The sequence below is a fragment of the Choloepus didactylus genome, chromosome 7, assembly GCF_015220235.1.
Source record: "Choloepus didactylus isolate mChoDid1 chromosome 7, mChoDid1.pri, whole genome shotgun sequence".
In the NCBI taxonomy this organism is placed as follows: domain Eukaryota; kingdom Metazoa; phylum Chordata; class Mammalia; order Pilosa; family Megalonychidae; genus Choloepus; species Choloepus didactylus.
The window spans coordinates 67,766,584-67,838,672 of record NC_051313.1 but is presented as its reverse complement, the minus strand read 5'-3'; the positions used below and the strand labels follow the sequence as shown (position 1 = coordinate 67,838,672).

Below are 72,089 nucleotides of genomic sequence, written 5' to 3'. Positions count from 1 at the left end.
CTGCACTCAGCTGCTGCTGGGTGATGTAATTGTTCTGTGTGACACTGACTACTCAAGGCCGGGAAAAGGCATGATCCCTCCCCTTATCAAAGTGCTAAAAATATTGTAATAAACATACAGTTTACAGCAATGGCATTAAGTGTCCCCCTACCTGGCATTTGTGTTGGGGCTTAGCTAGGTGGAAGGATTACAGGAAAAGTTTGTGTCATAACGATTCTTTAAAGTGAAACCATAGATCAAAGTTCACCACTACCAAATATACAACTTGAGAACAAACTCAAGTGCTGCTATTAATCATGGTTTCTGGGGATTTGATGACACAGATTAAACTGCAGAAAAGGATACTGCTATGTATCAGGTTCTTGCAACTGTCATCAACACTTCTGCCAAGTGTTCTCAGATCAGGAACTAAAGCTGTTCAGAATTTACTGTAGGTGTCTCTCTCTCCAAGCTAGTTAAGAAGGGTGTGCAACAGATTTAAATACATAACAATACCCTAAAGTTATCTGCAAAGCCATCTCTGTCTTAGGAGTGAAACGTCTTGGGGGAACCAAGTGGCAAAGTGGGGGTGAAGAGTAGGGGTAATTAATTGTAAGTGTAATTAATTGCAATTGTAATTAATTATAATTGTTAAATGTAATTTCATTTTCATTTAGCTTTCAGATATAAGAATTTCCATAAAGTTTTATAAAATATTTCAAATAATTTATAATATACCATATTTCAAAAATCTGAACTCTCTCTATATACACACATGTACACATACACACATATATATTTTAACATTTTTAACATCTTTCAAATAGGAATACATCTTACAGTTCATGGTATCTTATAATCACAATAGACCAGGCAGCAGCTATGAGGAGGTGGTCCTTGCCTCCCACATGCACACACAGCTACGGTTGCTAATATTTTAATCAATTTCGTTGAGTTCTTTGCACTGTTGCCACTACAAGGGTTGAGTCTAACTGTCTAATAAAATGTCTTCAGGAAGGTTACATCAGGATATAGCATTGAAACAAAAGATTATTATACAGGTGATAAACAGGCATAGAAAGAGAATGGTGGGGCATAAATTTGACATTACTGACTCAAATAGACATCATGGAAGGAACAACATTGATTCCAGATTTTCTTATAAAGCGACAATGAAGGGCTTCATGGGACCAAAGGAAGGGTATTACCCATAAGTAGATGAAGCCAGCTTGCAGTTTGTTTGAGACATGTGCAGAAGCATAGTCTATTATATGCAAGCAAAACAATGGAAGGCAAAGGAAATTTCAAGGCAAGGAGAGACTGGTGTCATTAATTAATTGTTGTGTAGGAATATGGAAAAGGCCTTTTGCCATAGTTTAATTGGCATAATGTTTTCTTTCTTAGTAGCTCAAAAAAATGACACATCTTAAATTCCAAGAAGTTCAGTATATAAATAAATACATAAATACAAGAGTATTAAAGAATAGAACAATATATCATGTCTGAGCTTGTGGCCTAAGTATATATTTTGGGCCCCAGTGATACATTCAGAAAGGACTTCTTTGTCTTTAAGTAAATAGTAAGTTGTCCTGTGCTCTCCTTTTAGACATAGGGGATGCTTGGATAAAACTCATACATTTCCTTGGTCTCTTATAGGTGAAGAAGTACAAAAACTAATGAAATTTCCCTGTGTCCTCTTGCTTGTAAGTAAAAGTAAAAAATCTTCCCTTCTTCCTTCCTTAAGTTCTAACAGAAATGACAATTCAGAATTCCCAGACCATGTTTGTAGACTATTTTGACTGCCAGGAGAGTCAAATGCTTGCCAGTTAGATGATAATCAAGCACATACCAGTTGCATTTGTTTCTCAGGCTTATCAGCTTTTTGTGTTTTTAATGCCATATTCTGTGTTCAATATTCCCAGAAGCTAGAAGTCGCACACGAAACACTTCCCATCCTTTCTTAGGAATGCACTATCACAAATTACTTGACTTGCAGAAATGAGGGCCTCAAAAACCAGTGCTAATCATGCTATATTAGGGACAGCAATACAGTGTGCTCAGTATGCAAGCAGATCTTTCTATTTAGAATCAAGACCAAGAAAGTATTCTTGGAACTTCTGGGAACTGGCAGAATAGGAGAGACAAAGCAAAATTCTACTCCTTGAAAAACACAAGGTAAAGGACAGAAAGTGCTCCAGAACAGCAGTTCCAGGGTTTCACTGTCTGAGCAGGGACTTCTACGCCCATAGTGAGTGTATACTTGGAGAAGCCAAGAGACTGCAGTTAAGACCACACTGGTGAGTGTTCAGCCTGGAACAGCACTGGAAAATGGATGGTTGGAGCCAGCTGAAAAACATGGAGCAGAGCAGCCTTCCATGCCCCAGGCACCATCCTCAGCACTTGGCTCATGTGATAACCTTTTGCACACTCATGGCCAAGAGTGCCTGTGCCAGGGACTGGTGGTTGGAGCAGGTTGATGAGCACAGAATGGGGCAGCTTTCCAAGCCTTGTTCACCCATCTTTGCAGTTGGCTGGGAGATGAGCTCTCAGAGCCCCAAGGCCAAGAGCTTCCTTGAGGGAATTCAGGATTTGGTGGGCTTGTGATGGTGTCCACTCTTCCTCCATGGAAGCCTTCAGTGTGCAGAGCCTAGAGGCAATGACACCATACAGAAGTGCCAGGAAACTTCCCCCAGTCCCAGGAACTCATGGGTGCATAGCAGACAGCGACTGTGGGGCATTTGAGCTGGAAGGTGAGACGTGCAGCTCTGCAGCCCCAGAGTAGTCCACCCACAGCCCTGGGAACAGCTGGGACCACCATGTCCTGGAGTGGACTCCTTGCCAAACTGCACAGGGTACAACACCCACACACAGGGCTGGGATTTCCCAGTGCACATGGAAAATTGGTGCACTGATTGGACTTCTACATGATTTGGACCCCCACTCAGTACATAGACAAACTTGGGGAGAAATGGCTTGAGGTAAGAGGTGGCTCAAGAGTGCCATCTGCTGGTAGGTCAGAGAAAGTGCACTCCCCCAAGCCGTAGCGCTGCCAAATTATAGTTAAATATTCAGATAATCCTGCATATCCTAAAATAACCCTATCAAAATAAGCAAATGCCAAGAAGCCAAAAGCAACAGAAAATTATAAAGCATAGGAAGAAACCAGAAGATATGGATAACACAAATATCCAAATTACAAAGCCAGGGGAGACACAGAACTTGGAGTAATTAATCAAAGAAGTACACACAAACATCAAAGTCATGGCTCAGGGTATAAAGGACGTGAAGACCCTAGAAGAGCATAAAGAAGAATTGGCAAGAGTAAATTAAAAAAATAGCAGATCATATTGAAATAAAAGATACTGTTGATCAAATTAAAAATATTCTTGAGACACATAACGGCAGATTTGAAGAGGTAGAAGAACGAATTAGTGAACTCAAGGACAGGGCAATGGACAGCAAAATCACAAAAGAATGAACAGTGAAAAAAGTCAAAAATTTGAAATGGATCTCAGGAAAATGATGGACAACATAAAGCACACAAATATAAGAATCACTGGTGTAACAACAGGCAAAGAGTAAAGGGCTAGGAAGACTCTCTGAAGACATTGTTGGATAAAACTTCCCAACCCTTCTAAATAATGTAAATATGCAAATCAAAGACGCCCAATGAATTCCGAATAGAATAAATCCAAATAAACCCTCTCTGAGACATATTCTGATCAGATTCTCAAATGCTGAAGATAAGGAGAAAGTTCTGAAAGCCACAACGGAGAAGTGATTCACCACATGCAAGAGAAACAACATAAGTCTAAGTACTAACTACACAGCAGGCACCATGGAGGCAAGAAGGCATGACACATTTAAAATTCTGAAAGAGAAAAATTGTCAGCCAAGCAATCTTTATCCAGCAAAGGGAGAGTTTAAAATTTTCACAAACAAATCTTGAGATAATTTGTTAACAAGACCTGCCATAAAAGAAATACAAAAGGAGCTCTACTGGCTGAGAAAAAAAAGACAGGAGAGTGAGGCCTGGAAAAAGGCAGAGAACTGAAGAGTATTTGTAAGGGTAACTTAAAGGAAATAAAGAGAGGGAAAAATAGATCTAAAATAAAAACCAAAGGATAAAAGAGCTAATTCAAGAACTGCCTTCACCTTAATAACATTGAATGTAAATGGATTAAACTCTCCAATTAAAAGAAATAGATTGGCAGAATGGATTAAAAAATATGAACCATCAATATGTTGTTCACAAGCAATTCATCTTAGACCCAGCAACACAAAGCGACTGAAAGTGAAAGGATGGAAAAAAATATTCCATGGAAGCAATAGCCAAAGTACTGCAGGGGTAGCAATACTAATTTCAGGTAAAATAGACTTTAAATGCAAGGATATCATAAGAGACAAAGAAGGACACTATATGCTAATAAAAGGGACAACACAACAAGAAGAAAAAACAATCATAAATGTTTACACACCCAATCAAGGTGCTCCAAAGTACATGAGACAAACATTGTCAAAACTGAAGGAAGCAATAGATGTATTCACAATAATCATGGGAGACTTCAATACAACCTTATCTCCTATAGATAGATCAGCTGGACAGAGAACCAATAAGGAAATTGAGGGCTTAAATCATGTAATAAATGAATTAGACTTAGCAATAGAGAGCATTACATCCCAAATTACCAGATGTATATTCTTCTCTAGTGCTCATGGAACTTTCTCCAGGATAGACCATATGCTAGAGCATAAAACAAGCCTCAATAAATATAAAGATTGAAATTATTCAAAGCACATTCTCTGCTCACAATGGAATTCTACTAGAAGCAAATAACCATCAAAGATCTAGAACTTTCACAAATATCTGGAGGTTAAACAACACACTCCTAAACAATCAGTGGGTCAAAGAAGAAGTTGCAAGAGACATTGCTAAATATCTAGAGACAAATGAAAATAAGAAAACAACATATCAAAACCTATGGTATGCAGCCAAGGTGTATTGAGGGGGAAATTTATAGCTCTAAATGTACACATTAAAAAGTAAGAAAGAGCTAATATCAAAGAACTAATGGAACAACTGAAGAGGCTAGAAAATGATCAGCAAAATAATCCTAAAGCAAGTAGAAGACAAGAAATAACAAGGATTAAAGCAGAAATAAATGATACAGAGAACAAAAAAAATAGAATAAATAAAATCAAAATTTGGTTCTTTGAGAAGGTCAGCAAGATTGACAAACCCTTAGCTAGAATGACAAAGTCAAAAAGAGAGACGATCCAAATAAACAAAATAATAAATGAGAGGGGGGACATTACTGCGGATCTGAAGAAATTTAAAAAATCATAAGAGGATACCATGAACAACTGTGTGCTAACAAACAAGACAATTTAGAGGAAATGGATAATTTCCTGGAAACACATGAACAACCTAGACTGACCAGAGAAGAAATAGAAGATGACAACAAACCAATCACAAGTAAAGAGATCTAATCAGTCATCAAAAATCTTCTTGCAAATAAAAGCCCAGGGTCAGATGGCTTCACAGGGGAATTTTAACAAAATTTCCAAAAACAGCTGACACAATTCCTACTCAAACTCTTTCAAAAAATTGAAGAAAATGTAACACTCCCTAACATCACTCTATGAAGCTAATATCACTCTAATACCAAAACCAGACAAAGACACTACAAGAAAGGAAAACTATAGGTCAATCTACCTAATGAATATAGATTCAAAAATTCTCAACAAATTACTTGCAAATTGAATCCAAAGACACATTAAAAAAAAAATCGTACACCATGACCAAGTGGGGTTCATCCCAGGCATGCAACCGTGGTTCAAAGTAAGAAAATCAATCAACGTAATACAAAACATTAACAAATCAAAGGGGACAAATCAAATGATTTTCTCAATAGATGCTGAAAAAGAATTCAACAGAATTTAGCATCCTTTTTTGATTAAAAAAAAACACTTCAAAAAGTAGGAATTGAAGGAAACTTCCTCAATATGATAAAGGGCATATCTGAAAAACCCACAGCCAGCATAGCAGCATAGTAGTCAATGATGAAAGACTGAAAGCCTTCCCTCTAAGATCAGGAATGAGACAAGGATGCCTGCTGTCAGCACTATTATTCAACATTGTGCTTGAGTTCTAGCCAGAGCAATCCAGAAAGAAAAGAAATGAAACACACCCAAATTGGAAAGGAAAAAGTAAAACTATCATCATTTACAGATGATATGATCTTATACTTGGAAAACCCTGAGAAATTGACACTACAACCACTTGAGCTAATAAACAAATTCAGTAAAGTGGGGGATATAAGATTAATGCACACAAGTCAGTTACATTCCTATACACTAGAAATGACCTAACTGAAGAGACACTCAAGAAAAAGATTACATTCACAATAGTAACTAAAAAACTCAAGTACCTAGGAATAAACTTAACCAAGGATATAAAAGACCTCTACAAGAAAATTACTTAACTTTACTAAAAGAAATAAAAGGGGACTTAAAGAGAAGGAAAGATATTCCATGTTCATGGATAGGAAGACTAAACATTGTTAAGATGTCAATCCTACCCAAACTGATCTACAGATTCAATGTAATTCCAATCAAAATTCCAACAACCTCCTCTGCAGACTTGGAACAGCTAGTTATCAAATTTATTTGGAAGGGAAATGGGCCTCGAATTGCTAAAAACATTCTAAAAGAGGAAAAACAAAATGGGAGGACTTACACTTCCTGATTTTGAAGGCTACTATAAAGTCACAGTAGTCAAAACAGCATGGTATTGGCACAAAGATAGACATATTGATCAATGGGATTGAATTGAGCATTTGGAAATAGACCCCCAGATCTATGGTCGACTGATTTTTGATACAGCCCCCAAATCCACTAAACTGAGGCATAACAGTCTATTCAAAAAATGGGGTTGGGAGAACTGGATATCCATATCCAAAGGAATGAAAAAAGATGCCTACCTCATGTCTTATACAAAAATTAAGTCAAAGTGGATCAAAGATGTCAATATAAGAAACAGTACCATAAAATTCCTAGAAGATAATGTAAGGAAACATCTCCAAGACCTAGTATTAGGAGGTCGTTTCTTAGACCTTACAACCAAAGCACAAGCAACAGAAGAAAAAACAGATAAACAGGAAGTCCTCAAAATCAAAAGCTTCTGTACCTCAAAGGAATTTGTCAAAAAAAGTGAAGAGGCAGCCAATGCAATGTGAGAAAATATTTGGAAACTGTGTATCTGATAAGAGACTGATATCTTGCAGATATAAAGAAATCCTACAACTCAATGACAATAGTACAAACAGCCCAATTATGAAATGGGCAAAAGATATGAAAATACATTTTTCCAAAGAGGAAATACAAATGGCTAAAAAACACATGAAAAAATGTTCATCTTCACTAGCTATTAGGGAGAAGCAAATCAAGACCACAATGAGATATCATCTCACACCAGTCAGAATGGCTGCCATTAAACAAACAGGAAACTATTCATTGCTGGTGAGACTATATAATGATACAGCTACTCTGAAGGCAGTTTGGCGGTTTCTCAGAAAACTAGATATCAAGAAACTAGATATCAAGTTATCCTATGATCTGGCAATTTCACTTCTTAGTATATCCCCGGGAGATCTGAAAGCGGTGACACAAACAGATACTGATATTCATGGTGGCATTGTTCAAAATCGTCAAGAGGTGGAAACAATCCAAATGTCCTTCAACAGATGGGTGAATAAACAGATGTCATATATGCATATGATGGAATACTATGCAGCAGTAAGAAGGAACGATGTTGTGAAATATGTGACAACATGGATGAATCTTGAAGACATAATGCTGAGTGAAATAAGACAGACAAAAAAAGGAGAGATGTTGTATGTTACCACTAATGTGAACTCCACGAAAAATGTAAAGTAAGTGTCTTATATTGTAGAATATAGGGGACCTAGAAATAGTCAGAAGTTAGTGAAGGGGAAATGATAATCTAATATTTACAGATATCATAATGAGGGTGAACTTAATGGTATGGGAATGGTCAGGTGTGACTATGGTTTGTTAGTTGGATTATAAGCATCAGTGACTCATTGAAGGCAAACATATTCGTAAATAGTTGTTTAAAGGCATGTAACCCACAAAGTAGCATCACAACCTAAATAAGTGTTAGCATGATATATTTATAAGGTATGCCACTGGTGCAGAGGGTTAACAACAGAGGTATATGGAAAACCTTCCCATTACATATTAAAGACTATTTAATAGGAATATCTTACCAACACTACACTAATACTAGGGATGAATAATTAGCAGCTGATAAGAGCTCTGGGATGTATTATATTATGATAATTGTTTAATTGAGTGTGATGATGATTGTATAGCTAAGTGATGACAATGTAAGAAACTGACCATTTACCTTTGGATAGAATATATATTAAGTGAAACCCACTACTTAATAAATCAAGCCCTCAACTTGAGGTATGCTCTTGTGAAACTTAGGGTTATAAATGGGAGGCTGAGCCCTCCTATAATTATGCTTAAGAGGCTCCTCCAGGGAACCTCTTTTGTTGCTCAGATGTGGCCTTTCTCTTTCTAAGCCCAACTCAGCAAATAAATTCATTAACCTCCCCCCATGAGGGACATGACTCCCAGGGGAATGAATCTCCCTGGCAACGTGGGACATGACTCCCAGGAATGAGCCTGGCCCTAGCAGTGAGGTATTGAAAACGCCTACTTGACCAAAAGGGGGAAAAAAGAAGGCAACAAGCTGAGGTCATGTGGCTGAGCGATACCAAATAGAGTCAAGAGACTATCCTGGATTTATCTTATGAAAGCTCCAGCTAGACATCCCAAATGGCCACAGTATGTCATGCCCTTACCAAAAGTAGTCCCCTGAGATTCTATAAAAGATTCACTCACTAAGTTTTATATCTCAGAAACTTAAATCCACCAGTGTTCCTATGCCAGACAAGTCCTAAAACCCAGAGGCAACAGCCTCTTTAAGAACAACAATCAGATTCAACCCCCTTTCCCATGCTGTCACACTCCCTTTCAATATGAACAAGTTAGGGTGCTCACTGTTTAGACACCCCTGAAGATGGAGAAAAGGATTAAATGAGAGGAAGGGGTAGCAACAGCAAGATTGAACAAAGGTCTATGAATACTGAAGCTTTATATAAATATATAAATAGTTTAGATGCTGGGGTGTTGGGATAGCTGGAAGGAGGTAAATGACATGGTGAAACTGTAACCTATAACATCCTTTGAAATTTGCTCTACAGCTACTTGTTGAATTGTGCTTTGAAAGTCTCATCTTTCTGTATATACCATATAATACATAATAAGGAAAGAACTGAAACTGTGGGCCTGTGACCCATAACAATTTTTGAAATTACTTATATTACTGCTTATTGAGCTGTACATCAAAAGTTAACACCTTTCTGTATGTATGCCGAATTTTATAATGATGGAAATAGCTGAAGTTGTAGAACTGTGACCCATGACAGTGTTTGAAATTTGCTAACTACTTCTTGTTAAATTGTACTTTGAATGTTATCACCGTTATGTATACATGTTAAACAATAAAAAAAATGCATTGGAAAAAGAATAAACACGTGTTGTGTAAAGCCAAAAAAAAGTATTCTTTCCTTCAGTCACATTCTCCTAGTATATGTTCTCACAGAACCACCGATGCTTTTTCATAGAGAACACTTACCCAATGATCATTTTGTATTTATGTGAGTGAATATTTGATTCATGTCTGTTTCCTCTACTAGACCCTATGTTCTCTATGTAAATCAGTGCCCTTCTCCATCTTTTTACCACAGTGTTCCTGGTGTCCAGAATGATGTCTGATTCATAATTTATTTTTAATAAATGTTTGTTAAAGATTAAAAGAATGAATGCAAAAAATTATTGTGCAATTTATTTTCTGAGAACTGTGAGGATTATTTTTATCTTATACTAGAATCACTACAGTGCTATAAATTTACTGGCATTATATTTTGTAATAGAGTAATCACTGTGAGAACAACTCTGGAATCAGATGGATTTGAATTCAAATCAGCTGGCATTGCTCCTTTCCAGCTGGGTGACCTTGGGGAGGTAAGTCCCTTATTTTGCTGTAGTTTGTTTATTTATAAAACTCTACTAAATAATACCTGCCTTATATAGACATTTAGAATTAAAATATGAAAAGGAGCTTTGGGATTACAATTCATGTTTAAAAAATGTTAGGCAATGAAGTCAACAATTATAAGGTTTAAATTTTAAGCTGGTGAGGTTTTCCTTGACTATAAGCCAATACAGCTAAAAGATCCAGAGACATGTGGCATGAGGTACATTTCACCTTCAAGAAATGAGTTAATGTCATTCTTATGTTCTTGATCTTCACTATTTCAACATATTTGTTTCCTATTAAAGAGGCCTATAAAAAAGAATTTCCTCAAATGAAGACCTCATTACTAGAAATAATTTTCATGGCATTCTGAGGTTTTATACACATCACTAGAGGGAAAGCTATCAGTTCCATTTTCCTTATTCCTTTCCCCAATGGTAAACTCTTAATATAACTAAGATTTCCCCATTGGCTTTGCCTCAGCTCTGAATCCCTCAGTCACCTATTCACAGTAGGATGCTGTTCATTGGAAGCAACTGGCAAGAGGAAGGAAAGTTGTGTTGAAGAATATGTTTTGACGATTGATCCTGCTGACCAATTGTTTTCCCTGACAGGAAATTCATATTTTACTTACACAAAATCAGCAAGGAACACCTTCTTCTCCCTTTTCTCTTCCCTTCCCTTTTTCTTTCTCTTTCTCATTTCCCAGTCTGAATTATTATTTCCCTAATCATTATTATTGCCACAATGTCTTTCCTTCCAAGTTGTTGGGACACCATTTAGGCATCAGAGATTGATGCCAAGTGATTGTGGGCAGATCCTTAACTTCTATGAGCCTCAGTTTGCTCATTTATAAAATGAAGACAAAACCATCTCACAGGATTTTTGCAAAGATAAATGAAATAAAGTAGTTGTGCAGTATGTGCTATAAAATGCTGTGCAAATTCTAGTTGTTTTTTTATACCTCATATGAGGAAATCTCTGCACTGATTTTTTTCTATCTTTCCCTGGGAATAGTTGACTTCTTAATGTATTTGATGAGGGTAAGACAAGCGAAAGAATCATATTCACATTAAGTGATTAGCTGGGCTTTGTCCTGGTTCAACTAAAGAAGAGGATGAGACACCTGGCTCTTTCCTCCAGTGGCTCTTCAGTGGGTGCTGCATGGAGGGAGTGAGGAGTAGGGCAGAGAGAAAGGGGCAGGGGTGTCAGAGTCTCATAAGCCAGGAAGATCATCAATGTTTAAAAATTAACAACTGCTCTTCCCCAAAGCAATCTTGACAAAACTAATCACAACATATAAACTCTCCAAAAGGAATGTTTTGGCCTCTGCCTGAGAGAAGGAAAAGGACACAAAGCCTGGGTCATCAATGGATGATTACATGACAAGATTGACTATGTGGAGGACAGAAGGAGAATTGTATAGGTGCTCCATAAACTTCTAAGCCATGAACGCTTTGCCTTTCAGAGTCACATAGCATTAGTTGGTTTTCAGTGACCATAGAGTCACTGCCTACTCATTCATAATAACCCTCAAGAAGTATCATCCACATGGTGGGTTCCCTAGGTATTCAGGAAGTTAATTCCCCCATTGTACATTTTTCTCTCCTTTGCCAAGTTTCTAGACCATCACTGTCCAACATGACAGTCACCAGACACAAGTACTATTTAAATCGAAATTTGAATTAATTAATATTAAATAAAATGAAAATTTTAGTTTTTCAGTCACACTAGCCACCTTTCAAGTGCTCAACAGTCACATGTGGCTAGTGGCTACCATATTGGAGAGTGCAAAAAAGAATATTTACCCCATTGCAGAAAGTTCTACTGGACAGTGCTGATCTAGAATACTAACCACCCATCCTCCCTGAACCTACTGCCCCTCCCTGGCCTCTGTCAAATGGTCTCTCATCTTCACAGCTTTCCTTAATCCCTTCCCTCTTCCCCATATACCCTTAGTCGCATCCTTCAAAGTTCCCACAGCTCTTGGTACCATTCTAACATTTACTACATTGTGTCATGATTATACATTTGCACATGTGACTCTTTGAGGAGGATCTGAGCTCCCTCCAAAGGACAACATTTTCTTGCTCATTCCACATGTCCAGCAACAAAATCTGGCACATGACAAGTGCTCAACAAATACTAATGAGTGAATGAATGAATGAATGAACTTCCCATAAATAAACACATGTTAGGAACTCAGGGTGTCACTCACACCATTCCCCATCGTGACCAGATGCATCACCCCCCCCCCCCACAAACACACATGTGGAAAACAGAAAAACTTTATTAATTATTAATTAATTTATTAATAAAACAAAATAGTTCTATTAATCTGAGCAGACACCTGATACCACTAAAGCAGAGAAACGGTAAAAGCAGGGCTAGAAACTCTGTGAGATCTCCTGCTTTCTCTGTATCTCCTCCATCCAATCTATGCCTATTTCACCCCCAACCTATTAGGTGGATCTGACTATAGATTTTAAAATCTAAGCCAAAAGTATTCTCATATGTTCCAGAAGAAAAGGAATGAAACAGACAGTAAGAAAGAGCATGTGTGCCCCCATATGTAGTGCCACACTCATCAAAGCTGGCCACTCCCAAGATGGCACCAGCTGCTGGGTCATTGTCTGTTGACATAGTTTCTCTCATATCAAAGGTTTTTTCCAGAGTGTCTTGGGTCTCTACCAAGAGAAAAAAAATTGTTTTTGCTTGACAATGCACTCAAAGACAAAGGAGGTTGGAGAGAGCTCTAAGGCCCTGTTCCAGTTTGCTAAAGCTGCAATTAAGCAAAATACCAGAAATGGAGTGGCTTTTATAAAGGGGTTTATTTGGTTACACAGTTACAGTCTTAAGGCCATAAAGTGTCCAAGGTAAGGCATCAATGGAGTACCTTCACTGAACAATGGACCTTGGTGTCCAGAAAACCTCTGTTAGCTCGGAAGTCACGTGCTGGCATCCACCTGCTCCCAGGTTGTGTTTCAAAATGGCATTCTCCAAAATGTTGCTCTTGGGGCATTTTGTCCTCCCTTAGCTATAGCTCCTCTTCAAAATGTCACTCTCAGTTGCTCTCCAAAATGTCATTCTTAGCTGCTCTGAGATTCTTGTCTGTGAACTCCTTTATATGACTCCAGTGATCCAATTAATACCCACCCTGAATGGGCAGAGTAACAACTCCATGGAAATTATCCAATCAAACATTTCACTCATAGTTGATTGAGTCAAATCTCCATGGAAACACTCAATCAAAGGATTCCAACCTAATCAACACTAATATGTCTGCCTCCCACAAAATTGCATCAAAGATAATCGTGTTTTGGGGGACATAATACATCCAAACTGGCACAGGCCCCTTTTTGTAATTTTATTATTCTGTATTAAAAAGTAATAAATATCTCTTTTGTCATAGATAAAACAATACTTTGTGCAACATCCTCATTTGCATAGATGTACAACTAATAACCTAGAAGTAACCATACTAGTAACCCAGGATGAAAATCCCTTTAGAGCAACTGGGCCCATTATGACCAGGACACAACCAGCCCTTCTCTTGTGAAGCCTGGACTTCCCTAACACCCTAACTGTCTCACTGCAGTCAACAACATACCTATGGCTAGTTGATGTCTCCCCAGATACAGAAAGTCTAATTTTCCTCATATTACTTCTAGATGAGGCTCTAGTAGATGCCTACAACAGAATTCCTGAAACTAAAGCTTAGCCTGCAGAAGCCCCCTAGAATAAATGAGCTACAGCTTTCCTCCCTTATGGGCCTCCCAGTCCAGATGTGCCGGTTGACCTATGTGAAAAGCATACACTGTGGTATGTTCTTTAAGAGAAGTATGCCCAGAGTGCTATGATAATATGTTAGGGGGAGAGTTAATTTCTCCAGGAAAAGGAAGATGGGAGGACTAGAAGTTGTGGAAGACTTCACTGAGGAAAGATTTGAGCAAGTCCTTAAAAACTGGGCATGCAGATGGGGAAGGACACTGAAGACTGAGGGAAAAGTGTGAGGAAAGACAAGGAAACTTGAAAGTGCTTAATGTAATTGATGAGGGCTGTTCCAGTTTGCTAATGCTACCATTAAGCAAAATACCAAAAATGGATTGGCTTTTAATAAAGGGAGTTTATTTGGTTACACAGTTACAGTCTTAAGGACATAAAGTGTCCAAGATAAGACATCAATAGAGTACCTTCACGGAAAAATGGCCATTGGTGTCTGGAAAACCTCTGTTAGCTTGGAAGGCACGTGGCTGGCATCCACTTGCTCTTAGGTTGCATTTCCTAATGGCATTCTCCAAAATGTCAGTGTCAGCTTCCAACAGCAATCTTCAAAACGTGTCTTTCAGCTTCTGTGCAAGTAGCTATAGCAAGTTCGCTCCTTCTGTCTGAGCTTATATAGTGCTCCAGTAAACTAATCAAGGCCCATGCTGAATGGGTGGGGCCACACCTCCATGGAAATTATCCAGTGAAAGTTCTTGCCCACAGTTGAGTGAGCACATCTCCATGGAAACATCCAATCAAAAGTCTCCAACCCAATCAACACAAATATGTTTCCTGCCCACACAAGACTGCATCAAAGAACATGGCTTTTTCTGGGGAACGTAATATATATAAACTGGTACAGGGGCTATCACTGAAATTTCTTCCTCATACGCAATTCTCCTACTTGATCTCTAAGGACCTTCCAGTTCTGAAATGTTATGTTTCTGTCTCCCTACCTTTTCAGTATCCTCAAAGAGAAGCTGAGTAGATAGCAGTCCATTTAAATATGTATAACTTCTATTGCCTGTCTTCCCCACACACTGAGGTCATCAAACTCAGAAAAACAAAACAAGCAGAAGCTACAAGGGGCCCACCATGATCCACATTCATTCTGAGCCAACCCTCCCTAAGGCAAAGGACTACTTCAACTTTATAACCTTCCTTGGTAGATGTGCCTTTTAAGATTTATTTTATTTCCGCTGAGTAACAGTTTCTATTTAGTTTCAAAACATAGAGTTTAACTGATTTTCCCTTGAAATTCATTCAGGCAAATTAAGAAAAAGGAATTTACAAATATATGCAATCCATTTCACCAGATACTTTTAAGAAAAGTGCACAATACCCCTAAACAAGCAAGGTTTTCCCTTCCTGCTATTAGTAGAGAAATATTTTATTACAGTTCTGTAAACAGAGCCAGATTAGAAAAATTACATTTAAATGATGTTAGGATTTCCAAAGAAAACCACAAAACAAACTCAGAGTTAAGGTGATAATGCATCCCTGTTGTACCTTGGCACAGGAGCAAGCATATCACAGTGACCATCTGGGATATGTAACATTGTAATAAGGGTGAGGGCACCAACTAATAGAGAAGCCAAGAGGCAACACTTTTTTTTTCCCTGCCAATTGTGATACAGTGCAGTAAGAAGCATTTTCTCCAGGAAACCAGCATGTCAACCTTTACAAGTTATTTGGAGACACCAACAGTTCTGTTCACTGCTGTATTCTAAATTCTTAGAATATACCAAACTAATAGTAGATGCTCAATAAATACTTATTGAATGAATAAACACTGAAAGTACTAACAATTTTCTATGGTAATATAGAGTTCATGATACTTTGGGATCCTTTTACCTTCCACTTAAGACACTAAAAGACGTATAATTAATTTCTCCCAGAACAATAGTTCAAGATTGTGGGGAGGGGGTGAGTAATTTATCAGTACTATTGCCCAAAAGCACTTTAGAAAGGCATTTCTGTGGGATTGGGGGAAGATGGTGGAGTAGGAAGCTCCAGGAATCAGTCCTTTCACCAGCACAACTATTAAATAGGCAGGAACTGCCTGAATCAACTATTTCAAACCTCAGGAGTGCAGTAGAACACTGCACGGCATTGAGGGAAGAGGTGGAGAAAGAGGCTGGTAAATTATGGCAAAGACCAGTAAATTGCTCTCTTCATGGGGCAGTTGCTGGTGCCCATCCCCCACTCTTGTGGCAAGCAACAGAGAGATCCAGACCCTGGCTTAGCTTGCTAGAGCCAGATAGGGACATAAAAATCCACTTCTCCTTGATCCAGGCACAGGCTGATCACTGATCATGGCTTTTGATTAGCTACTTCAGATCACTGGAGGCCCAGCTCTGAGGGTGGCCATGTTCCAACCTACCCTGGACAAATGTGGCAAAGGAGACTTGGAGACACTATCATTTCTCAGAGCTGCAGAGGGCAGTTAAAGGGCTGCATTTGCTGGGCAGGTTAGGAAAGTGCAGCTTTGGCGATATATGGAAGAAGCTGGTAGTGCCCCTCCTGACCCCTCCCTCATCCCCTCTTCAGGGCAGACTGGAGCCCCCTTGTGCCCCTTTTCAGGTCCCTGACTTTGTTCCAGCTAGAAAGACTGACTTGGGAAACTCCTCTCCATTGTATCTGCCCCTCCCAGAATTTCCCCTCCAGGCAAAAGCAACTAGAGACAAGAAAGAAACAATTACAAGAAACAATTAAGATAGAAAGCTGGGCAAACATTTGGCTGCTTTAAGTTCCACAGTGGAACACCCAGGAGAAGAAGGGCTATCTGCTGGGAAGTAGAGGGGGCACCCAAACTCCTGTAACAGCAGAACTCCTAAGGCCACTAACAAGCACAAAACCAGGACAAAACACAGGCCCAGAAAAGACAAGAAGGACCCTGCACTTTGAATTCACCTTGGGTGGACCTTCCTGATAGGAGGGATGGCACTCAAGAAAATCTCTGTTTTATCACCAGCTGGATACAGTCTCAAGAAATAGACATCTCTGGGAATAAATCCCAGAGTTAGCCTTTAAAAATATTAAAATCTACAATGTGCAACAAGAGTACAAGACAAAGAATCAGGAAATGATTGCCCATTCAGAGAAGAGGATAAAAATCCAGAAAACATCACTGAAGAAGACCAGACTGTGGACATACTGGCAAAGGCTTTAGAAACATGATCTTCAATATACTCAAGGAAGTCAAGGAAAATGCAGAGAAAGAACTAAAGGATAGCAGGAAAACAATGAATGAACAATACAAGAATCTCAGTAAAGAGATAGAAAATCTAAAACAGAAACAAAAAGAAGTAATGGAGTTGAAACCACAATAACTGAAATGAAAAATTCCCTAGAGGGTTTCAGCAGCAGATTGGAGCTGTAAGAAGAATCAGCAAATAAACAAACAGAAAAAGGATGATTAAAATGAGTCAGGCTGAGGAACAGAAAGAGAAAAGAATTATAAAAAGTGACAATAGCCTAAGACACTTCTGGACACTATGAAGCATTACAATATATGCATTACAGGGATCCCAGAAAGAGAAGAAAGAAAGGGGAAGAAGAGATATTCAAAGAAATAATGACAGAAAACTTCCCAAATGTAGCAAAAGACATGAGTACGCACATACAAGAAGCCAGAGACCACCAAACAAGATAAACCTGAAGAAAAATATGATTCATCACATATTAATTAAATTGCTGTATGCAAAGGACAAGGAGAGAGTTCTGAAAGCAGCAAGAGGACAGCAACATGTTATATACAAGGGAGTCCCAATTAGATGAAATTCCAATTTCTCATCAGAAACCATGGAAGAAGGAAGACAGTGGTTTGCAATACTGAAAGTGCTGAAAGAAAATAATTGCCAACCAAGAATTTTATATCTGGTAAGACTTTCAAAACTGAGGGAGCGATTAAAACATATGCACAACTAGACTGGCCCTACAAGCAATGCTAAAAGAGTTCTTCAGTCTGAAAAGACAGGACACTACACAGTGGTTCAAAGTGGCTAAAAAATAAAGACCTATGGTAAAGGTAATCATTTGGGTAATTATAAATGTAAATGTAAGTACCTATTGTACCTATTGTATTTTTTTTTTTTTTTTGGTATGTAACTCCACTTCTTACTCCCCACAGGTGCTAAAATGAAAATGCATAAAAAGCTATGATAAATCTATGATTCTGGACAAACAATGCATAAAGATACAATTTGTAACAAATATAAAATGATTGGGGGATGGAGGAATAAAGGAACAGTGTGTGTATGTATGCTATTGAAGTTAACCTGGTATAAAATCCAATATGATTGTTATATATTTAGGATGTTAAATTTTAACCCCAGGGTAACTACAAGAAAAATATATGAAAAAATATATCCAGACAGAAACAAGAGGGACTCAATACAATATAATACAAAAAAAAATCAAATAAATATGAAAGTAGGCACTAATGGAAGAATTGAGGGACATAAAAGGTATAAGACTTAGAGAAACCAAATAGAAAAATGGCAGAAGAAAGTTTTACATTATTAGTAGTGACTAGAAGTAAATGGATTAAATTCTCCAGTCAAAAGGCAGAGATTAGCAGACTGGATTAAAAAGCATGGCCCAACTCAATGCTGCCTACAAGAGACTCACTTTAAATTCAGACATAAGTATGCCGAACATGAAAGTGTGGGAAAAAATATACACTCTGCAAGTAGTAACCAAAAGATAATGGGGTAACTAGATTAATATCAGATCAAATAGACTTTAAGTCAGAAACAGTTTTGAGAGATAAAGATGGTCATTATATCCTGACAAAGATATTCAACAAGAAGATATAACAGTTATAAATATATATCCACCTAACAGTAGAGCTCCCAAAACATATGAAGCAAATACTGACAGATTTGATGGGAGAAATTCAGTTCTACATTAATAATAGGATATTTTAATACAACACTTTCAATAATGGGTAGAACATCTAGACAGAAGATCAATAAGTAAATACAAGACTTGAATGATACTGTAAACCAACTAGACCTAATAGGCATGAATTGAACACTTCACCCTACAACAACAGAATACACATTCTTCTCTAATGCACATGGATCATTCTTGAGCATAGACAATATTTTAGTCACAAAACAAGTCCCAACAAATTCAAAAATACTGGAATCAAACAATGTCTATTCTTCTACCACAATGAAATGAAACTAGAATTCAACAACAGAGGAGAAATAGAAAATTCACAAATATGTGGAAATTAAATAACACACCCTTAAACAACCAATGGATTAAAGAGTAAATCACAAGAGAAATTAGGAAATATCTTGAGGTGTATGAAAATGCAAATACAACATATGAAAACTTATGGAATGCAGCAAAGGTGGTCCTGAGAGAGAAAAGTTTAACTCTATCTGCTTACATTAAAAGAGAAGAAAGTTTTCAAATCACAGATCAGACATCAAAAGTGAAGGAAATAGAAAAAGAAGAGTAAACTAAACTCAAAGCTAGCACAAGGAAGGAAATAACAAAGATTAACAAGGAAATAAATGAAGTGGAGAATAAAAAAAACAATAGATAGAATCCATGAAACCAAAAGGTGGTTCTTTGAAAAGATTAATAAAATTGACAAAGCTTTAGCTAGACTGACAAAGAAAAAAAGAGGATATAAATTACTTAGATCAGAAATAAAAAGGAAGACATTACTACCAACACAATCAAAAGGACTATGAGAAGATACTATGAATAATTGTACATCAACAAATTAGATAATGTAAATGAAATGGACAAATTCCTAGAAACATAAATTACTTACACTGAATGTGCTGGTTTGAATCTGTTATGTACCCCATAAAAGATATGTTCTCTTAACCCACTCTTGTGGAGACAGACCTATTGTGGTTGGGATCTTCTGATTAGGTTGTTTCCATGGATATGTGACACACCCAACTGTGGGTGGGACCTTTTGATTAGATTGTTTCCATGGAGATTTGACCCTGCCCATTCAAGGTGGGTCTTAATTAGTTTACTGGAGTCCTTAAGAGAGCTCAGGGAGAGCTCAGAGCCGACACGGACCAAGACACTTAGAGAGAAAATGCCTAGAGACATTTTGGAGACAGCCATTGAAACCAAACCAGAAGAGAAGCTAAGAGATTAAATCCAGAGTTTGCCCTGGAGAAGCTAACAGAGGACCCCCAGACATTTAGAGAGAAACATTCTGGGAGAAACAAACAAGAATGTACAGGAGCTGAAAGAAAGAAGCTAAGAGAGAAGCCCAGAAGAATTTTGCAGAAAGCAAAAGAAACCAGAAGCTATACCTGGGAGAGGACCAGCAATCTTGGGCCATGTGCCTTCCCTTGTGACAAAGGAACCCCAGATGCCATTGGTCTTTCTTCAGAGAAGGTATCTTCTTAGTGATGCCTTAATTGAGACATTTTCATTGACTTAGAACTGTAAATTTGTGAACTAATAAATTCCCATTATAAAAGCCAATCCATTTCTGGTATTTTGCATTCCAGCAGCTTTAGCACTGGATCACTGACTAAAGAAGAAAAAGAATATCTCAACAAACCAATAACTAGTAAAGAGATTTGAATCAATAATCAAAAACTCCCTAAAAAAAACCCTGGACAAGATGGCTTCACAGGGGACTCTTACTAAACATTCCAAGAAGAATTAATACCAATCCTGCTCAAATTCTTCCAAAAAAATGAAGAGGAGTGAACACTCCCTAATTCATTCTAGGAGGCCAACACCATCCTCATACCAAAGCTGCATAGATAGCACAAGAAAAAAAAATTAGAGACTGATATCCCTTATGAATATAGATGCAAAAATCCGCAACAATATACTAACAAACTGAATCAATAGCACATTAAAGGAATTATACACCAGTGTGCCAGTTTGAGTGTATTATGTCCTCCAAAATGATATGTTCTTTAATGAAATCTTGTGGGGGCAGACATATTAGTGTTGATTAGGTTGGAATTTTTGGATTAGGTTGTTTCCATGGAGATATGACCCACCCAACTGTGGGTAAAAGCTTTGATTAGATTATTTCCATGGAGGTGTGGCCCTGCCCATTCAGCATGGGTCTTAATTAAATCACTGGAGCCCTATAAGAGCTTGGAAGGAGCTCACTGTTACAGTTTAGAGAGATATTTTGAAGACAGCTGTTGAAAGCTGATGTTCAAAATTGGAGAATGCCATTTTGAAATGCAACCTGGGAGCAAGCAACTGCCAAACATGTGCCTTCTGAGCTAACAGAGGTTTTCTGGGTGCCAATGGCCTTTTTCCAGTGAAGGATTGTTTATCGCTTGGTTTGGGCACTTTTATGGCAGTAGAACTGTAAATTTGTAACTTAATAAATCCCCTTTATAAAAGCCAATCCATTTCTGGTATTTTGCATAACAGCAGTATTAGCAAACCAGAACAACCAGGATCAAGTAGAATTTATCCCAGGTAGGCAAAGGTGGTTCAAATAACAAAGTTGATTAATGTAATATACCACATTAACAGAATGAAGGAAAAAAAACACATGATCATTTCAATCAATATCGAAAATGCATTTGACAAAACCCAGCACCCCTTCTTGAAAATATACACTTAAAAAAACAGGAAGAGAAGGAAACTTTCTCAACATGATAAAGGGCATCTATGCAAAAACCCACAGCTAATATCATACTTAATGGTGAAAGATGGAAAGTTTTCCTCCTAAAATCAGGAATAAGACGAGGATGTTCACCATCACCACTATTATTCAACACAGTACCAGAAATTCTTGTCAGAGCAATTAAGCAAGAAAAATAAATAAAAGACATCCAAATTGCAAAGGAAGAAATACAACTTTCCCTATTTGCAGATGACATGATGCTATATACAGAAAATCCTGAAAAATCCAAAACTCCTAGAGCTAAAAAATGAGTTCAGCAAAGTGGCAGGGTAGATCAGCACCCAAAAATTCAGTAGTATTTCTATATATTAGTAATGTATAATCTGACAAAGAAAAATTCCATTTATGATAGCAACTAAAAGAGTCAAATATCTAGGAATAAATCTAACCAAGGACATAAAGGACTTGTTCACAGAAAGCTACTACACATTGCAAAAAAAATCATAGAAGACCTAAATAAAGGGAAGGACAATCCATGTTCAGGGACTGGAAGACTGAATTTTGTTAAGGCGTCTAATTCTACCCAAAGCAATTTACATATTCAATGCGATCCCTATTAAAATTCCACAATCTTCTTTGCAGAAATGAAAAGGGCAATTTTTGCATGGAAGGGTAAGGGGCCCCAAATAGCCAAAGCCATCTTGAAAATAAACATAATTGGAGGATTCACACTTCCTGATCTTAAAATTTGTTACAAAGCCATAGTAATAAAAACAGCATGGTACTGGCACCAGGACAGACATACAGATCAATGTAATCAAACTGAGAGCTCAGAAATCGGCCCTCAAATTTATGGCCAACAGATTTTTGACAAGGGGGCAAAAACTACTCAATTGGGAAAGAATTTTGTCTTCAACAAATAGTGCTGAGAAAACCGGAACTCCATTTGCAAAAGAATAAAAGTGGACCTCTACCTCACATTATATACAAATATCATCACAAAATGGATCAAAGACCTAAATATAAGAGCCAGAACTATCAAACTCCTGGAAGAAAAATGTAGAGAAGCATCTTCAGGACTTTGTGTTAGGCAGTGGTTTCTTCGACTTTACACCCAAAACACAAGCAACAATAAAATTAAATAAATGGGACCTCAACAAAATTGAAAACTTTTGCTCCTCAAAGGACTTTGTCATGAAAGTAAAATGACAACCTATATCATGGGAGAAAGCACTTGAAAACCAAATATCCAATAAGGATTTGATATCCAGAATATATAAAGAAATTCTTCAACTCAACAACAAAAAGACAACCCAATTTAAAAATGGGCAAGAAGTTTGAATAGATATTTCTACAATGAATATACAAAAATGGCCAAAAGGCATAGAAAAGATGCTCAACAGCAGAAGCCATTAGGGAAATGCAAAACAAAACCACCATGAGATACCATTTCACACCCACAAGAATGTCTACTATTTTTAAAAAAACAGAATATTGTAGGTATTGGAGATCATGTGGAGAAATAAGAACACTCATTCATTGTTGGTTGGAATATAAAATGGTGTGGCTGCTCTGGAAGGCAGTTCGGCAGTGCCCCAGGTAGCTAAGTATAGAATTACCATATGACCTGGCAATCCCACTTGTAGGTATATACCCAAAGGATTAAAAGCAGGGACTCAAACAGATATTTTAATACCAAGGTTCATAACAGCATTTTTCACAAATGCCAAAAGATGAAAGCAATCCAAGTGTCCATCAACCGATGAATGGATAAATAAAATGTGGTATATACATCCGATAGAATATTATTCAGCTGTAAGAAGAAATGAAGTCCTGATGCATGTGGCAACATAAATGAAACTTGAGAATATTATTTTGAGTGAAATAGGCCAAACACAAAATGGACAAATATTGTATGATATCACTGATTTGAAATAATTAGAATAAGCAAACTCATAGTTGGAATCTAGAACATAGGTTAGCAAGCCATGGGATTAGGGGTAGTAAATAGGGAGTTAAGGCTTAAAACGTACAAGAGTTTCTATTTGGGATGGTGGAAAGCTTTTGATAATGGATGGTGGTGGTAAGACTACAACACTGTGAATGTTATTAACAGCACTGAATTATATATATGAACATGTCTAAAAGGGGAAATTTTAGGTGTTATATATAGTACTAGAATAAATTTTTTTTTAAACTCCATGGAAATGCAGAACACAATCTGTAAACCCTAAGTTAAAGTATAGAGTATAGTTAATAGTACATTTATTAAAATATGCTCTTATCAATTATAACAAATGTACCATGCCAATGCAAGATGTTGATAATAGGGTGCTATATGGGAATCCTGTATTTTATGCATGATTGTTCTGTAAGCCCACACCTTCTCTAATTAAAAAATGGACTTCTGTTACTACTACTAAGGTTGTGAAAAGGCAGGTAAAAGTTCATCAAAATATCTTAGCCCTGACACCATAAACACAAACAACAAAAGAACAAATAGATAAACTACAGTTCATCAAATTTAAAAACTTTTGTGAGGCAAAGGACACTGTAAAAAAAAGTGAAATGACAGCCAACAGAATGGGGGAAATATTTGCAAATCATATATCTGAAAAGGGACATATCTAGAATATATTAAGAACTTTTACACCTCAATAATAAAAAGAAAATCCAATTTTAAAATGGGTAAAGGATCTGAATAGACATTTCTCAAAAAAAAAAAAAAAAAAGACATACAAATTGTCAATAAGCACATGAAAAGATGCTCAACATCATTAACCATCATGGAAAATGCAATGAGACATGACCTCACACCCACTCTGATGGCAATAATCTAAAGATGAAATAACAAGTGTTGTATTGGGAAGGATGTGGAGAAATTGGAGCCCTCATATATAGCTTATGGGTATTCAAAATAGTGCAGCCACTTTGGAAAACAGTAGTTTCTCAAAATGTTAACATATGACCCAGCAATTCCATGCCCAAGTACGTACCATCCATGAGAAATGAAAACATGTTTACAGGAAAGCTTGTACACAAACATTCATAGCACCATTATTCATAATAGCCAAAAAGTGAAAAATAACTCAAATATTCATCATGATGAATGGATAAATAAAATGTGATGCATCCATAAAATGGAATCTTTTTGGCAATGAAGTCTTGATACATGCTACAACATGGCTGAACCTTGAAAACACTGCTCTAGGTAAAAGAAGCCATTTGCAAAGAACCACATATTGCTATGATTCCATTTACATGAAATGTCCAGTATAGGCAAATCTTTATTGAGACAGAAAGTAGATTAGTGATTGCCTAGGGCTGGGGGTGGGGGTAAAGGGACAGCCACAGGGATGAGGAGAAAAGGGAGTGGCTGCTAATGGGTACAGGGGATTTTTTTGGTGGTGGGAGAGGGGGAAGGGCTGATGAAAATATTCTAAGATTGTGGTGATGGTTGTATAATTCTGTGAATATACTAAAAACAATTGAATTGTTAACTTTAAATAGGTGAAATGTATAGTATGTGAATCATATCATAATAAAACTGTTTTCAAAAATACTTTGTTCTCTATTATTGAGTTATTCCAGTTACCTGATAAATATGATGTAAAACATGTAAGTAGAATGTGTATGTGTTGACCATCCTTGAATAAATTCAATAAATTACAGAATAATCAACTGATTCATATTATTATATCTGAATCTCAGCATGAGTAAAATCTTTCAAAAAGACAAATTCAAGTGTTTTCTTGATTTGGATTTAAATGTTTCTTCAATGGACTTGGAAAAATTTATAGATATTTACTAGATGCCATACTTATTCCAAAATGAAACAACTGAATGCCTTGCAATTAAGAATATATAAAAGGGTGGGACAAGATGTCAGCATAGGGAGGTGTGGAATTTAGTTAGCCCTCTGGATCAACTAGCATTTAGCCAGGAACAACCAGTAAATAGTCTGGAACAACTATTGGGGGACATTTGTGATTGAACACATCATACACAAGTCTGGGAAGGGTGGAATGGCTATGATCTCAGCATAAGAACTGTAAGTAAAGCTCCACAAACTGCAGAGCTGGTGCCCTTCCCTCACCAGCACAGTGGGCTGAGCTGAAACACTTACCTGTGGGAAAAAGAAGCTGTCTACTAGGTGCAAGGAAAGCACCAACTGCAGTTTTAGTTAATGAATTTGGACTACTCAATACAAGCTACGAGCACAGATAAATCCAGAGCAAGCAGGAAAGGAACCCAAGGCTTTTCCCAGCAGAGAGGAGCAGGGCTGATGGAAAAAAGATACATAAATAAATAAAAAACAGAGGCTTTTGGAGTTGGCTGAGCTCAGAATATTGAAAAAGGACTGTGCTAAGAAAAGGGGCACATAGAACCACACACCAACTCTGGTTCTAGACTAGTAACTGGAAGGCTAGGGACTGGCTCTGAAAAGGAGATTTCTTTCTTTTTTCCTTTTTTTTTTTTTTTTCTCTTATTCTAAGTAGCTCATTAGAGAAAGCCTCAGGCATTTTCAATTGTCAGAGCTGAACCAGGCAAGGGCTGAGTTAAGATAGTTAGACAAAGGATGAAGTCAAGTACAGGAGATAAATGCCTAAAGGGCTTACTGTCACTAAGAAAAGGGGGAGGCGAGGCCCAGCTCAAGTGGCTGCCTCCCTCGAGAACTCAGACTCTAGGGATCAGGCTGAGTTGGGGGGGGGGGCACAGAAACAGCTTAAGCTTAGCATTTGACACCCTCAGCCCTCAGCAGGGACAGGGTCTATGGAGAATTAAAGGCAATGTACTCCTTTACACTGGTGGGGAGCTGCGGGATGACAAAGGAAGTCTGACAACCTGTTGGGTCTCATCCTCATGGAAATCTGATACAGATTACATTCTCCAGAGACCAGTATCCATCTGGTGTGGGAAAATCTGATTGGGGTAATCAAGGTAATTAGATGCTTAAACAACAAAAAGTTACTAATCACACTAGCAAAAACAAAGATAAGGCCCAGTCAAAGGAACAAACTTATACTTCAAATGAGATACAGGAGTTTAAACAACTAATTAAAGATCTTCAAACAAATATGCTAAATCAATTCAAAAATCAAATCAACAAGTTGAGGGAAGATATGGCAGAAGAGATAAAGGACATAAAAAAGACATTTGGCAAACATACAGAAGAACGTGAAAGTTTGAAAAACAACCGGCAGAACTTAAGGGAATGAAAGGCACAATAGAAGAGATGAAAAACGCAGTGGAGACATAGAATAGCAGATTTGAAGAGGCAGAAGAAAGGAGCTAGAGGACAGGACATCTGAAATCCTACACAAAAAAAGAACAGATGGGGAAATGAATAGAAAAATATAAACAGGTTCTCAGGGAGATGAATGACAACATGAAGTGCATGAATATACATGTCATGGGGGTCCGAGAAGGAGATGAGAAGGGAAAAGGGGCAGAAACAATAATGGAGGAAATAATCCCTGAAAATTTCCCATCTCTTTGGAAAGATATATAATTGCAGATCCAAGAAGCACAGCATACCCCAAACAATAGATCTGAATAGACCTAAGCCAAGACACTTAGTAATCAGATTATCAAATGTCAAAGACAAAGAGAGAATTCTGAAAGCAGCAAAAGAAAAGTGATCCATCACATACAAAGGAAGCTCAATGATACTATGTGCAGATTTCTCAGTAGAAACCATGGAGGTGAGAAGGCAGTGGCATGATATATTTAAAACACTGAAAGAGAAAAACTGCCAACCAAGAATTCTATATCTGGCAAAACTGTCCTTCAAAAATGAGGGATAGTTTAAAATATTCTCAGACAGACAATGAGAGAGTTTGTGAACAAAATATCTGCTCTATGGGAAATACTAAAGGGAGCACTACAGACAGATAGGAAAAGACAGGAGACAAGAGGTTTGGAGAAGAGAGTAGAAATGAAGACTTTCAGTGAGAGTAAAAAGAGAGAGAGAGGGAAAATAAAATAAAATAGTACATGACATATAAATTCCAAAGTCAAAATGGTAGACAGTGGGCATTACATTGAGTAAAATTAGCCAGAAACAAAAGGATGAGTACTCTATGGATTCACTAATATGAACTAACATTGATGAGCAAAATTTGAGAGTTAAAGATGAGAACACAGGTTATCAGGAGATAGAAAAAAGTTAGAAATTGGGCATTTGATGCTGAAGGAATACATAAGGATAAACACAATTGATTGTATAGATCCAGAAATGGATAGCATAACACTGGGTGATGGTAGCACAAATTTTTAAGGTTGAAAGAGGAAGGCTGGGGTATGTATGACATCAGAAGGAAAGATAGAAGATAAAGACTGGGATTGTATAGCTTAGTGAAACCTAGAGTGATCAATAATGGTGAATAAATGTAAAAATATAAGAATGTTTTTTAAAGAGGGAGAACAAATGAGTGTCAACATTGCAAGGTGTTGAAAATTGGATGGTACAAGGGGAAAAAATACAATCAATGCAAATTAGTGTCTATAGTTAATGGTAACAATATAAGATGCTTCCATTAATTTTAACAAAGGCAATATACCAAAGCTAAACGTCTATAAGAGGGGGTTATAAGGGAGTGATATGGGATTCCTGGTGGTGGTGTTGTCTGATCTTTTCATTGTATTTTACTTTATTTTTATTTTTCTTCTACGTTTTATATTTTTATTCTTCATTTTTTTTCTCCCTTTCCACTTTCTTTGCAGAGGAAATGGAAATGTTCTCACATAAGTTGTGGAGGTGAATGCGTACCTATGTGATGATACTGGGAATCATTGATTGTTTACTTAGGGTTGATTGTATGGTGTGTGAATAAAACTGTTTAAAAAATAAACAAAGGGACAGAAGTGCTGGAGAAAATGTGGAGAGAGGGATGTACCTATTCACTGTTGGTAGGGAGTAGAGGGCTGCAGTGTAGTGGTTCCACAGGAAGCTAACTATGGGGTTGCCATATGGTCCTGCAACCCCATTATTGGGTATATACATGGAACAACTTAGATCAGAGATATGAATGGACATTGCACACTGGTGTTTGTAGTGGCAGTATTTACAATTCACAATGGATGGAGGTGACCTAAGAGTATGTTGACTGATAAATGGAATTGTGAACTGTGGTGTATACATTCAATGGAATATTGAGCATTGGCAAGAAGAAATGAGTCATGAGATATGCAACTAGGTGAATGGATCTTGAGGACAGTATGTTAGGTGAAATAAGCCAGAATCAAAGACAAACATTATAACGCCTATGCCAGTTTGAATGTATTATGTCCCCCCAAATGCCATTATCTTTGATGTAATCTTGTGTGGGCAGACCTACCAGTGTTAATTAGATTGTAAGTCTTTGAGTGTTTCCATGGAGATGCGCCCCACCCAACTGTGGGTGATGACTCTGATTGGATAATTTCCATGGAGGTGTTGGCCCACCCATTCAGGGTGGGCCTGAATTAAATTTTTGGAGCACTATATAAGATCAGACAGAAGGAGTAAGCTGCTACAGCCAAGAGGGACACTTTGAAGAAAGCACAGGAGCTGTGGATGAGAGACAGTTTGAAGATGGCCGTCGAAAGCAGACTCTTGCTCTGGAGAAGCTAAGAGAGGACAAATATCCCAAGTGCAACTAAAAGTGACATTTTTGAGGAACTGCAGAGGAACGTCCTGGGAGAAAGCCATTTTGAAACCAGAACTTTGGAGCAGACGCCAGCCATGTGCCTTCCCAGCTAACAGAGGTTTTCCGGACACCATTGGCCATCCTCCAGTGAAGGTACCCGATTGCTGATGTGTTACCTTGGACACTTTATGCCCTTAAGACTGTAACTTTGTAACCAAATAAACCCCCTTTTGTAAAAGCCAATCCATCTCTGGTGTTTTGCATTCCGGCAGCATTAGCAAACTAGAACAACGCCTCACTGATATGGACTAGCTATAATGTGCAAACTCTGAGAATTGAATCTGAAAGCATAGGTTACCAGGGGAAGGTGTATGGTAAAGGTTCCTAGACTGTAAGCTCTTAACAGCAGTCACATCTATACATGTGTTGTAATGGGTAATTCTAAATTCTGGGATGATGAGCTGTTTGTGTATAACCTGATCATTCCCTGGAACGTTGGGTATTGACACCTGAGACGCAGAGGCAGAGGTTGGAAGCTATGAATGTCAGCATTACCCCATGGAGCAAATGTTAAAGAAGCTGAAAAAGAAATAAGACTTTAATTAGAGATATTAACAAAATGGATGTGCTTAGGACTAGGGTAAACCAGACTAAAGGGAAAAGGATGATACCGACTGAATTTTAAAACTAACTCCTTTGTGAGACCAAAGGAATTGATGTTTATTTGGTGGAAAAATCTGTATTTTCTGTAGCATGCTATACAATTTAACTTGTATGGTCAGTTTATTCAAACACGTAATTACATGGAACCTTGAATAGGGGATGAGATCTGTTGGTTTGTACAAGTTAGTGTGATGCCCTGATGCATCCCAGAGTAATTTGGGCAGAGAACAAAAATGTATTTGTAAATCCCCCTCAGGGGACTGGGAAAAAATTGGAAATATTAAACTTCCCCACCTGGGGAATTCCTGATACTCTCACAAGCATTGGGGACTACCATTATCGTAGGCCAAGCCCTTGATCTTGGGGCTAGCCCTTATGAAGCTTGTTACTGCAAAGGAGAGGCTAAGTCTACTTAAAATTGTGCCTACGAGTCACACCCAGAGAACCGCTCTCGTTGTTCAGATGTGGCCTCTCTCTCTAAGCTAACACGGCAGGTAAACTCACTGCCCTCTCCCCTATGTGGGACATGACTCCCAAAGGTGTAAATCTCCCTGGCAACGTGGGGCATGACTCCTGGAGAGGAGCGTGGCCCTGGCATCATGGGATCAAGAAAGTCTTTTTGACAAAAAGGGGGAAGAAAAATAAAACAAAATAACGTTTCAGTGGTTGAGGGATTTCAAATGGAGTTGAGAGGTCATTCTGGAGGTTATTCTTATACATTTTATAGATATCCCTTTTTAGTTATTATTATAATAGCTAGAAGGAAATACCTGAAACTGTTGAACTGCAATCCAGTGTCCTTGATTCTTGAAGATGATTGTGTAACTATATAGCTTTTATGGTGTGACTGTGTGATTGTGAAAACATTGTGGCTCACACTCCCTTTTCCTAGTGTGTGGACAGATGAGTAGAAAAAAGGGGAACATAAAAAAATATTTAAAAAGGAAATTGTATTATCTTTTACTGTTCACTACAATGTAGCAAAGATATTATTAAATATAGCTTTCTTCAAATATCAAAATATTTAAATATGCCCTACATGTTATAACTAAATAAAGCACATTTCCATTTAAAAGATTAATCCTAAGTAACCCAATAAATTTAAAATAATCCTGATGGTGTTATGTTATTTGTAAAATATTTACTTCCAAAAGATATATAGTTTTATAAAACTATTTTCCTAATATTAACCTAAATATTATTTGTACACTGGTATCGTATGAATCTGAAACTGAAAGGGGTTGTAAAGGTCACTTAATTCCAGCTTCTCCTTTCACACACAAAAAGCTGAAATCCAAAGTGGTTATATTTTTGCCCAAAATCATGACTAGGAAACCCATGGCTTGAAACCAAGTTCCCCAAACCCCAAAGAAATTATGCTCTCACCACATCAAAGTTCCATAAAAAGAAAATTTATTATTTGAAAATATATCAGCATGCAGATGGATACTAAGTGTATATATCTGTCGGATATTTCTATACTTGCATGTATTGGTTTGTTCATTTCTATCACTGAGCATGTTAATTTTTAAGTTTAAACTTCTAGAATAGTGGTATTATATATGTATAGTTAACTTTTCACATATTCAAACTCATTCTCAACATATCTGAGCACCTCAATATTTTTAAGAATGATGATAATGTAGATTAAAACATGATAATTTAATAAAATTATTTAATTCCCAACGGAAGGCTTAAGAAAACCTTCTTGTAGGTGAGCCAATAAATCCCACCCATGAAGAAATTCAACACTGTACTACACTTCAAAATAAAAATATTATTTGAATTAAGATTTACATTCAAATTAAGAGACAGCATCAGTGTAGCCTCTACCAGCTCTACTATGACTCCTGAAGCTCATGAAATGATTAATTTTAATGACTCGATACTCTACTAAAAATCTGAAGAGTATAGTTAGGGATCCCCCTTCTTCTACCCTCCTCCTCACCATCCAAACCTGTCCAGAACTGTCCTTGCTCCAAAAATCACTCTGTCTTCTCCTAATCAAACCTCCAGCTATCTCAAAGCTGCTGTTTGTCTATTTCACACTAAGGTGTGTGCTGCTGATAGATTTAATTCTGGGGGTGATGAAGATGTATTTGCATTTTAAAAGTGAATTTACTTGCTCAAATTATCTCTAACTAATGAAAACAGTTGAGTGTGATCATTCATTAAATGGGCAACAATGTGCCCCAACTTCCTTTGGGGGCCACTGAGGTCTTCTGACCCCCTACATTCCAGAAATCAGGGGTCAGCAACTGGTGCCCCTCGTGTGAAAAGCTGTTGACCTCTCGTTCAGAGCATACATGGAAGCGAGTGTTAATTTTCAAAATGTGACTGGTCTTGATAGCAGCGACCTCACCCCATCACAACATCCCTTGGAATGTTTTCTAGTCAAAGGGCCTAGAAGTGATCTGTCATCACTAGTCAGTGGTGCAAGTAGCTCATTCTTGTATCCTTGCCCTACTCCTCTGGACCCAAAACAAAACATATTACCTCTGCCCTCATCCTCTCACATTAGAATTTTCATGTGTTCAACATTTGTCAGGGCCTTCACCTTCAATGACAATGGTCAGTACAGCAAGAAATTTTATTTAACACATGAACAATGAAACTAGACTCATTTCTCCCTGCCTTGTATGTGTGTGCTAATTCTTGAAACAATATTTAAAGATGTTTTGAATGATTACCCTCCAAAATCATAAAAGGGTTTAACAGCACATTTTAATATAATTTCTTAAGCATTATTTATAAAATACATATATATATAATTACAATTATCAGTGTATATATGTCATTTAATATAATGATATAAAGCTAGTCTTTGAAGTGACATGGTGATTAATATTTACAGTAAAAACCTAAAGTATTTGTATAATGTTGCTAAATTTTACCAAAAAAAAGATTAATAAAAATTCTATTTGTATAGTGGTGTCATCTCAAATCACCAACAGCAAAAAGGAAAATGCTCTTCTTATTAATACATAAGAGTACAGATCATCATTTTCCATGATATCTCAGGATGGAAAACTCCTTTTGTTTCCTTTGAAATACATGAAAACTAAGGCTTGGAGAGACTTTTTTGCTCAGGAGAACTTTTTTCATTCTCAAAGCTTTTGTCCAAATCTTTGTCAGGCCATTAACACCATATATAAGCATCTCATCTAGATCTACCTATTGCAAATATTTCATGTCTCTTCATGCTAATCTTAAATAAAAATTCAATATTAATTTGATGACCTATAACAGAATCCATGAGGAAATTTGTCAATGTCTATAAACGTGAGTCACAACCATTGTAAATTCTGTTCAAATAATATATTCCCCTAAATATCTAACAATGATGCTGTACTAAAGGAAAGAAGCAAATTAGAAACTACATCCTTATCTCACCCAAACTAGGGATGAGTTAAATCAATTTTGCTTAGCAATGTAAGGAAATCTTACTCTTTTAGCTTGACAAATAAATGAAATGTAAGGAGTCAGTGGCAGACATACCATTTTAGTTTCTCAGCAGATGTATGATGACGTTCCTCGTTGTACATTCTTAGCCTTTTCTATTCATCTCATAATGCACTATTAAAGTCACTTGTTTTGAAGTTTATGCCATGTATACGTTATTTTAGGGATTTTTAAAAAGTGAAGGCCATTTTCAGTTCTCCCGTTTCACGGTTAAAAATGCTGCTGAGGTTAAAAGTTTTATGGTTTCTTTATCATAATTAGTATCTTCCTCCTCAGTCCTCCAAGAGGACCTTTATAGTAATGGGGTCTGGCCTTTGCACTACAACCCCCAAAAGACAGATTCTTGAAGATAACCCCAGAAATTCCTCACAGCGTTATTTAACACCATAAAGGCCTAGGATCTATTTGTTTGGAGAAAGATGCAGACAGAGGGACAAGGTTAAGGAAAGGGGATATTTCAAGGAGCTGCGAGACGATCGAGGAACATAAATGCCTTTTTCTCTACTTATAGACCGTGGGTCAGGAATCTCAAAGCAAGATGGAAAAAATCTTACAATGAAAGTTTGTTTATACAGTTTCAAAAACCAAACCATACAAAAACCTAAGGGATAACTGACAATATTTTTCCTCTTGGCTTAAAAAGATAGAGATTTCTCATCTGAATCAAATAGTTTGAGATGGATTTATATATTTTTTTGCCATTCCACACATATCATATATTCCCTCCCTTGTGAAAATTAGAATTTAAAAATGTTTATAGAAACATTCTTTACCTTTCTAGTTGATAAACTAAATAAAATGAACAAAAATTAAAATACTAGAAATTTATTCACCACAGATGAATAAGTACCTCTTATATGCCCAATGGAAAGTGAGAAAATAAAATAAAACAAGACTCTTTTCTGCCTGCCTTAAGAAAAATAAGAAAATTATGGTTATGGATTTTTTACAGACCCAAGGTAATATGATATCTGTGGTAAATAAGAACAAGCATGAACACAAATCTAATCCTTCATTATTATGAATACCTCGGAACTAATACTAAAACTTCGACTGGCTTACACAGTTAAGGTTTTCACACTTACTGTGTCTAGTAATAACAAATATAGCAGAAATCAAAACACTATGCTAATTACTGCTGGCTATCAACCCCAAGAATGCAACTGTTTGGAGCATTTTTCTGATAAATTGTTATAAATCTTAATCTTGATAGTATCATAGCTCATTTTTAATTTTACCATTTGGGTTTTAGATGGTCTGAGAACATTGGCTAAACATACTACATTTATGCCAATAACTCTGTACAACTGGATGAATTGGGGGGAAAAAAGGGAAGGTGTGGTTTTGTAGGCTGCAAAACTCCACATGCTATGTATATATAGTACACATATATATCATAATTATAATCTCACCACAGGAAAGTCAACAAACTCAGTGAGCCTTCATTTTCTATTATATGTACATTTTACAAGCTACAGATAGTTTCTTTCCATACTGCTTTAAAAAAAAAAAAGGAAGAAGAAAAGAAATACATTAGACAAATTCAAATGCAGCTTAACTTAAAGGTTTCATCAGACCATATGTGCAGATACTTGAGATGATGACAGAGTTAAGCTTCCCAGGGTCCTAGAGTCAAAGAAATTCTGCTGACCCCCACTGCTAAGCAAGTGCACTCCTTCCACAGGGGGCAACATCTGCCGATCGGTCATGGTCCCACTCGGTGAGGACCCCAAGAAACTTCCTTGGGAAGAAACAATTTTCTCAGGACTAGCAGCCAGTTTGGGGGATGTGGAGAAGTTATATCCATACAAGGCACAGGGGCTGTGTAATCTGAACGTGTTATAGGAACCCTGATGGGTCTGGTTTGTAGCAAAGGCATTGCTGGATGGTGAAGGCATGATATACTGGAGCTGGGGCGACATCCCTGAAATCTGCATGGACAAGCTGGTCTGTGGGCAGCTGAAGGTGTCACCATCACTGCCGCCCATGGACATGTTGACGGAGGCGCTGCTGTTCACGCCCACGTAAGAGGGAGTCCTGGGTGGGGCAAAGGTGTCGCTGGTCTGGCTGGTGAGCCTGTTGTACGTCTCGGCTAAGGACGTGCTGTACCGGTTGAGGGTGAGGCCTGAGCGGGCACAGGCAGAGTAGTCAGCTGGAGCCAGACTACACAGCTGGCTGGTGTTGGGCCCCAGATGGAAGGCAGGAGAGGAGCAAGGGGAGCCAGACAAAAGATGAGGATGGGTGGCAGGAACACCATTCCCAGAACCTTGGAGTAGGGCGGAGGAACTTGCATTTCCTACAAAAGAAGTTGAGATGTAAAGAACATCAACTCTATAGCCATCCTTTCCTTGCAATTTTTTAAAGATGAGCTAGACATGGCTTATTACAAGGGGGAATGGGGTCTATAAAGATATAAAGGACATGGTCTCGGCTCTCAAAGAATTTATTATTTTACTGAATTTAGAATGAAATAATGTAAACACAGATCCTCTTACTATTTTCAGACAAATTATCTTACCAAGGAATGATGTATTTTTGAATTGCAGAAGATATTAGGACACTACCACATAGAATTTTCACATTTTCTCCTTCCATTAGCTTTCTCATTGCTTTCTGATTTACTACATTAAATATTACAAACACTTATTTTATCAGCAACTTCATAAAATATAAATTTCATGCTACTCTGTATCTAGTTCCAAAATTATACCCATCACCTCTCTTCTACCACCTCTGGATCAATATATTTTCTTGCAAGAAAAAAAAGGAACTCAAAGGAAAGAGATGAACTGACACTCAGTCTCAAACACATTGGGTGCTTTCCACTGAAAGCTTATGTATGTCTTGGCATGTCTTGGCTATTACAATTAAGCAATATTCTAACACCTCAAAAATCTCATTTCCAACCCCAAAACAGGCTGGTGAATCCTACGCTAACACAAGAGTAGAGGTCCAGCAAACAAACAATCCTGTGAATCTTATAAAGGGCAGTCAATCCTGCATCCAATCAATAACAACGATGGTCACTGATTCCCCTCTCAGGATTTGTTGGCAGATTGATGTTTGCAACTTGACAGAACTTATGGGTGAGGGGGATTCCAAAGGACTGCACAGGTTGTAAACCTCCATTGCTCCAGTGACAGGTTTTTTATATAGCCTCTCAAGAGAAACTAAAAGTCCAATTCAGCCAGTGATGATTATCTAAAACCAAGGACACCGAGTTCTCACTGGAGAGCTGGGTAAGCTGATGAGTGAAAAAAGCAGACATAGGCTGAAAGTCCTACCTACTGAGCAGACTAGAGAGGGGGTTCCTTCCCTTCCCATGCAGCAACTTCTGAGGAAACGAGAGCCCCAGGCTTGTGGGAAATATTCAGATATCAAATATCAGGGAGTACACCTGATCTGGTCATCAAAAGAAAAAAAAAAACAAAAAAAAACAGAAAACCTGTGCCAAGAAGAAATTATCCTGAAGGAAGAAAAGAAAGGGTGAACTAGAACCAGCATCAACAATTTCTTGTGAAGTGCACCTGGCACTGGAGCTCATTAGTCCACCTCTAATTTTAATAAGAGATTCAAGGGAGAGGTAAAGGTCATGCAATATATAAACAGCCTAAAACATTCAAGATTTAACCTATGACCAGACACCTCTTTCCCTGGCCCATCCCTATTCTACAGAGAAAATAGTAAAAGGATGCTGGTGATGATGTCTCTGTTATAGGTATAAACAATGATTTCAACATTTTTCAGTGCCTGAGCTTCTAGCAAGAGCAGGCCAAATATAAGACCCAGGAGAACTCTGTGATTTACCTTGTTTGGGGATTCCAGGGATATCTTCAAAGGTGAGAGTCCGTAGTGAGGGCCGCCAGAATGCATATGACTCCACCAGGGCTTCCAAACCCATTCTAAACAGAAGGGTCACGATGGGGGCGGACAAAAGGAGTCTAGTTAGGTACAGCTGGTACTTTATATTGTTCACCAGGAATAAGAATCTCAGAAAACAACATTGGTGTTGATGGTATCACCCACATTGGCAGGACAGGAGCTTGCCACAGGCAGAAAGAAATGCTCCAGAGATGGGCTACTATTCTGTCACCAGGAGCACAAGAGAATGGAAACCACACAAGATGCCCTGTTAACATCCTCAGAAAATGAAGCCAACCTCAGAGGATAAAAATCTGCCCCCTTCGGCTAAGGAGTGGAGATGAAGAGTGTGCATCCTAGATACCATGATCCCAAGGGTCTGCTCCAGTCCAGAATGCACCCTCTCCATCTGTCTTACATTTCTTCCTCTGATGAGGAAGGATTAGCCACAAAAGCATGCCCCTGTACTGCAACCTCTTTTCTTGCCCCATCATTAGGTGTCTCGGCAGCTGACGTCACTCAGGGACACAATCTCCACCACACCCAGTACAGCCAAGCTGGGCTCTCCTTCCAGCAAAACGAGGTCCAGGAGAGGGCAGCACTGGCTTCTCTGGCCACTGTGGGAGACCAACGGGAAGATGATCTCACACTGTATACATAGTGTATGGATCTACAATTAGTACAGAAAATTAATTTAAAGCCCCTGCATACACTTGATGAATGGATACTTAAAGAGACACATAAGTCTGTTATGGACTATTTACATGATGTATGTATATTTTTGAATGGATACTTAGAGAGACATATAAGTCTGTTATGGACTATTTACATGACATATGCATATTTTAAAATTGTAAACTGAAGGGCAACTACTCCAAGAAGGTTTTGTCTACCTAAGTCACCTCCTACCATGAGTGAGTCACAGCCTTCTCCTCCTCTAGGTTTTGGGAATGAGCCCTACACTCAAATAGCCCATTTCCAAAACAGCTGCACTTGAGACCTTGTCACTCATCCTTCAACTCCCTCAGCCCTAAGCAATTTTAATCTAGAGATCATTGTGCTTCTCATTAAACATATAGCTCCCATGTAGGAAATGCCTGCTTCCTGGGGTGTAAAATAATACTCAGCCATCTCTTGTGATTGTTGGTCATGCTGTGGGACTTAATATCTTTAATAGAATAGACTGAAGGTCCTACCTTCTCTGGATTCCCTACATCCCCAAGTCATGATCAACTATGAATTAAAACTAGAAGAAACTACCCCTAAGAGCCATACCAACTATACACTGTGGTGAAAGCTCTCTAAACTCCTGAGAAAAGTGATTTCTGTAGAGAAACCCATCTCACACTACTCATCCCTCTGTTCCATTCTGTTTCATACATGGAACTTGCTTAGAGCCATCAGAGTGTAGTGTCTCTCCATAATGTGTTGATTTCTGTCATCATTCTACGAGGAGCATTACTACCATCTTCGTGACAGGAGACAGCTGTGTGTTCGGATGGCACTATGTGTGCCCACTCGTGAACACATTCTCACATGAGTGCACACAGGAACCTGACGCCTCTCTTAATTCACAGGTGGGGAGGGTGCTTTGGGGGCACTTCAAGAAGACATCACCAGCCCCACACAGGTGCTCATACTGGGCTGCCAAAGGGAAGAGCAGGGCACAGGGCAGAACAAAACATGCCTCACCTGGGTTGCACTGAGAGCCAAGGACATAATCGGGCTTTGAAGGTAATCAATGAGCCACAAAGAAAGAATTATTGAATGATAAAAACACTGGACTGGGGTTCAAGAGAACTGGGCTGTGACTGCAGCTCACTATAATCCTCTGTGTGGCCATAAGTAATTTCTTAACTGTCCTGGACTTCAGTTTCCCATAAAGGGAAGATTATTAAAAAATTTCTGAAACTTCTACTAATTCTAAATTTGTTTGATACTAGTGATTTTTCCCAAATGAGACACTGTATCTGACCAGACTATGGGCCAAGAGTGCTCCATTAGTAAAATTTTCTGCACATTAAGGTATTGATTCCTGGGCAGTTTGATAGGCCTGGTCCACCCCAACACCCCATGTGGCCTGCAGGTTGTATTTAATACTAAACTAATGAATGCTGGGTGCTGTTTAACTGATTACCCTATATTTACTTTAAATTAATTCTAAATTTTTATGACTGTCTAGAAAAAAAGCTTTAAACGCTAAAGAATGTTAGAACACAGCTTTACATAAAACTGCTTTTTATTACTACATAGATGAGTTTTAATAATTGTGTAGTTTTAAATAATAATGATACAAAAGTGGTCATGGAGTAGTCTTGAGGGGAGTTTAATAAGAATATTTAATAAGAATGCACTAGACTTGGAATTATTAAGTATAGAGCTGGGCTTTACCATATTATTTGCCTTAGCAGTGTAAGCATCATTATACTTCAAATACAAATCCATAGACCAAACTCTTAGGGATAAGTTATTAGTCACCACAAATATATAACCTTGAGCTTTAAAGAGGTGCTCTGAAGGTGACATATCTACAACTGATCTGCTTTGGAGCTATCGATATTTTTCCTGAGGTTGCTGTTTCACACTGCAGGTTCCAGAAAGGATTTCAGATATTTTGCAGAAAACAGTTATAAAGTATTTACTAGCTGAATCTAGACTTTTTTTTTTTTAAAGCCTTCATTTTCTCCAGTAATGGAGACTTTTCCCGCCTAGTTAAAGAAAAGATAAAAGGCACCTCCTGCAGGAGTGCAGCCAAGGTGATAATTTATACAAGATGCCTTTGAACAATTTCCACATTTTATCACCACCCTAATTTATACTATCAAATGGCCAAGTTTATTTAGTAAAATGGTTATGTTTTTCCTGAAGTATTTAAAGAGAAGAAATTTTTGTACCTTCCTGAGTAAAAAATTTTATAGGGTCAAACCTGAGGCCTAACTGAAGAATGAAACTATTCTCAGCACATAAATTCTCTTTCACTTAGCAAATGTCTTGCAGGAGAGCTTTTAAGGGCTGAAGCTACCGATTCCCATAAAATAGGCTGTGGAGCCGTAAATAGCTAGAAAGGAATAATTTTTAATTAAAGCAAATTGTTTTATACAGTTTAAACAATCATGGGTCCATGTTTATTTATTGTGCTGCTTAAGTTTATTTCACATATAGGGAAAAATAAAAATAGTCTTTGTTTCTATAAGCAGTAACAACAGCACAACAGAACCAGGCCTAATAAAGGAATACACTGACTTTTCTCTCATGGCTTTCTTCCTATTAATATATGAAAAAATATTATCCCCCAAACCAATGCAACCTCTAGAGGTCCAACATAAAACATAGGTTCTTTTTTATTTTAAGGGAAATAAAAGATAAGTTAGAAATACTTAAAGCTGACAAATTCTCTCTTCTCTATTGCATTTATCAGTGAAAAGCGTCAGTCAGTATTTTTAAAAAAATCAGAAAATATTGATTTGCAGATATTCAGCATTCCAATATCTGAGGAAAAGCATTAATGAGGAAAAAGTGAAATAATTCATTTAACTAGTACGAAGTTATGTGTAGTCTCAACATGCTTTTCCTGTACTAAGATGATGTTTAAGTATTTGGAACAAGATTAAAATTTTAAATTTTAACAGGAGTTAAAAATGTTAAAACATAATTCATTATTTTCTATACATCCATTAAAAGTTCATCAAAAATTCTGGAGTCAGGGAAAAAATAGCAAGCACCATGGATGCCATGTCTATATGTTCCTGAAACAGCTACAGGGAGGTGAAAAATTTCATATCAGACCTAGCCGTTTGAGCTCACCATACCGAACAACAGGCCTCCTCTTATTTTCACCAATGCCAGTGATTCTTTTCACTGAACAAATTTAAATAACAAAAGGTCTTTTCATTATGTTGACATATCTAAAATTGTTCCTGAAAACTTCATGTATCTATCATCTTGCTTCTACACAGAAGGTTCTTCACTATTATGATCTACCCAAAATATGCCTTTAAAAATATTTAATAATTTATAGTCTCAAAAATTTACTTAAAGTAATACAAAACTCTTAAATGGATAAGTACTAATCTGTTTAAACCAAAACTACAAGATTCCATCAAAGCATTTGTCATGGTAAAAAAAAAAGAGCCATCCCAAAGGTTTACATCAGTCACCCCACTAGTGACCATTCAAGTTACTAAATGATGGTTCAATTTACGTTCAATTTTTAAAAAGTCCTCTGAGAAGCAAGATTAGCCAGTAGGTAATACAACACAACAAAAACCAAGCAGTTCCCAGAAGCAAAGTTTTCCTCCACATTGACACAGACATCTAAAAAGACAAAGAATAATTTTAATACAGCAAATTTTTTCTTTCTTTTTTTTTTTTTATAGGAATATCTGCAAACCTTGTGACAGAGTGAAGAAGTTCAACAACAGGCCCTGCTACTGGTCAGCTCTTGTGAGAGAAAACCAAGTCTCTGCAAGCACTTGCATGTGTATTCTGAGAAATGGGTCTCTATCTACACCTACCTTGCCAAATTAACCAGCTGAAAAACCTAAAAATCTGGACTATTGTATGACTGTTTTCACTGTAAAATTTTAAATGAAATTGTCTCTAAAATGAGATATTTGGTGATTTTGACTTCATGTAGACATAGCCTATTAATACCAAATTTTCAAGAAGTATTAGAATAAATTCTGGAGTAAAATAAGAATTGCTGAAATACTTCTTTTTTAAAATAAGAAAACTCAAAGCCTCCCTCTGGAGAGCATTAGTTTATATGGAGAACTATCTAGAGAACGTTTGTCTATTATTAACTGCTATTACTATTAATGGTTATTTTAGAAAATGTTGCACCAAACTGTATTGGAATAGAACTATATCAATAAATCCAAAAGCTCTTGGCACACAGACTGGGTGATCTGCTTTTTGATAAAAGTAATAAAGTGGAATTCATTACTGTAGTTCTCCCACTTAGTACAAACACCGTAAAACAAGACACAGAAAAAATAAACAAGAGTGGCTGTCAGAGGAGCCAAGACAAATTTGGAAACTAAAGAGCATCAGCTCTCTTGGCAATGAGCAGTAGATTCATATTCTAGTTGGAAATTGAAGGGAACAAAGACACTATCACATTCCAAAGACATAATCAATATTTAGTTGTGACATTCCTACCTAAAGTCTAAACCCATAGTGGATGCAGAGAAGATAATGACTTAGGATATTGAGGTCCTCAGGCCTGTAAGGGCAGGCTTCTCCAAGTGGCCTTCAGAAGAAGCACACGATCAATGGACACTCTGAGAGCCTCTATCTTCACCCCAGTATCACACATGAAAGTTTACCTTAGGAAAGGTGAACCATTACACCAAAATATAAGTTGTTTCCAAAGCTCAGTAGTATTAACTAGTTTAGATTTCCATCAGAAGTTATTTCAATACCATGGTCAGTAAATTTAACTGTTTACTTTGTCATAGAAAATCACAATAAGAAATCAAATGTGTTTATCACAACCAGAACGTTCTATACTTACCTGTTTCGTCCAGAGTCTCGAAAGCCTTTGGCAAACGGATTCCTGTCTATCTTCAGGCGAGTAATCTGCAGAATAGAAAATTATATCAGATGTCATACAAATGCCAGAAAAGGTTATTATAGACAGAAATGATTGCAGAAATGCAAACTACTCAAAAATTAACTTTTGGAGGATTCTATTGCCTTCTTCTTCTCCATCCACCAGATTTCTAATATCTTAAAAAGAAAGATAAAAAAAAATTTCAGAATCATCTAGAAAATTAATCTGCTATGAAAAAGGAACCCCCACCCCTGCTCAATCTCTATAAAGAGACAAAAATTTACTTTGCTTTTAATCTCACTAAAGGAGAAGATTCTGAGTCTTCTGTTGATAACGTGTCCAATGTTAGACAATCCTCTCTGAACTGAGTTTCTTTAACTTTGTGATGTGGTTTAATCCTGCTTCTTTTGCAATAGTGGTGATGGGGAAGCTAATAACAACTTCTATTTAACAGCCATTTATATGCCTGAATGTTAGGCTTCCACTCAGCCTTCTCTTCTTCAGAATTAGGTAATGCACACTCCTTTCACTTTTCTGCCTCTCTGTATGTCTATGTCCTTCCTTTAATCATCTCTGTAGCTCTCCTCTAAAGTTTTATTCTTTCCTCTTGTATTTGTGGTGTCCAGGCTTGGCCAGAGCACTATAGTGAATGTCTAAGTAGAAGTAACTACCACTTGAAGATTCTAATGGTTTTAATCTTATACTTATAGTTGAAATAAATGATGTTTTAATTTTATAGTGCTAACTTGTTGACTCACAACCAGCTTCTTGACGAGGAAGACCCAAAATTGGGGGAGCAAATTTTTACAAATGGTTTAATGGTCTATATAATTAGATATACCATCTTGAATTTGAAACAAATAAACAACATAACGCCTGTTTCCTATCAGATCTCCAATTTGGCCAGTGGAATTTATGGCCTATTTTCTAAGAAGCCTGTCATGCTTTGCTTTCTTAGCTTCTTGGCTTAATGAAATCTACATTCTTCTGATTACACCATCTTGGCTAAGGATGAAAACCACTGGATAACATTAAGGCAAAAAAAGGCATCTTTAGAAAGTCATCTGCAATCTCCCTATATTGTCCTTTGCATGCAATAAACCACATATGCTCTATATAATAGTTTCTTAGTACATGGGCAAAAGCATGTTATAAATTATATAAATGAAAGGGTTTGCTAATTAATTCACTATGCCTGACACTATCATTAAAGGAATTCTTCTTTACAGACCATTATAGTTCAATTTTCTGTTCATTTCCAAATATTTTTTAAACAATATTTTTAAAGAGTACACACATATATATAAAATGGTCCCCTGTCTAAATAGAGATATATCCCAATCATTATCATTATTTTTTGTTGCTAATATCAAATTTGTTGAGTGTATACTATGTATGCTGTGCAGACTTTTATGCTTATAATCTCATTCAATTCTTGCAACAACTTGTGTTGATGGTATTACCTTGGTTTTACTGTTTTTGTTTTTTTTTATTTTTTTAACTGAATCTTAAGTAATTTTTCTAAGATTACACAGTTACTAATCAGTAGATATGAGCTAGGACCCCAGAACAGAGCCACTGCTGTCAAACACTAGACTAGACTGCCTACCAATTTTCCCTAAGTTATTAAAAATAGTAGCTGGGAAGTTAAAATATTAACATCAATGCATTTTATCATTACCAATGTCCCTGCTCCTAATTTTTACACTCTTTTTATCCAACTGTCATTGTTGGATTGGTGAGCTAGTTGCTAATTGGTGAGCTAGTAACCAACATGTACCAAAAGCCCAATGCATCTGGTTTATGGAACCACAAAGTCTGGTAGAAATACACATGTAACACAGTTTATTTGTGTGTGTACATGCACAAAAAAAAAAAAAGAGGAGGAGAGAGAAACAGAGAAAGAGAGAAAATGAGTTGGGTTTGTTAAAAAGGTACTAAATGTCTCTGCTTTTTTCTCCACGTGCATTAATTTTTTTCCTAAAAAAGAAACCATTTTCTGCCCCTTGAATATTTTCTCTAATTATCTCTAGGCCTTCTAAAGGTTACATTTCATGTTCTTTCCTTAGTCTTTCTTTTTATACCCTAAAAGCTTATATAAAAGGGTGGCAATATGAATGTGACAGAAGCACAGGGAAGCTTTGGCTGGGGCATTGGACTGGTGCCTCCCCAGCAGATGAGAGCCGATAAGTCTCAGCCCTAACAAAGAACACACAGGTTGGGTTCCGAATCTCCTAAAAAGCTTTCAAACAACAGAAACCACAACAGAAAGAATATAAAGGCTTAAATTCTTAACTGAGATATCTATAAATGTAAAGAGAAGACTGGAAATAGTTCTTCCAACAACAGAAATGATTAAAAAAAAAACAAAAACCTACCATAGACCACATCAGCCTCAATTAAGGCAGCTATTTCTTACACAACTTGGTCTGTTGCATGAATTAAGTAACTGCCTCTGATTTGATTCTCTACCTACTTGGCACATGTAGACACAGCCTTAAAGAAATATATATATCAAACAAATACATATATACACATATTTTCTTCTACAGAAAATAAATATTTCTCTTCTCAAACTATTTCTAATTTTCTGAAAAACTACTCCACAACTGATGCTCTCTCAGACTATATGCATATGCATGACCCTCTATCACAATTAAACTATCTTGGAAGAAGTAGTCTTTTTTTGGATATATGTACTAAAATAATTGTAAAGGAGAAATGGTTCTGAAATATTTCTGACAATACATGGAGCACAGTTTTAAAAGAAATTAAGCTCCTAAATCCTATTCTCTGCAACACAATTCATTTTTCATATTTTACACTTTTATTTCCAAGGCAATAAACATGCTTTCTAATTTCAGTTTTCATGTCATGATTAAGTATTTCAAAATAGGTAATAAACCTATACTGTCACTTGCAAGATACATTCTCATCTAAAGAAGTCTTCACTATAGTAGCCTCACTTGGGGGGAAGCACAGGTAAATAATTGTGATTACAATACATATTCCTTAGACTTCATATGTGGCAGATGCTTTATAATAATTCATAACATTTAAATACAGTAAAGAGGATAGCTCCCTTCCTCTTTAAACCTGAAATAAAAAGTCTAGACAGATAGCAATTCTGAGAACATTACCTGCTGATTTTGATAGGCAGTGACAGTTGTAAAGACAGTTTCTGGGAAGGAGAATGCCTTCACTCCCTCCCCAACTGGAACAGGCTTGATGGGAGAAAGATCATCTCCACAGTCTTTACGGATGACATGGACTCGTGGTTGGTATTTGTGCATAGAATGAAGAATTATCTACATCAAAGAAAGAAAAGCCACACTTATCAGGAACCTTTACTCAACCATGACACCATGATTAAATACTTAATATGCAAAATAAATTACGGTTGGAAATTAAAATCCAAGGATGCAGATTTGCTAGTTTAATAAAATATATCAAAATTGCAGACAGAGGACTAAGAAGTTATTTTCAAAATGTGCATAAGCATACAAAACCAAAAGAAAATAATTGTTTTGGTGAAACCCTGGGTAAATTCATGTGAACTTAACATCAAATTTTCTGTTGATGAAAGTACAGTAATAAATTCATAAATGTCTTATTCACCATTATAGAAGAGAACACAAAGTTCAAACTAATGAAACTAAAAAATGAGATTGAAATGACTATTTAAATTCTATTGCACCCATCCCCTAAAAACGAGTATTTCAACACTAGATTTTCTTCAGAAGGCATTTTATCTTCCATCAGTGACACCCCACCTTCTGCCCTAAATGTTTGAGTAGGTATATTTGGCTCTAGGACTGTCTCTGATTTGCCTAGGGAGCTCAGTGTCATCACCTCCATCACAACAGGGCTTATGAAACTCAGATGCCCAGGGATGGAAAAGTGGGCATGCTCAAATAGATTCTAAGGGAATGTGACATTAAGGTCAACTAACTCTTCTTTCCAATGATTCTACTTCTGGAATTTATCCTAGGGAAATATTCCAAACTCAGAAAAGCTTTTGTGTACAAAGACAGGCACCACAAAATTATTTATTATAGTGGAAAAACTATAAACCACTTATATATCCAACATTAGTAAATTGGTAAGGTAAGTGAAAATGCATCCACACAACAGGATACCATATTATGCAGTCATTACTAATGCTGTTTAGGAAAATTTTAACAAGGTGGTGAATTTAGCTTTTTAAATGTTAAATGACAAAAACATGATTCAAATTGTATATAAACTTATTACAAACTACATAAAAATAGGCAGAGTAAAAAGATCCCATACAAAGACATAAACAGTGGTCATCTTTGGGTTATGGGATTGTGGACAAGTTTTTCCTTCTTCTTTACATGTTCCATGCTTTCAAAACTGAGTGGGCAGGGTGAAGAAATAGCCTCACCCAATGGGATTTTCTATTTGCTACTGGGATCCCATGTTTAGGTATTTGTTCATGAGGATAGTTAACAAACCTATATCTTTCCTGAGCTACAAGGTTGGATTTCAGGTGCTTGGGTATTTTGAGTTTGGAGGGAAAGCCCTTAAATAAAGAGTCCTGGAAAAACACAGTGGTTGAACTGCCACACGTTTTTCAAGAAGTGGGCAGTTTAATAAGCCAAATCCTTTGGCCAGCTCAAATACAAATAGTCTTCTATCTGGAGAGTGTCTTTACTGTCTGTGTCAGTTTGAAGCTGTGACATACCCCAAAAAAAGGCCATGTTCTTTTAATCTATTCCTGTAGGTGCAATCCTATTGTGGGTGGGGCTTTCTGGTTAGATTGTTTCAAATGAGATGTGACCCATCCCATTCAGGGTGGGTCCTGGTCCTTTGATTGGAGTCCTTTGTGAGAGGATAAAAGACAGAAGAAACCCAGAGAAGCCCCAGAGAAGCTGAGACAAGGACACACCCACAGAAGCTGAGAGACCCACTGAAGCAAGAGGCTGAAAGCAACGAAACTTGGAAGAGAAGGACCAGCAGACACTGGTCTTGTGGCTTCCCATGTGACAGAGGTGTCCCAGATGCCAGCAGCCTTTCTTCAGAAAAGGTATCTTCCTGTTGATGCTTTAATTTGGATATTTTCATGGCCTTAGAATTGTAACTTGTAAGCTAATAAATCTTCATTGTTAAAAGCCAGTACATTTCTGGTATACTGTATCCTGGCAGCTTTAGCAAACTGAAACACTCTCCCAAGAGAATGTCTTTATTCCCTGGTAATAACCAGCACTGTGGTCAGTTTTTTTTTAAACCCTGAAGTTTTTCTTTCTATTAATAAATAAATGCCCGACTAGCATAGAGCATGATTGTGTCCATCAAACATGCTTGTTGGGGAGTCAGCATGAGTGTGAGACAAGGGACAAGAGCAGACAGTAGCCCTCATCATCACATGGACAAAAACACACAAATACGAAACTTCTGGTAAATTTCCTTTCCAGATCTTAAAAAAAGGACAACATTTCAATAACCCATTAGTGGCTCAGAAAATCAATTTAAAGGATTGCAACCAAAAAATGCTTAAATAAATAAAATTATAAAATAAAATGGACTATAAAATGGACTGTACTGCTTGTAGTAAGGATAAGTAAATGTTTTGGTAAACTTTTTCTGTTATCAAGAAGTGTGTGTGTGTGTGTGTGTGGGTGAGTGTGTGTACACATCTGGTCAAACACAAACTGTGTGTCTTGCTCTGAGCCACTTCAAAACCTTTGAAAAACTCAGGAGCAAAATTGAGTTTTAATGATTCTAATGCCCAGCATATCATAAACAGATTTTCACTAGATATGGAATATTTTTTATTTTCCTTTTCTCAGTATATTATCTGAGTTACATGCCCACTAATCCACATTTAAAAGATAGAAGAGAAGTCTAAGTTCATATCCTTGGAAGCCCCATTTCTCAGCAGGGTTGAAAGGGCTCTCTGGGGATATTTGAACTAAGTAGTTATTTTTTTCAGAGCCACATAGCAGAAGGAAAGTTAGATGAAGGGGGAGACTGGGGTCTGCTCTCTGACCTCCAAATATAGCAGCTCCACTTTCCTGTTTTACATGGAGGGCTCTGGGCAACAATACATTTGACATTTTAAAGTCTGAAAACAACTGACATATTAACACTCCCAATTTAGAGATAAAGAAGGGAAGAGAGGTCTGAGTCCTCAGGGCCAGAGCTGGAAGCCAGGCCCCCTGGCCAGGGCTCCTCATTCTGGGTGTATGTATTCACTTACTGATTTTACGATGTGTGGGCCAGCTTCACCCCTGTGCCAGGCCCAATGCAGGAAACACCAACATGGTTCTCAACTTGTGGGGACAGGCGATTAAGTCCCAACTGGCGTTTCATTTACCACCTAACTATGACACAACGGTCCTCGTCCTTTTCCTTCAAAGCACTAATTATAAGTTTTTACCCTAATGTACTCTTTTAAGTGAGAACATCAGATGACCAATTAATAAATAACAACTGTCAATGTTAACTCTAATTCTTCCCCTCCTTTATTTCCTAACCGATCTCTCTCTTTAGAAAACTGATGAAACACCTGATGTCTTTAGGGGGAAGAGGAGAGGGCATGAGAGTGCTCTTTCCCTTCTCCAAGCTAAGAAATAAAATGCCACTGGTAAGCAAATAAAACTGAACAAAACAGAGGCATTTATAAAATCCCAGGATATTTAGCATACCTTTTAGAAATAAACCTCAGAGCAGAACAAAACTTGGAGAAAAGCTACTTTACCTTAAATAAAAGTGAAACAAAACATGAAGTGTGTGACCAATTCTAGAAGATTGGAATGAACTGATTAAAAACGAAGGAGACAAAAGCTGATTTGGGTTTCTGTTTACTAGTCAATGAAACGTAGCAGCTTGTTTTGTGAAGTCTTGGTTCTCTCAAGCAGACTTCCCCCACTGAATTTTGTTTATAACCTTATCTCATTTCAAAAATCATTTAAGGTGGATTATACAGGGGCTGATGTATGCTAAAGGACAATTGCCAATAGTAATCTGAAGTTTGTTTAAGTAAAATATTCTCAATACTATCTATAAGAATTTAGTATACTCCTGGGAATTTGTGGGAAATGTTAAAAAGCCTGTTTTTCTTCATTACTGCCTTTTAATGAAGTATCCAACTTATAATGGTGAGTGGAAAATAATATTTTGTTTTTTTAATAGAACAAGTAGAACCAGGAGAACAACTGGCCTTACAAACAAGGAGACCACAATGATAATGCCTATCACCTAAATTCAAATAATTTTACCTACATGTTCTATGCTTTGTTTAGAGAGAGCATTTGTGGTGTGGGTGGGAGGGAGATGGGGGATACCTCATAGCAAAGTCATATGGACCAATGTCCCTAAATACAGAGTGCTTTGCCATGTGGCAAGTTGATACATGTTTTTCTACTTTAATAACACTAAATTTGAGTTAAAAGAAGCCCCATATTACTTATTTCTGTTTTGATGAGTCTAAAGTGCCTTTGGTTTGACAGACAGGCCAGCTGCGTCCCATCTTACAGAGTGGCTCAATAGTGAAACACTACCTGCTGAATCTAGAAATTCTCAGGATGGCCTAAATGCCAATGTTGCAAGAAGTCAAGCAAAGGACCAAGAAGTCCAAATAACAAAACAAACCTAGCTCCCTGCAGTTTGGTGAGGCTAAATACTGACTCGCTTTAAATGGCAGTGATCCAGCCAGTAACAGTGGCTCATAGCCTCCAGAGCAAGGTGGTAATCTCCAGTCTCACGGAGGGACTACATGTTAGGATGAGAAGTAGTCCAAGGCCCAGTCGCCGACCTGTGACAATTTGATTCCTAAAATTACTTTGTGTTTAGTTAATAGAAGTCCAGATTCACATGGAGTTCTCAAGTCTATATGTTGAACACTTGCACATCGGTAGCAAAGTAGAACTGGGAACTGAGAGAACAAAAAAAGTAGGAAAGCAATTTAGAAAGCAAATCTGCAAATCACCTCTCATTTTAGTCTACAGTGGCCTTTAGTAGACTACAGTTTAGTATACTTTGTTAGAGATTTCTGTCACTTCCTTTGGAACTGGAGGTGGGGGAGAGGGGCTCAACTACCTGAGGGCAGAGGGTGAGTCTCTGTGAGGTTTCTACATGAAGAAAGGCGCTGCTGAATTAGAAAGTTCCACCAGAAGGGCACCACTGTCTTCTCAGACCCTGAGTCACAAATTGACAATAGAATTAGAAGCTAATTCCTAATCTCTAATCTGGCCTCACTTGCAAGCATCAAACTGAGCAGACACCTTCTCAAAGCCTTCCCAATCTCTCCTTATTAGAATAAAGCAGAATCTGTACTCCTTGAGAGCTGACAGGGTGGTCATCTGTGCACGTATCTTCTCTCCCCATCTAGGGTACTAGCTCCCCAAATGCAGAGACCATGGTGGTGTGTCTTTTACCATATTTTACATCTTTAAAAAATGTCCTTTAAATGAATAACACTTTCTCCCTACTTTCTTGTCCAGTATCAACTAATCTCAGAAATACATTTTCATCTCTTTTCCTCCCCATGCCACAAATACTATCTCCCTTTATTAAAGTATTCCATCCTGCCAAAATCTTAAGAGAAAATTTTCATTCACAGACAACACACTTCTCTAGATTTTGCCTTTCTCTAGATTTTGCCTTTCTGTTTTGTTTTTACCAATAGAGAAATATTATAATCATTTAAGTTTTAAAATAATATAATTTCAGTTTGCAATCTATTCTTTTGTGTTTTAAACAACTGTTGTTTTAAATAAGTTCTAATGAAATCACAAAACTTAAAATCATATAAACTACTAGATATAAATCTATTATTAAGACATCATACATAAAATATTGTAATATAATATTAGATATAGATCCAATAATTTAATCTGAAAGAATAATTCTAAAATGATTGTACTGATTTAAATTATTAAAGAGTTTTTACTTACATATAGCAGTGTATAGTTTTAAACCCAATTATCTCTTTAAAAGATCTCTCTTAAACTACAGAACTCACAAAAGTGTAGTGTTCTTAAGGTTCTGAAAACAAATAACCCTTAATGGCATTCAGTGTAAATTTCCTTTTCCAAGAAAATAGCCCTTAATGGACATGCTGGCAACACCTTCACAGCCAGCTCCCGCAATGCTGCAGAAGAAATCAATGTTCTTCCACTAAAGTCAAGTGAAAAATAATTGTTACAACTTGACAATAAAAATAAACACTAAAAAGAAGCAAGATGAAGTAATACATTAAAATACAAGGCATGAAGTTGAATTCAGAAAAGAAATCTGCTGTTATTTTTCTGATTCCGTTTAAAATCAAAAGGCAACAAACAATAAACAAAAGCACTGGCAATGTGAGATTCTACTAGTTACTGCATGAAATTTGTATTTGAATGTTTTCTGCTTAAGATACTGTCTAGCAACTTGAAAATAATATCCTGTCATCATTATATTACTAGTTTATGACAGTCTGCATTTTTGTTTTAAAAGTTGTGCATGTAAATATGCTATCTTTATGTTACCTCTTTCAGAAATGAATTAGTTGTTATTCCTTTCATGGATGATGCAGTCTTCAAAAGGCATTTCAATCCCGTCTCAATCAAAACCTTCTCAAATAACACAAACCTCACAGAGATGCTAGCTCTGAACAGAAATCAGCATGTATCCATAGTTACTTGTTTTTAAAATAATAGGGCAGAATTATTGCCTAGGAACAATACCTCATAAAAATTAATAAGGTATTAAAAATGACTGCATTATTGGAATGGCTAAACATGGACTTACGTATAGTGTTTCCGTAGTTTTAAGAATAAAAGGAACTACTACTAAACATATTTTGACACATTAGATATTACAAAAACAATTGGGAGCTTGCGAATAGAACACACAAACAGCATAAGCCTGGGCCCCTTACTGAGAAGCAATGAGTCTCAGATGGAAAAAGTGCTGGATGCGGGCAGGACACAATAAATCATTATCCCTGTTCACCCAATTCCCAAGTATTCATATTCAGAGTATAATAATTAGTACCTCATGGGATTTCAAACAAATTTTGATTCCGGTACAAAGGCAGTTTATCTAGTTTTAACCTATTAAATGCTTCATAGGATTTTCTGGCCACAGACATGGTCTCTGATGCAAACATACATTTGATTTTGAACAGATTATGCACAGGCTGATCAACCAGGGAAAGGCTATGATGCTCTTAGAAGAGTTCATCCCCTTCAGTCACCCACAGCACTAATGTGGCCGTGCCATCCAATGGTGGCACGCAGGGAGTCATCTACTCACGTGGCCTTGGTCATCCAGTTCATTATTGGTGAGCTTCAGCTTGTCGAAGCTGATGACTTGTCTCATCCAAGTTTCCCCTGAAGCAGGCGAATCTGGGTGAATGTACACCCGGGGTGGCACAGGGGAGTCTGCGTTACCCGCCACCATCCATTTAGAGCTGTGGTAAACATACCTAGAAGGCAATGACAAAGTTTAGGACATGGACTTTAAGGTTCCTGGAATCTTCATCTCAGTAGAATCAGATAAAATAGTCATCCATTTTTTTTTTTTTTTTAAGCCTAAAAAAGCCAATTTCTTCTTTACACCCAGTATGTATAAAATAAGACCTCAAGTGCTTTTCAGAAACTCACTGAAGCAGTGGTGGCCTACTGACAATTCAGAGTAAGCTGTGAGTTAAGGGTTTAGTGAATAATGTGCACATTACCACCACCATAAACGCTAGTCTCTTATTTCTTATGACTCATACATATTCATGTTAGTCATTCTGCCTGATATTCTAATATTTTCCCTTTTTTCATTTGGACATTCAGTTGATCTGAAAAGACTATTAAATCATCCAGCATCAAGCTCAATTTAAGCAGATCTCAAAAATACTTGCAAGTGATAATATCTTAGCATGTCTCAATTCCTTTAAGATCACTTCTCATTTTAGTTTTATACACAGGCTGACTGGATAGGCAGTGGAAGCAAGGGGGAATTGTCAGAAGTTCCAGTAATGTTATTTTCATAGGGGAAAAAGTTTTACCTATTATCATTTAGAATTATTTTTTCTAATGCTACAGCACTATAAACCAAGGACATATTATTCCATTTAATTTAAAAATTTTGTAAATCAAAAAAGGTAGGCCTCTAGTCTCTCTTTCTTGACCTGTGTAAGAAAATTCTTTCAGTTTGAAAATATTACTGATTGAAATACAAACCAAACTTTGAAAATGATGGCATATCTAATTAATATTACTTTCCCAATTCAGAAGTAGAACATACTACTCTGTTTGTATACGTCAAATGTGTTGATTCGGTAAAAGTAATACATTTAAACAACAATGCTTCAAGTAATGAATAAGATCCTAATATTTAATCCTATATTCAGATTATCATTTATTAGTTAATTTAAATACATTAATTAAAGACTAGAGAGTAGTATATTGATGAATCACTTACAAATAGTTATAAAATGAAAATTACAGGCTTAGGAGCTTTTCTTTTACTCGTGTTTTAAAATATGGCATACTAATTTAAAGCAACAATTTGCAGACAGTCTCAGAAAATTCTACTGTGTAACATACCAATTTCTTTTTAAAATTACATGAAATATTATCACAACATCTCTGATGAGGCCCTTTATTTCAAGTATGGTCATATATTTCATTCTCTTTTGAATTCTCAATATACCTTTTATTTGTTATTTCCTTCCCTTGAGGAAGACTACATAATCACAAAATTAAGAAGAATAATTTTTTTTAAACCTTCCTCTAATTGTTAAGGTGTAATTTCAATAAATAAGTTCCCAAGTGTGGGCTTTGTAAATATTAATTTAACATTCTTATAAATGACAATCATTTTTAACTTGACCAAATACCACTCTTTGACATCAGAGAAATAAACAAAAAAACTTTTTTCTAATACTGCTGAAAAAAAGGGGAAAATAAAATGAAAATCTTAAAATACAAGAAAAATTGTATTGTGAATATGAATTTGCTCATTATCAAAATATAAAGAGTAATATGCTTTATCAAAACCTTGAAAAGCATGCATATTGAATAGTTCAATATTCATACTGAGAGAATAAATACTACACGTTACACTTTCTTTGTAAATATTCTAAACACAAATGCTAAAAACAAATTTCTTCTTGAGAAATTATATGTGAAAGCAAATTTATGTTCCACACTTGATGTTTTAAAATCTCACATCTTAATAAATTTCCTTGCTTTATGTAAAAATAAATAAGAAACAGTTAAGTAAAATAAACTGTCCAAAATATGGAAAAGATTTGGAGAAAGAAACAAAAGACTAACTTAGAAAAGAATGGAGTAATTTCTAAGCTCATTATATTATCTTCCTCAGCTTAAAACCCAACTTAAAATACGGGTTTTAAATCAAGCATATTTAGAGAAAGGACTCCAATGCCTTCTAGCTTCTGTCATGCAGTCAGATAATTTTAGCAAAACTCCCTAATGATTTATTTAATTAAAATAACTAAATAATGCAATTTACACACAAAACACAAATAATAAAACTGTCTTTTCTATTACCTTTTTTCGTAGTATCCCATACTTCAATGTGTTAATTAAAATCTGTGCGCTTTTTAACACCATAAATCTATTTCAAGAAAGCAATTCCATAAATTTTCAAAAGTGGTAAAAACCAAATCTGATTTTGTTTAAAATTTACTAAAAATAATACTAGTCTTTTAATCATTCTAGCTGTTTACAAAAAAAACTGAAAGAAGACCAAAATTTAAAACAGCACTTTCTGATTTTCCAAGCAGTCCAAACCTTCTTTAAAAATTGTTAGCATTTTTAACTCTTCAGAAAAATAAAAAGCCTACCATTGAAAATTGCTGATTTACTTTTTTTTGCATTAGGAAAAGAGTAAAGGGTGGTTTGAAACTGAAGAATGTGCACCTTTTCAAAGTTTACTTGATATCTAAATAAAAATACCCTATTTCAAAATCCAAATACTATAAGGTTTTTTTTTAATATTGTTTTAAGTACCAACCAAAAAGCAACAGTAAGGTAACAATTTATTACCATTTTAAAGCTATCTTAATATCCTAATTATGAGATTTTACTTCTCTTAATAGTAGAATATCAGAAATAATTTTCTCAAATTGCAGAAAGGAAAAAAGCCCATATTTTATGATTTTGAAATTAATAAGTTAAATTGAATTTATTTGAAGAGCAAAAAAAATCATGAAGAAAATGAAACATTTAGTGTAATATTATGTATCTCTACAAACTTTACTTAATATTTCCTCTCAAAATTCTTATCAAAATGTAAATCAATATGAAAGACAAATTTAGTTTACAACACCAAACTACAATAACAGTAGCTTCTAGTCAAAGTTCTTAATACCTGGAAGACATTTCTGGGTTTAGCAAAAGTAAAACAAAAATTATGTTTCCACATCTGCTGCAAGATAAGGTACCGGCTGGACTGCGGCCACTGGAACCCACGGGTGGTTGAATTACAGATCTGGAAATTCTACTGGCTGCTACAAACAAACATCAGTCCTCACAGAACTAGGCACTAGCCTGCAAAATCCCAGCATTTCTTATCCTCCTGTAGCCAATCACTGTACCTGTATCTTTTGTTGTCCACTGGCACAATATCCATGGCAATGTAATACTGCTGGTGGGGATCTAATCCTGAGATCTTCACTCTCATTGCTGGAAACATGCGTCTATGTATAAGGGAGAAGGAGAAAAGAGGGCTTGAGTTTTTTTGTTGGTGATTAAATATGAAGAATGAGTAAGCACAGAAACCTTTCAAACTTCTTTTTTTCATATGGACAAATTTCTAGCATACACTAGGGTAATATAATTCAAAGAAGCAGACTATAGGACATATCAAAACTCAGGGTTTTAAATGTAATTTGTTGTACCCCGTACTTGCAAGAGAAGTACAAATGTAATTTGTTGCACCCCGTACTTACAAGAGAAGTACACCGAAGGAGTAATGGCACCAAAGAAAGCACTTTATTTTTTAAACAAAAATCAATAGGCATATTTACTTCCATAATTCAAATAATAAAATGCACCAAATGGTAGAAATAAAAAAAAAAGAATTTCTGAAAGTGATAGAATATATTATAATGTGAAATTTTTAAAGGGTTATAAAAAACCACAAGGAGCCAATGTGCCATACTATAACCAAACAATATGTTCTTTATTGAGACAGGACTTCCTGCCTGCAGCATAGTAAAGGTGAAGTGCAAAAGTTACTCTAAATTTGAAAGGTATAGTAAAATTTCTTTATTGAAAGCAGAAACTAAACATAATTTATATTTACCAAATCATTCCTTCCCCCACCGTATCCAGAAAATCTGTTTAACCACACTTAAACTTTGCTAACTAAAACAAATTAAAATATGCATTTCTCTTGGCTTCCCAGAGATGTATATCAAAGGAGATGCTAAAGTGAATGCACCTATCCTTTACAAAACGTCCAGTAGCAATGACTACAACAGCAAATTATTGGTTGTGGGCTAAAAACTAAAACAGCAGTTTTCTCTTTTTTCTTTTTTTTTAACTTTCATCTAATTATTTATCCCTAGGACCCTTTCCAGTTAATCTAATTTTTGCTCATTTAACTTTATAAAACAAATTTCAGTACTGTTATTTACCAGATTTTTATTCTATAGCAATAATCTATTAAAGACCACTTCCCTAGAAAAGAAAATCCATTATTTCTAACTAGGCATGAGAACAGTTTAATATGCGGGTTGTTTAAGTGTTATTTCAGTGCACCTGTAAGATAAAGAGTAAAGGTCTTTAACTACATCCTTTATAACACAACTGTTGCTTTGTGTTGTTGAAGACTGAATTTGGATCACTAATAAAAGCTCTGTGAAAATGTAGAAGGTAGCACATGGATTCAATAAAATATGTTTTTGTAATTTCTAACAAGTTTGGGTACTTTTATATTATCCAGGTTTTTACCATGTGTACTCTCTGAACCAGCTGTATGTTTTTTAAGTCCCTTTTAATGAAGCATAGTATGCATAAATTTCATTGCACTAAATGAACTGAAAACTTTAAAATGCAAATATTTCTGTGCCTTCCTCAAATTACTACAATCTAGCCAACAAATCTATTCATTTTATGAACTAATGTATAAACTAATGTAAAGTTTTGAACTTTACACTTCAAAAAAACCTGATAGATCTATAAAAACTTCAATATTCTTCATCTAATTTAAGCTAATATGTTAGGTTTCATTTAGAAAAAAAATAACCACATAACTGTGGATCTACAAACAAAATGATTTATAAAAATCAGGGTAGTTTTTTTTTGCAGCTATATCTAATTGAACATGTATTATTGGTGATTTCAATGACTTTTCATCCTCGTCAAATATGAAAATAGCACAACACATCACATCCTCACATTGCCAGAAAATATTCTGATAAAGAAACAACCTGGATGTCTATAATCTGAAAAAGCAAATTCTAAGTTTGGCTAAAGAGTAAACTGCATTTGAAAAATTAAAGAAGTGGGGTTGGGGGATCTGTTCCCTCGTTCCAGGAATGATAGCCACAGCCTATTAAATAAATGCCAAGATAGACTTAAATATGACCTCAAATCTATAGCTGCCTGCACGAAGAACGTGAACCGCGGCAGTTCCAGCACCGGCAACGACAGTGATCCTGTCCCCACCGCCTGCGAATCCAACAAGAGGGCGGCCGTGTTGTACCCTTCACGGACACAGCACTTGGTAGGGAAAGCCGCCTCAAAAGTGGACCACTGTCTGGGGCCTTGGCATGTCTGTCGGTAAATGGTAACCCGAGCGCCCGCCGTTCTGCAGGCCCTTCTCCTTCCTAACCTACCGAAGGGTGGGGTTAGGCCAAAGCCTGGGGATGCGGGGGGTGAGGGGCGGTGAATTCGCGCCGACTGGCCCTTTACCTGCCCGCCTTGGTGATGATCATCTCCGTGCCGATCTCATGGAAGCGCTTCCAGAGCTCGGCTCCCTGCAAATCCACCCGTGGAGCCTGCGGCGAGGGTAGCGGAGTCCCGGGCCGGACCAGGGCGGGCGCCGGGGATCCCTTCGGGGAGCCTCCTGGGGACGCCAACGGGGAAGAGCCCTGCAGGAAGCCGTCCTCACAGCCGCCTGAGCAGCAAAGAGCAGAGAGTGGGAGAACGGGTGAAGGGTCCACAGGGGAAGTCGGCCGGAGAGACGGACCCCCGCGGGCGGCTGAGAGGAGGGAAAGGGCCAAGACAAAGGGGACGCTTCCTTGCCATCGGATCCTTCTAACAGGCCCATCGATAAACAGAATGCCCGCTGAAGGAAAGGTCGGCCCTCGAGTGAGGGAGGCCTGCCGGCCCCCAAGTCTAGAGACCGGGAGAGGTGTGCGGGCCGCGTCCACCCCACTCTCCCAGCTTCGGCTGGGCCAAGGCCTCAAAAGAAGGTTCGCGCCGCCCCGGAGGTCTGGGAAGCTTGCCCGATGGAGTCCGACACGCGTTCCGGGGTCCAGAGACCCCAGTGATGGCCCAAACACAACCCACGTTCTCAAGCTCCCAGAGCCAAGTGCCCGGTACCCGGGCTCGCAGTCCAAAGCGCCTGGGTTTCCTTCCCTTCGCGCTACAGGCCCGGTCGGAGGCATGTTCTAGAACGCTCTTCAGACCCCGCTCCCGCCAAACTCGCGAGCAGCTCTGCGTTTCCACCCAAGCAGCGAAGCAGTCAGAAGAGCGCAAAAAGCAGCCCAGCGGCTGCCGTCTGCTTTGTACAGCCAGAATCAAGAGGGCAAGGCAAGGGAAGCATTCAGCTTTCCCCGGGAAACCACGTTGACAAACACGCCGCCCTCTTCCTGGTTTGCACGAGCGGTTTAGGGCATTCATTCCGGTTTCGGAGGGGCTATGCTGTCGCTCCCCACCCCACCCCCAGCCGCATGCTCTTAAAAGTTAGGGGAGAAAAAAAGAGCACCCATTGGCTGGGACCCCAAAGGAGGCAGATGCGGAAACCACCGATCTGCACCTCCGGGAGCTGCAAACAGCCGCGGGTTGCGAAGTGGGCGACGGGAGCCAGCGAGGCGAGGCTAAAAGCGGTATATTTACCGTCTGGAAGGTGACCAGAGATGCGCGCAGAGAGAGCGGCTAAGGTCTCAGCGTGCTTAGTGCCCTAACGCCCACGGCTCACAGCGATAGTGGCTAAGCTCCCCCGGCACGTAGCGACACGGAGCGTAAGCACACGCGGCAACTCGCAGAAGTTCAGGTTCTCTGCCGCCGCGCCGTGACCGCCGGACCCCGACAGGGACGCGCCCGTGAGAAGTTAGGCGAGAAGGGGCCGACTCACCCGCTGGTCCCCGGGAGCCGCAGCTCCGCTCTAGGTCTGAGCAGCTCCTGGCGGGCCCCGACGCCGCCCCAGTTGGCGGCGGGAGTGCGACGCCTTCGTCTCTCTCGGAGGAACCCTTTTCTCCAACGCCGTCGCTGCGGCTACAGCCTCCGTCGTCCGCCGCCCCGGCCGCCTCTTCCGCGTCCAGCTTTCGCCGCTTCTTCTGCAACTGTTGCTGTTTCTCGGCGCCGATCAGCGCCTCCACGGAAAAGGCGTGCGCCTTGAGGCTTAGCATGTTGCACGGCGAGCCCCTCCGCTTCTCCGCCATCCCCGCCGCCCGGCGCCCGCCCGCCCGCCACGCGCCCCTCTCTCATATACACTCAAGCGGGCACACGCACGCACACGCTTTTCTTCCCCACCAAGATTTAAACTGTCAGGGCTTCCCGCAGGCCGAGATCGTCCCCCTTCCCCGCCGCGGGCAAGAACAAATTTGGCGATTCCTCTTTCTCGCTTGAGTTGGGATCCAAGAAACCAGCGACGCGCCCGCCAAGCTTCCTTCCCTCTGTCTCTCGCGCGCGCTCTCTCACTGATGGACTCCTTCGCTCCCACCCCCTCCTCCTGCTGTTCCAAGATCTGCCTCGACTGATGCGCCAGAGAGGACTAACATGGGTAAAAGAACACTCTGCGGACACAAATTAGGGATTGTAATTGAAATTTGTTGCCTTGATCTGTCAGCACTTCCAGGCAGGAGAGCGGTGGGAAGAACTTGCTCATTAGTGTCAATAAAGCGGCGGGGGCGGAGCTATGCACCCTGTCAATCACCGAGATGGCTGGCCAATCACAGGACGCCGGCTCCGCACAGCCCGCGCCCACTTCCTTACAAGGTAGCGAAAACACTGGGGTGAAAAGCGCCGCCGTCTGGCTCGGACAAACCAGCCCCGCGTTCTCTACACTCAATGGGTCTGTCCTCCGCCCACAGCCCAGTCAAGCCCCAGAGACTTCCTGGCTTTCCTAAGCAGGATCTGGAAAGGTGCAGGCTTGTGACTTTAAACCCAGACGATCACCGAGTTAGACTATTAAGACTCTTTAAAGGGACCTTAAATTCCCTTACCACTTAAGGTTGCTACAACTCCGAACACTTTGAGGGTGGGGAAAATTCACAGGCACCAGGCCCACCACTTCTCATTTAAACATTCCTGAATTTAGTAAGCACCCACTCTGCACCGGCCGTGGCACTAGGCTTATTTATTTTGTTCCATGGATTTTTCTCGGGGGAGAGGTTCTGGGGGAGAGGTTGTCAGTATTTAAATCCTTTATATTTAGGGGAGCAGAAGTTTATATTATCGCTCAGTCCCTCATGTAAACCTGTCAAAGGAAGCAAGCCCTTTTCTTTTAAAGCGTGGTAGTTATCTTAAAACGTAGGCCATGGGATTTTGATTCTGTATGTCTGTAATGATATGGATTTAGTCTTAAAACCCCGTAAGATTTTCCATAATGTAATGCTTTAAGATGCAATAAGAGTTCCCATTGTATTTTTTTTAATGTCTGTGATTTAACGTAACTTCATATTTGTCCTACCTTTGACAATTTACCGCTTTTTTCTCAGGCTTTTAAGGAGACAAACCCCAATTTAAAAAACAAGAACTACTCTTTTTAATTGAATGGCACCAAACATGTACATGTACAATTTGTCTTGTAGTTTCACCTTGACGTTTTGTTTAAACACAACAACAACAAAAAATGGGTTTGGTGTAAATAAAACAAATGAAGTTCATGGTGTATATTATTCTTAATCTTTGGGATAAAATACACACAAAGTATTGTTTTCCCTGCCCCTCATTCAATTCAATCTCCGGAACCGCTGGCTGACCTATTATGTCTCACTTCTTTTGGAGCTTTCGGTCGAGTGATTGAAAAGTTTCGCCGCCGCGATCTTTTCACCGTAGCTGGGGAACACAGGGTTGCTTTCGAGGCCGGACAGCGCCGAAGGAGCGGGAACCTTAGCTGGCCGTGCCGAGAAGGCGGCGCACGCCGCCCAACCGGACCCAACAGCATCAGGGCAAAAAAGACTCGGTTATAGACGTCGGAGGAGGCCTCTTTTAAACGTCTGAAAAACATTCGACTGGGAGGAGTTGTTTTACATTTGTAAAAGAAAAGTATTTAGACCGGTTTTTAGGTCCCAGGTGGACCTCCAAGTTCGGCGGAGCCCCAGGGCCGTAATTATAGCCACAAAAAATGAGCACAAACTCCGTCTCGGAAGCCGGGCGGAGGCCGGGCCTGGCCCGGAGAGGCCGCTTCCAGGGCTTTGGGCCTGGTGTGGGAGTTGGAGGTAAAGGAAGGACGAGGCCAGTTGCTGCGCGCGAAGCTGAGCTCGGATAGGCGCCCGAAGCCCACATTGGCCGGCTGCAAGGAGCGAGCGCCCCGCCCAGTCTCAGGCTCTCGGCGACCCAAAGGAGCAGCGACCAGTGGCCCTTCTGAGCCGCGCCTCACGCCGCGTCCAGGTCTCTGCGCTCTTATGGCCTTGGAGACTGGGAGGCACTGCAGCCCATTTGGTGGAGTCATCGGAGCCCTCGGGCCTACTTACGCCCCAGGGCAGGGGAGGGGAAACGGCCAGTCCGGAGAAACCAGAGACCTCGGGAGAAGACTGCAGTTTCCAGATGCGAATCCAATCCGAACCTGCCTTGTAGTTGGGTTCCTTCCTATGCTCCACTGCGCCTTCTGACTTACGAAGGACTATACTAGCCTGCAGGGCACTATGAGAATTTTAATCCCCAAGCTCTCCTCGCTACCTCCGCCACATCTTTCGCCTTTATACTTGACAGCGAAAAACTCATCCCATAATGAGTGGGCACCCGAGGACTTGTGTCTACATAGACTATAAACTAGAAAACCGGGCCTCACAAACGTCCACGGTGTCAGATAGAACGTGGCCCTTAGAAATACACCAGAAGTGCGCGGCGCGCCGGAGACTGGGGGAAGGAGCTCATCCCCTTAGTGTTGGTCTAGGCTGAGCTTTGAACACGGTAGCGATAGAGCCATGCCGCCATTCGCCACCTTCGGCTCGCGTTGAATCGGGCTCAGGCTCCGGAACCCAGCAGGCTCATGTCACCCACCGCATGGCCCGGGGGGTCGCAGAGCGGAGTGACCGTTCTCGGAGAGGGGGCATCGAATTTCTCCAGAGAGCTGGAGGGACCGAAGACCGAACCGGCTGGCGGGTGGAGGCGCGGCCTTAGGAATGAGGGCAAAGTCAGCTATATAGAAAGGCCTTTTTTTGCCCCCCAAAAGCGAGGCCCTTAGGCTTTGGAGTTGAAAAGACGAAGCGGGGATCCGGCGCGGGTACATGGGAGGAAAGCTAAGCAGGGAGCGCGCGTGTGTGTGTGCACATGTCTGATGCATATGTACGCGTGCGTGCGCGTGTGTGCACCTGCGCTGTTGTAAACATGGGTGAGGGCGTTTGTACCAGGGAGCGTTTGCCTCCGGTCACTTAAGGAGAGAAAATCTATTTTCCGAGGGTGAGCTACGTTAAGGAAACGATTAAAGCTGAATTACACTGTCAGGCTTCTCACAAGACCAGCCGGGCTCCATTTCAAATACAAGTCACCCAGATAAGAACATTATCAGAATGAGTCTGTCTCAGGGATTGGGACGCGGGAGGGAGCAGATCTTTCCGCCTCCAAGTCTGGAAAAATGCTACATAGTGAAATCGGTGTCCAGCCGGATAGCAGCAAAACTAATGCTTAAAAAAAAAACTTGAAAAAAGCACATCCGGACTCCTCTTTATTTTTCTTGGTGCAGTTTAAAAATGGACAGTTCGGAGAGATTTTTTTTTTTTTCAAACTCATTCTCTCTGTCCACTCCTGCTGTGCTTTCAGCCTGGAGCCTCTTTTCCCGACATTTAACGAGATATATATATATATATACACACACATATGTATGTATTTATATATTCTTACCTGACTTATAAGATATTTGTATTCTATTTTGAGGCAATTGCTTGTTTTTAAAATCTAAATTTAAAAGCCCTGCATGTCAGGACAGCATTCTTTAGGCAGACTTTTTTTAAACCCTTGAAAATCGCCTTAGGCTTATACTCAGTGGAGTTTTTAACCCTTTCGTTTGGTTTCCCCGACTGGAGATCTGAGGTAGGGTTCCCAAGTGGGCAATTGTTTTGTCTTCTTTCTGGTCTGTCCCTTGCCCCAGGGAGATGAACACTGGGATACTTGAGAGTCTGTTCTTGGGCTCAGAACTTGGGACGCATCAGGTGGTACACGACTATCCCAAACTGGCAAGAACCGGCTTCCTTTCCATTCTTAAAAGACGTTTATTCTTAGCTAAAAGATTAGCTGAGCTAGAAATCCCAAATAGGCCGAGGGGTAGTGATGAGCAAGGGTCGAATCCAAGTACTAAGAGGAGTAATTTACTTGACTGCGTTACTTTGTAACACAATCAAGGAAGGAATCTTATCCTAACTGGGTACTGTGAACATCGAACGCCTCGCTGAATCGCAAGGCAGCGCCTCACACCCAGGCCAGGGCTCCCGCTCTTCTCCCTTCCTGCCCCTAACCTTTCTCATTCGCTTCCTTCTATTTGCTCATACTCTTCTTCTCGCCAGTCCCTCAGATCTGGGTTAATAAAAAAAAGTGTTAAGTTACAGCCCGTATAAATTTACAAAGGCTACGAGATGCGTCCGTGATCTGGACGGCTGCGCTCTCGCGGCCTGCCTCCCTGTGGGTCCTCGGGCTGCATCTGCCAATCCAGGCCGGGGGGAGAAAGCGATCCAGGACCGCAGTCCTTCGCTGCTCGCTCCTGCCGCCAACTTGCGCACACAGACATTATGTCCCCGCATATTGGCGACTGGTTTTCATTCTTCCCTTCCAACAACCCTCCAGTTTTCGATTCCTATCAGCTGAGACTCAGTCTCGCTACAAAAGAACCCCCGCAGCCTGCCAAAGAGACATGCGGGACTCCGGATGCCCCATCTCAGTTTGCGGCTCGGAGAGTCTCCCTTTTAGTGTTGGTTTTTCTATCAAAACTCTTCTCTTGCTGGCTGGGGCTCAAAGGAAGTGCGCAGTTTCGGCTGTCTGTACTCTGAGGGCAAGCTCGTCTTCACCCCTACCTCTCCCCAGAGTTCTTCGGCTTAGAAAAGGGATAGAAAAGAGAAGGGGCTTCCCGACGGGCCAACTCGAAGGGCCGCGAGGAAGTGATGAGCCCGGTGAAGAAGGAAATTCACGGTGAGCTCGCGACTGGGCAAATGAGCGTCCAGATTCATGTCCCAACAATCTCCAGCAGTGTCTGCTCTGCCTCCAGACAGTACTGCAATTATTTTTTTTTCCTTGTGGGTAAAAAGCCGCCACCCTGTTTTCCTCATTCATTGACCCACCCTCTTCTAACAACCCTATAGGAAGCGGTTAGTAACAGAAATGTTCAATAAGATTACACTTGTCTCTGCCTCTAATACCTGACCCAAACACTACATGGCTTGAAGGAGGTAATGAAATTAATACCCAGATGTAAATGAATGCACGAAGATGGGTAGTTGGACACTGCGCACCTCATCTGAGCCTTAAATCAAACTGACAATGGTTGGGGAAATTAAACAATATTATCTAAACAGTTAATGGGCATTTCAATAGTCTGTGCTATATAAAATCATGTTTACATTGATATTTAAAATATGCAGTTTCGTATTCTTTGAATTAAATGTTTAATGCTAGTTTTCCTTATAAACAAAGGCTACTTTAAGTCGGTCAGTTTAATAAAATGAATTGAAAATGGAACTACACGTCTGGGTTCAGGCTCCATTTAAGAATCACTAGATTTGGCATTTAACTTTTTATAAAAATTATTACACCCTCATATAGGCTGTAAATTGGACCCTGTTCCCATATTTCACATCTGTAGATGCCGACAGTTCTTAAACTGTTGAAATTTTGTGCACATTTATATATCTGCTGAAAGCATAAACAATGAAGAATGTGGCTGGAATTTATTCATATTTTTTTACTGACAGAGGAGGCATTTCAGTTTCATCTGAATGAAAGAACATTTAATAGATTAATCTAAAGCCAGCTTTGGAATTGCACAAAAAGAAGTATGCTATTGAAAAATGGTATTAACATTGGGAATGAATCCTGCATCTAAACATATGGGCAAAATATTTGACAACCAGCTATGACTTTTCAACATGACTTTTGGTTTTGTTTTGTTTTCACTTTTAATTGAATAAATTCTATACTTTTAAAAAAAAGTGTATCACGAACAATTAAGGCCAGATGAAAAATGGAAGAGCTCAGGGTGTGTTTTTCCCCCTTTTCAATATAAAATGTTTTTAAAACCTTTGTCTTTAATAAAATAATCATTCTCAAATATATTTACAATCTGGGTTTTTAGAGAGAGCCAAATGAGACTCTTCAAGCAAAGTCTAAAGAATAGTAAATAGTAACCAGAGGAACTCTACCAAAACATTTAGATAGTTTTGGAAATGCTGCTAGTAAAGAATACTTGTATATGCAATACTTCATTCCAAGTTACTGCATTTCCAGATTCAGTCGCATGAAGAAAGGAAACAAGCTATCTTAGGCCATGCATAGTAGGTGATGTAAATTTAGAATAACTAGCATTTCTAGGAAAACTTGTGCTTTTTTATGTTAACCTTTAGTCTTTGGTAAGGGTTCTTCTCAAATTACATAAAATGTACTTTAAGAAGCACTCACTACCTGCTACAGATGTCCAGGAAAAACTGAATTATGGAAGTCGGAAACATATGGCAGTTGCCTATTGCATAAGGAAGGTACATATGAAAGTTATAAATTTCTTTCTTTAAGTCAGCATTGTAAACGCATTTTATAGGGTTCACAGTATGTATTACATCTGTAGATTTATTTTTTGAAATATACCTTTTTGGAGATATTTGTGGGAACCAAAGAGAAAAAACTCATCTCTGTGTGCTATAAAGAAAAACAACAACAAATAAAAATAAATACATAGAGAGGCAAACCTTTTTCTTTTAGTTCCCAGCTGGTTATACAGAAAAGGACATCATCAGGCCATCTATTGGCAAAGGATTACTCACAACAGGAGGTGCCCATCAGCAGGGTGTGCTGCATTTCATTGAGTTCCTGCTCCAAAGAAGCAGAGACATGGACTTGAGCAAAGCCAGCTTGGGGCCCACATAAAAACCATCAGATTAAGGTCTGGGCCATACAAATGTCAAAACCATACCAATTCAATTTGCTTTTGAGAAAAATGTTCAACTACTTGCCCACCCTGCTCCCATCAAAATATTAAATTTAATTATTTCTTTTAAAACTTTTGAAACCACGTTTTGATAGCAATGATAATTTAATATTCACTACTATCCGTGGATAAAAACGTTGCAACTACCAAGGTATCTTCTTCTACATCTTCAAAATTATTTTAAGATAATCCCTCTAATTTTCTACCTGAAGCCCCTGTGGCATCTTTAAATCTAAATTCAATTTTATGGATTTTTAAGAGTCTCAGGTCTTTCGTTCCAGTTTATTCGGAGAAATATTAGAAACAAGTTACGGAAGGCTGTTGGTTAAAAAGAGTTTATATCTTATTTTAAAAACTCTAAGACTGGGGCAGGTGCCTACAGTCATGTAATATCGCTGAGGGCACAGCTTCAAGAAAACCATCCTCAGATTTCCGTAGTGGTGCTAAGTGCACAGTTATGAGATTGGTCTCCGCTTTGTTGCACTAGAATGAAATTTCCTTGGAGGGGAGGGGGGAGAAATAATGCAAAATAATAGCAGATGCGCCCTTCCTGGGGAGAAGTTTTATTTGGTTGTGTTTTAAATTCCACTTCGTGATCAATTGTTATGTGATCGCCTGTTTCGGTTTTCTCTTCTTTTCTAATTTATGCCTTCCTGTCGGCTCCTCCTGTCCAAGCTTTTGATTACTGTCTATAAGGGGAGGTAAGATATTAAGCGTTTATTATTGGGGAGGGGGGATCCAGATAGGTGGAGAAAAGGGATCCTTGAAACTCAGGAAAACTATCAGAGTCTTTTAAATCCATCCACAGAAAATTGGAAACAAGAAAAGTGCCAGGGAAATTTCTGATTTATTGTCCAAGCTTTTGGTTGCTTTCCGAATTCCCATCTTCGCCTGCCCAGGGCATTCTGCGTTGCTTCGTTTCCATTTATATTAGAGTTCTTTAAAGGGACCCAAATCTGACCTCACCCAAGAGTGAGCTTGCTTCGGGTTTATTAATATTTTAAGAATCGCATTTATTTATTTTTGATAACAACAGCAGCAGCAATAACAGTAAAGAGAAATGAGTCCAGCTGCCTAGGGCACCCTAGATTCCCTGGGGCAGAATCACTGGTAAAAGTTCAGGAACTGACGTTCCGGATGAAGTTCCTCTCTAAAATTAAAATGCTGTCTGGGTTTCTGAAGCTCGTTTTGCTTTAGTCAATATCTGCGTTTTCTTTCATTTGTTTCCCGTTCCCTTCTGGTTTGAGTGACTTTTTTTTTTCTTTCCATTGCCGAAGACAATCTGATTTACAGTTTGACTGAGAGGTGCATTTCTGTTTAGAAGGTGAACCGTCCAAGCCAGTTAGCCAAATTATTCCCCGACGTCTCCAATATTGCGCCACAGTCCCAGAGTCAGTTATTTTTATGTCTGACTGTATTTTAAATATGCAGGGTGATAAATAAAAACCGCTTTAAGCTACAAAGTATCTCAGTGTGATGAGGAACAATTGACAAAAATTAACCCAGCCAAAGCGTTGGGGTTCTCGCGAGCGGCTGGAGCATAAATCACGGTCGTGGTGGCGTTGGGAAGCGGCGCTGTGAATCTGCGCGCCCGCTGTCGCGCGAATCTCAGAAGCCGCTGGGCTCGCCCGGCGGGAACAAGCGGGGCTCACCCGCTGGTGCAGAAAGAGGCCCGGGCTCCGACTGGCGCTGAGTCATCCGGAGAAGGGGCGTGTTGTGGGAGGAAGGTATGACCACGCCTAAGCGACCTCCTAATTCGTGATCAAGAATTCTCCCGTGGGATGTGTGTATAAAACCAAAGACGACTTGGGAGGCAAACTTGCGCGTGGGGGTGGGTTCCGGGACAGAGAGGATAATAACCCTGGAGTCTCTCTGGATCCCAGAGGAATACCTCTGATTGCTCATGCCACTTGCAAGGGAGATTCGTCTCAGTCAATAACAACTAAACCTTTGTTACAAGAAATCAGGCAAGGCGCCCTGGGAAGCTCAGCGGGCGCGCCCCTCGAGGCTCTCCACAGCGGCTGTGTTGCTGCTGGGAGACCCAACCCCGCGTGCAAACTAGCTGCCGACGCATAGGCCTCAAGGTGGGCCCATGGCTACGCGGAGCCCCGCGCCCCTTTTCCCAGAGCGTCCTACCGCGAGAAAGTGGAGCCAAGCGGCCGCGCTGCGGCGCCCCCGGAACATGTGTCAGAGAGGGTGAGGGGCTGACGGGACCAATCGCCGCCCGCTCTCGCCACCTGTTGGAAAATCAAGGCCGAAAGAACCTGCCCAGGCTGCGTTTCGCGACCGCAAGAAGTCAGGGGCCACAGAGCCGCGGGTTTCTGTTGACCAGTGTAAAGAACAGCCTTTCCGTGCTAAGTGCACAGTAATATGAAGAATAAATACATCATCTCCCGGAGCGCCTGTCTTGAAAAGGCCTCTCGGCCGCCAGCCGTTCAGAGCCAGCGAAAAGTTATTGATTAATGTGGGCGACCGCGCAACACCGGTCCCATGCGGCGGCCGGGTTCCTCCAAGTAGAAATAATCATTGTCATTAAAGCCCTCAGAAACCTCTCGGACCCATGAGACCGTACCACCGCGCAAACTCGAGTTTTTGGTATCCCTGGCCTTGTCCCCGCCCTACCCGGGCAGCCTTGGGGGCTACGACGGTCCCAGATATACAACGCGTGTGTGTGTGTGTGTGTGTGTGTGTGTGTAAGAGTCACCCCGGCTGTAAATCTGTTACCTCAGGAGAGCCAGGGTATATTTGTGTAATGAAATTTTTTTTTAAAGTAGGTTAAAGAGTAAAGTGACTGAAACTTAAGGTCCCGCCACGAGGAGCTCTAAGTCCTGGGGAGGCGCGGCCCAGCTTTAGGGCCTGCAGCGCGGGGAAGTGGCACGTCCCCTGGGCTGGCTGCTGAGGCTGGCTGGGTTGCCGCGCCCCGGGTGCTTGAACTCCTTGGCGGCTGGAAGATTTCGCGGCGCGCGCATCCCCTCTGGCGCTGGGCACGGCGGTCTCAGTTCCTCGCTGACCTCGGCAGCCGCTGCACCCACCGCTTCCCCCTCCCCACCACCCCGGGCTGGAGTGAACCGGAATCGACCCCGGCCCCTGGTCCCGGCCCGCATCCCAGATGGTGGCCCGCCTGGCTCCAGAGGACCTGGCGGTGGTGTGGGGGTGGGGATAGGACTCGGCTCACGATATGATTCCCCACGTATTTGTTCTGTGACCCTGACCACGTCCTGCCTTAACGTCCCTTAGACTGGCTTCCTCGGCGTTTCAGCAGGGATCCTAATCCTTGACTGGCTGGTCTACTAGTGGTGGTGAAATAATATATTTTCCTGGGGGGAAAGAGGTTGACAGAGAGGCTGACAACTATCCCGCTGTGTTGCTGTTTGCAGATTTGGGGGCTGGGGTGGAGGACAATTCAGGCCAGGGCCTGCGCCCCACCCCACCTCATACCATTAGCTAGAGGACGTTCTGGGGTCTCAGCACCCGGGACCTCACAACTCGCGGGAACAGAAACGGCTCAGGGACCGTTAGGTTCCTTGGAGCCCCCGAAGCTGCGGGTGGAGAGGCGCGGCTCGGGCACCTGGTGGGGGGCGGGGGTACTTGGCGCCCTCTGGGGACCGTCAGTCGAACAGTCCCGAGATGGGTCCGGGGCGGAGCAACCTCTCCCAGCACGACCAGCAGGCTCAAGCTCAGGCTCAGACTCGGGTTCCGGCTCGGCCGCACGCCCTGCACTGAGCTCTGCGCTCACCCTGCCACTTCGCCGCGGGCAGCAGCCCGAGCAGGGAGAGCGGCCTGAGCTGTGCCCCACCGGAACCTAAGCTGAAAGGAAAGCATCTCAAAGCTCTGTAGGTTGTGTCCATCTGTGGACCCGACGGAGAGGCCCCAAGTAGCGTAGTCCCCCAACTCTTTACAAAAAAAGGAAGCCATCTGGAAAAGGAAGCACTCACGTGGATGGAAACAATTGAAAACCTCGTAATTAGAAGGAGAAAACTTTTTCTTTCCACTTGAGTGCGGGTTAATCCATGAGTTTTAATTGTACCAACCAATCAACCAACAAGACAGAAGTCAGTCTCCCCAAGCCCTGGGCCAACTAGGGGATATTTCTCACTCAAGTTCCAAAGACATGTTACTGTTCTCATCACCCAGATAGTGGGGGAATCCCAGAACACTCCATCTAATAACTGTCTTGACGTCTCTCATTAGTTCTCTCTGTTTTTTTCTTAGAAAGGTATATTTCACAAGTTTATCAGTAGGTCAACTGCTGCAAACCACCCTCATCTTAAATCACGGCAGACCAAATAAAAAAAAAGTAACCGGTATGTGAGATGGTGATCTAAAGGCAACTTTCAGGTGCATAGTTGTTTTTAAGAAGACTTCATTTTTAAAAAATGAAAGAAACATTTTGGGGCAGATACAGTTACATTAGTACATGTTGTAGGAAATAAGCTTGCATTTGGAGAAAAATTATTAGAAACAGCTGTGATGTTAATGTTTCAAAACCCAAAGTACTCAGCATGCTCAGTGTCTACTTTTCATCATAATTTTTTCATGTGCATCCACATAATGCTTTATTCTCTGTGTGTAATACAAGACACTTGTTTAATAAAGCAAACGATTGTCTGTGTCAGGGAGATTTGGTCCTCTCTCCCTCTCCCCATCCATGTACAGAGCAGATCAAAGACCTGAATTACCTCTGACTTTCCAAAGGCAGCCAGATGGTTTCTTGATTTTTTTTTTAAAAGATTTAACAATAGAATTCAAAGGATTAAAGAATCTATGTAATGCTACAGATGAAAGCCTTACCTAGAAAAATTATTTTACTTCTTAATGTCATGTATACCTTTCCTTATTCCACTAAAGTTTTGAAGAGTCTAATGAAATAATGTATAATAAATATGTAAATGGTGAGTGAAAGATTAGGACCAGGTAAAATAGAAATCACAGTCCAGGGTCAAGATGAGAAGA

General features: G+C 39.2%; 1 protein-coding gene across 1 annotated transcript; it reads right to left on the bottom strand.

Moving 5' to 3' along the window:
- Positions 1-34,797: 34,797 nt before the first annotated feature.
- On the bottom strand, positions 34,798-60,228 carry TBX18 (T-box transcription factor 18). The gene is made up of 8 exons (XM_037843848.1): positions 59,922-60,228; positions 58,535-58,739; positions 56,212-56,313; positions 52,908-53,079; positions 45,782-45,949; positions 42,603-42,667; positions 37,034-37,128; positions 34,798-35,522 (listed from the first exon to the last, which is right to left on the bottom strand). Exons 1-8 carry the CDS (start codon positions 60,226-60,228, stop codon positions 34,798-34,800), a joined length of 1,839 nt encoding a protein of 612 aa, XP_037699776.1.
- Between the last annotated feature and the right edge of the window lie 11,861 nt (positions 60,229-72,089).

Coding starts and splice junctions, on each gene's coding strand:
- TBX18 (XM_037843848.1), bottom strand. CDS start 60,228: ATGGCGGAGAAGCGGAGGGGCTCGCCGTGCAACATGCTAAGCCTCAAG. Junction 53,080..56,211: donor GTGGACAACAAAAGATACAG/GTACAGTGATTG, acceptor ATTGCCTTCTAG/GTATGTTTACCACAGCTCTA. Junction 35,523..37,033: donor CCCTGGAATCCCCAAACAAG/GTAAATCACAGA, acceptor CTTCTTTTGTAG/GAAATGCAAGTTCCTCCGCC.